At 40.8% G+C, this 72,089-nt stretch overlaps 2 protein-coding genes and 1 pseudogene across 2 annotated transcripts; 1 reads left to right on the top strand and 2 right to left on the bottom strand.

Moving 5' to 3' along the window:
- Positions 1 to 61,186: 61,186 nt before the first annotated feature.
- Positions 61,187 to 63,083, top strand: LOC133830207 (phenylacetaldehyde oxime monooxygenase CYP71AN24-like; annotated as a pseudogene).
- Positions 63,084 to 63,706: 623 nt separating this feature from the next.
- On the bottom strand, positions 63,707 to 64,438 carry LOC133832002 (phenylacetaldehyde oxime monooxygenase CYP71AN24-like). Its single transcript, XM_062262400.1, has one exon. It carries the CDS (start codon positions 64,436 to 64,438, stop codon positions 63,707 to 63,709), a length of 732 nt encoding a protein of 243 aa, XP_062118384.1.
- A 6,622-nt stretch (positions 64,439 to 71,060) lies between these two features.
- Positions 71,061 to 71,810, bottom strand: LOC133832001 (uncharacterized). The gene has a single exon (XM_062262398.1). It carries the CDS (start codon positions 71,808 to 71,810, stop codon positions 71,061 to 71,063), a length of 750 nt encoding a protein of 249 aa, XP_062118382.1.
- Positions 71,811 to 72,089: the final 279 nt, after the last annotated feature.

Raw genomic sequence — 72,089 nt, 5'->3', positions numbered from 1 at the left:
GGTTACCGGACATGGCCATAATTTATATAGGTTAATTATATATTGAACAAAATTTTGAGTGAATTAGAAAAGATTTATCTATTTTTTATAATTTTTTTATTAAATGTGCTAAATGATTGATATATCTGATATAAGATTATATCGAAAAGAATGTATTATATTATTTTATAATATAATATTTGATTGATTAAATAAATAAATGTTACAAACTATTTGTTATAAGAAAGTGTCATTGAATCAATGGGATGTTAGATTATTTTATAAATAATATAATATTTTGATTAAATGAATTATATGATAAATAATAGAGTGTGACTAATATTATTTTGTCAAATGTAATATATACAATTTGAGAAATAGTGATTATAATAAGTTGTGTAACATATAAAGTGGAGTTACAATTCTTAAGAAATGATGATCATAAGTTTTGTAACTCTCACAAATATTCACCAATGATGTATAAAAGTAGTTACACATTATGAATTTGATTTTCATTAGCTATAATATTTTATAGTTGTTGTGTGCATGTTTCTAATTCCCAATGAGGTTTTGTGGAATTAGAAAATCAAATGGTGGATGACAACTCTATAAGTAGGAACCATTTTGCTTATTTGTATGTATGTGAGAAAACACACTACATAGATTAGAACAATTGTGTGATGACATGCTCATTTTAGAACACTATGATGATTATGAGAGAAGACTTAATAAATCCTTAAAGGTATTTATAAATAATATTCCCAAAGTATTTTTATGATGGACGAAATAGTTTTAATGACTAAGGTTTTGAACGTTGTTTAAGTCTTGAGATCTTCATTCTCTACCTCATATCCTTATGATAATAAGTTGTGTTCTTCTCATCTTTTTCCTTCATATCCTTATGATATATTTTGTGTTCATTTTAATTGTAATTATCTCCATTGTAACTTATTCTAACATAATGATTATTTATGGTCACTACAAGAAAAATGAGTTTAAGGGATGACATTATTAGTGGCGACTAATTGTCGCCACTAATAACCACATTAGTAGCGGCAACGTAATTTTGTCGCAGCTAATAAATGCTCCAGTAAAGTTTTTAATTTATAACTTTATTAGCGGCGACATATGGTCTTATTAGCGGCGGCATATCACCCATAATAATGCATTTATGGAAATTTTAGTAAAAAAAAAATTGGGTGAAATCAACGGGGTTTCTCAAGTTATTAGGGGCAACATGTTGCCCCTAATAATGTATTTACGAAAATTTTGGTAAAAAAATGTGGAAAATGTTCGCGGGGTTGCTTAGGTTATTGTCGCCCCTAATGTTGTATTTTTGAAAATGTTGGTGAAAAATACGTGGGACATGTTGCCTTTAATATTTCATTTAATTTTTAAAAAATATATATACTTATGTAATTAGTAAAAAAATATAATTTAAAAAATAAAATATAACATTTGAATTTATATTAATATAATTATTAAATATTTAATTTTGTGTTATATATTTTTATAATAATGATATTTTATAACATTTGAATTTTTATTAATATAATTATTAAATATCTAGTTTTGTGTTAAATATTATTATTATAATAATATTTTAGTAAAAAAAAAAGTGGGTGAAATCAATGGGGTTTCTCAAGTTATTAGGGGCGACATGTTGCCCCTAATATTGTATTTACGAAAATTTTGGTAAAAAAACATGGGAAATGTTCGCAGGGTTGCTCAAGTTATTGTCGCCCCTAATGTTGCATTTTTGAAAATGTTGGTGAAAAATACATGGGACATGTCGCCTTTAATATTTTGTTTAATTTTAAAAAAATATATAATTATGTAATTAATACAAAAATATAATTTAAAAAATAAAACATAACATTTAAATTTATATTAATATAATTATTAAATATCTAATTTTTTGTTATACATTTTTATAATAATGATATTTTTTAACATTTGAATTTTTATTAAAATAATTATTAAATATTTAGTTTATAGTTTTTGGTTAAATATAATAATAATAATAATATTTTAGTAAAAAAAAGGTGGAAGAAATCAACAGGGTATCTCAAGTTATTAGGGGCAACATATTTACGAAAATTTTGATAAAAAGACGTGAGAAATGTTCGTGGGGTTGCTCAGGCTATTGTCGCCCTTAATGTTGCATTTTTAAAAATGTTGGTGAAAAATACATGGGACATGTCGCTTTTAATATTTAATTTAATTTAAAACATATATAATTATGTAATTAATAAAAAATATATAATTTAAAAAATAAAATATAACATTTAAATTTATATTAATATAATTACTAAATATCTAATTTTGTGTTATACATTTTTATAATAATGATATTTTTAAACATTTGAATTTCTATTAATATTATTATTAAATATCTAGTTTTGTGTTAAATATTATTATAATATTAATATTTATTCACCCAAAATTTTATAAAAATTAAGATTACATCTTATATATTATTATTATAATAATAAGGGATATTTGTGGCGAAAATACCTAAGTTGTTAGTTTTATAACACTTAAATACCTAACTCTTTTTTTTGCAGTGAAAATACCTGACCGTCAACAATCCTTGGCATCCGTTAGTACATGACCGTCAAGTGCCATGTAGAGGTACACGTGGCAATTTGTAATTGGTCAACGCAATTTTAAACATGACAGGTCACCTAATTCCTATTATTTAAAAAAGTTTAAAATAAATCTGATATAATTAAATAAAACTAATAAATAAAAACTAAAAACTTAACCATCTGAACAAAAACGAAAATCTGGAAAAACAAACTTGAAGATGAAGAGCATTTATCTGAATGAGGAAGAAGGAAATGTGAAGAAACGATTCAAAGCATTCGGACGAAGGAGGAAGACGAACCGAGTTGCAGACGTTGACGGCGATCACTAGGTGAAATGTAGGGGACCTAACGACCCACCATCAGCGTATGGTAAGTTTGCCAGAACCCATTTCAAATTTTTTGTCTGTGTTTTGGGGGTTCTAAATGAGTTAATTTTTTTTACATTTTTTATATTAATTTTTTTGGGGTAAAGGGGTTGATAAAGATGCTTTAAAGCATATTTAAGAATAGAAAGTGGGGTCCATACGTATGAATTTTTGTGGGAATCTCTATGTGAAAATTTTGGGGTTTTGACATTTTTTGTGGAGCAAAATAGTGCATTTGATTCTTTGTTGACTATTTTATCCACTATTACTACTTTTGACTTGGTTTGCTTCCCCTGTGTACTGCTACTTTGGTGCATATTGTACTTTAATTTACACTAGTGAAAATTCTGGGAAGTTTATAGTCAAATTGCATCATAGGGGGCATTGGTTCACGCCCTTTGGTAATAAAAGATATGAGAAAGGGAAAATAGGCTACTTTGACAATGTTTCGAAGAGAAAATTCAGTAGGCTTGTGTTAGAGGATATTGCTAGCAAATTAGGCTATTCTATGTCTTTCGGGTTTCTATATAAGCCACATGGGAAGCATCTTAATGCTGGGAAGATAGTTGTTGGGCCTAAGGAAGCTTCAGAAATACTTAATGAAATGGATGTCAAGAGACTATTAGAGGTTGAAGTGTATTTAGTCCTACCAGAGGCTACATTTGGTTTGGAATGGAAGGAAGACCCCATTGCAGTACCCCATATACCTAACCCTCCCCCTAAAATATTAAGGAGATGTGTGATTGAGGAGTTACCACTCGATACTGATGTGGTGGGTATACCTGTAGTGGAACTGTCATCAAATAGTGAGAAAACTGAGTATGGTGATGATGATGAGGCAAAACAAGGGAATGAGAATGAGGATGATTGTGAGGCTGCAAGTGATGAAGGTAATGAGGAAGATTTTTATGTCCATTTTGCTTCGGATAGTGAGGAAGCAACTGCTGAAATGGATGTTGGGGATGATGCACCCATACCTCAAGCTGACACACAAAAGGAGGAGGTCTTGCCAGATGAAGTGAATGATGCAAGACATGAGATGCCTGAAAGTTCTAATCAGAGGCAGTCAAGAGGGTGTCTGTAAGAGGAAGACTTTCTCCCAAGAAATTAGAAATCAGAATTTGATCCTTTACAAGTGGTGACTCCTTCTCTATTAACAGAGTTCATTCCCACATATTTCGGGAAGATATTATGTATATCAATTGAAATAATGGTATTAAATGCAATATCTCCTATATACATGGAAACGTCCCATGTAAATCGGGAACGGATAACAGATTAAATGATATCCCTTAAATTAGGGGATTAAATAACAATAAACACGTTCACACGTAGTGGGTTATTTCAGATGGATTATCCAATCTTCGAGATCGACCATTAGCATTGACTTTGTTGAGACCAAGAGTCATTCACGAGCTTGCCACCCCAACTTTGTGCTATGCTCAGGGCATGTGGATGCCGACGAAGCTGCTACATCCGAGCTTGTACTTCCCAAGTTCGAGCTATCTCGCCTGAAGGCAATTGGTGAAAAATATGTTTAAGTGTCATGTCGTGCGAGCTCAGAACATATTCGATGTTACACATCTTCGAGCTTTCGAGGTCGGCAATTACAGCAGAGCGGTCTGACTGAAGGATCAAATGAAGACCATGCATACTTCGAGCTCACACCCGTCGAGCCTAGCTTTCGGGATCAAGACTCCTTATCTCGAAATCTAGGTATAACATTTTGCTCCCTCAAAAGTATTAATTCGAATCTAATGAGAATGAAACTTTTGAACTACCCTTTTGAGAAACTGTGTCATCCTTTGTACTCTAAGTGTGGACACGCGTCAGGTGGATATTGGAAGATCAGAATACTCGAGTGTGTTTTCACCACACCACGTCCTTTCAGTTTTCAGCTTTTGCCGCCATTGTGACATTTTCACCTGACTGTTGGATCAGATACCAAATCCAGCCAAAGGCCCAGATTAGCTCGACCTTTGACCTCCTCTTGGGACGTATATATATATATATATATATATATAACAGTCATCCCCTTCATCTTCATTCTTACTTCAAGTTTCAGAAAAAGAAAAAACCAGAGCCGAGAACCCCTTTTTTTTCCTTTTCTTTTTGCATGTTCTCTAAACCCAGAAGACAAAACAAGCTTGGTCTTTTCGACTCAGTGAGATCATTCTTGCAGCCACTTCTCCAGTCGTCCATTTCTCAGTTTCTGGCATCTTCATTGTGTAAGTATTTATTTTTAGTCTCACATGTTCGTGTATATATTTTGTCTTTCCATGCATGTTTATTGTTGCAGTAGCATTTAGGTACGCTTTACCAGTTTTATGCTAGGCATCTTCGATCAATACCGTGTAGTTTTTAGGCTTTTCTGTTAGGATTTTTCAAACCCAACTTTTTGCATTTCAATGGGTTATCTTGATTTCCAACTATCGTATCGTGTAGACCAAGAAACTGGTACAAGAATAAGGTTTTCAAATTGCACGTTTTCCAAAAATTTCACTTTTTGGCTAACCGCCAACTTCTTTTTCCTGAAAATCAGGGATTCTCAAAAAATAAATCCAATTTTTCCCTTTACGTGGAATACACACTTCAAGCCTAATCTCGCCTTTTTGATCAATCTTGTTCCATAGTCTCGAGCATTCGAGCTCAGACAATTTTGATTTTTGCTATTATTCTTGTTCGTCTGTCCCTCACCATTTTTCTCTCTTGCTAGATGTTGCAGAATTTGGAAAAGCGGTGGGGGTCAAAACTCGCAGTTCCTTATTCACCGAAAACTCCGAGCCCAGAGTCACCTTTTACTCGGAATCAGTGCTAGATTCAGGAGCACGAACTAAGGTGTGAGCAAGAAGACACCCGAGCTCATTTCCGACACCAAATTGACAAGGTTGAGGAAAGAAAAAGGAAAAAAACTCAGGGTCGCAATCTATCCAGACCCGGACCCCGAGCCCCGACGGATCCCTCTCGACCCTACTCTTAAGGTGATGGTCGCATTCAAACCGGGCGAGCTCAAATTTTCACTAATGGAAGGTCCATCGAATCCCCCTTCTACCTCACAGCCAACCTCCATTCTTACCTCGAAGAGAGAATTTTTCGAGACCGAGCATTACTGGAGCTCGATTTCTTCATTGGGGCAGATTTCTGACATCTTGGCCCTCCACAACATTGGACTGTCGGGCTCGCTGAGGTGTCAAGCTCTGACCTCTCACGAGCGAAGCTGTCGCGCCCCAGGAGATGGTGATCCCGACAACAAGCTAAGATACGCGGCTTGGATTCAGGAGCACATGAAGGCGGGGGCTTTATTGCCCTTAAATTCCTTTTTCAAGGACTTCTTGGATTTCGTCGGGCTTGCTCTTCTCCAGCTCAACACCAACTCTTACAGGGTTTTTTCAGCCCTGAGGTCGCTTTACCACGAGCTAAAGTGGGAAGGAACTTCACCACAGGAGATCCTGTATCTCTTTTGCTTGAAAAGCAATCCCTCCCGAGCTCGGGGAGGAGAAGGCTTTTACTACCTTTTGAGCTATCCCAAGGAGAAGAATTTTTTTGAGGATTTACCCAACCATCCCCCCGATTTCAAGAAGGCTTTCTTTTGGACAGATGGCCTAGCCCCTTCCAGATACTATTCGTTCAGACGAATTCGTAAGTATAAAAATCTCTTCTTTTGTGCTCGAATTTTTTGCTCAGGTTTGAATCACTCGTGATATGTTTACTTCTCCAGCCAACTATCGTCGACCTACCCCCACCGATAAGAAGAAGGAGCACAAGGAGGCCTTGCTCCAACTCCCTTACGGCAAGCACTCCCTTTCCTATCTTCTTCAAGAAGATAGGCTCCGAGCATGTGGTCTCCTGGAAAAGGATCAGTCCACAAATGACTGGTCCAACAAGAAGTACGCCCAGTGGGAGTTTGTGCCTCTCCCAACCGGCACCCTTCCTCCGAGGCACAGTTCTAAGCCACAATCCCCAACTCGTCATTGCAGGAGTCCACAATCAGGAAGTGAGGCCAATGACGAGGCCTCGAGCTCGAGCGACAGAGGTACGGTCATCCTAAACTCGGACTTATGGTCTCCCTCGCTTCTTAAGCATAAGCCTGACAGATTAGTCTTGTGTGAAGATGATAGGGACCACTTTTACGTATGGTCCTGGGTAGATGAGAGGGTACATATATTCGATAGTTGGCTAGGGAAATACGATACAATGTATAGCCTGAACGAGGTATGGGACGGAATAGCCGTTCAATATGGGACAAATGATTATAGGGACCTTTCGAGGTTGACTTTCACATATAGGGAAGGGACTCCCCCTGTCTCTTCTGAAGATGGGGGAATTACGTGGTCACCAAGCACGAGCTCGGGGGAAAGTTCCAGTTAGGTTCCTCTTTACTTGTCTTTTATTCTGAGCTTGTCTGTATTGTGCTGACTCTTTTGTGTCTGAGATTTTCTTATAATGTGGTGTAACTATGCAGGTGCCATGGATTTTTATCTTGACACCGTGCTCGCCAGTGGCGAGGGGGCTCAAAGGAGTAAGTGGCCGAGAGGCTCGCAAAAGTCAGACCGACCCGCCAAGGTCCTTAAGAGGACTGAGAAGACTCATCCTCCACCAACTCCCACTGTTATGAGCCCAACTGGATCTGACTCCTCAGGTTGAAGCGTCCACTACGGTCGTTCCTCCCTTGCCTCCTCCGATCATGGTTCACTCAACGCTCGGCCCACCTCCGAAAAAGCCCTCAGCCTCCAAAACACGCTTGTTGTCGATTTCTACTCACGTCGATGAGTATGTAGTCGACAATGCTGCCGGGCCCCATGGGGCTACACTTGGTTCGGACATTCTGTCCCGGGTGGGCCAGAGATTTAGCGGCTTTGATGCTCCTCAGTGGCAGTTTTTGGACAATGCTCGGGACTGCAACACACTTTACAACAAGAGTGTCGATCTCACTGCTGTGGTAACTTCTCTCATCTTATTAATAGTTGTACTTGTGCTTAGTGTATGTTCTAACTTGATTTCTTTGTGTGCCAGGCTCTTGCTGTCTCTGCTCAGCTTAATTATAAGTTGAACAATGAGGTCCATTCAAGCATGTCCTATGCCCAAGAGTCGAAGGGTCTCCAAATCAAGTTTTCCGACGAGTTCAAGGCTGCAAAGGCAAAGATGGAGGCTGAAGCCGTGCAGATGAAGGCCAAGATAGCCGAGCTCGAGAAGGTGAATGCCCGGCTCGCGGAGCTTGAGAGGATCAATGCCAAGCTTGAGGAGGAGAAAGCGACCACTTTCAAGATAATGGAGGGCGAAAAGGCTCGTCTTCTCGCAGAGTTCAAGGAGAAGAAGGATCGGGCGGTCGACCTGGCCATGTATAAGATCTGGGCCAGTAATACCAATCTTGATACTAGCATCCTAGGCTCTTTCGAGGAAGAACTCGTGGCCAAATGGCAGGCTCGGCTCGATGCGGAGGAAGCTGCTCAGGAAGAGGCAGGGGGGGCCAAGGAGGATGCTGAGAAGGCTAAGGAGGATGCTCCTCCCTCCTAAATCTTGACCCGGGGCTGCGTCCCTCTGAACCTTTTGTAATAGTTTTTATTTTCTGTTTTTTATGCCCCTGGGGCCAAGACAATTTATAGCTCGTGTAAAAGCTATATTGTTTTCTTTTATTTGTGATATTTATAATACCGTTTTTTACTTTACTTTAATATTTCTTTACATTTCTTAAGATGAAATAGTTCAAGCAATTTGTATTAAAGAGTCCTTATGTCTGTTTATTCATACAAACATGTGGTAGATTTTAAGCTCGAGCTTCGATGCATTCATGCATAGTTTACTCGACGTATCCGTGTCTGATCTCGTTACATGTCAAGGTCGGAACTTACTTTTACCATGCACCCAAAAGTACTTATATGGCGTGTAATATAGGTGGTTTAGTTATATCCTGCTTTTATAGTTACTTTTCCTCGTCCTCGGGTAGCTCCCCAAAGCTATGAGGTCAAAACTATCTTTTTGCTAGATACTCCAGCCTCAATTTTGACTTAACTCGAAGTAGGTTTATTCCAACTTTTTTTCGATTAATTTCAGCTGGTTTGGTTCCAAACCTGTTTACGTCGTCCTTTTGGTTCGTAATCCACCGAAATATTTTTTGATCTAGTTATATCGAGATTGTGTATTTGGTTTTATCCAAATTATTTTTCTTGTGCATTTGGTTATTTCCAAACACTTTTATTTGGTTATGTCCAAACTATCTTAGCTCGCGTATTTGGTTATTTCCAAACACTTATTTTTTTTAATAATTTGGTTATGTCCAAACTATTTTAACTCGCGTATTTGGTTATTTCCAAACAATTATTTTTTAATAATTTGGTTATGTCCAAACTATCTTAGGTCCCGTATTTGGTTATTTCCAAACACTTCTTTTTTAATAATTTGGTTATATCCAAACTATCTTAGTTCACGTATTTGGTTATTTCCAAATACTTTTATGCTTTTCGTATATGCTGTGGATGCTCAAATTCCACCAAGGGAAAATATGGAGGTTTACCCTCATTAGCCTCAGGCAATCCAAGCAACCCAATATTTTTCCCACAACCCATGTCTCATAGGAGGCCTTAATAAAGATGCACCGAGAGATCCGAGGGGTCACGCGAGGCCCAACCTCGTTCGGCCCTGCGCGCTGAGCCATGCCACGCGAAACCCCCGTCTCGCTCCTCCGCGCGTGCCCATGCGAGGCACAGCCTCGTTCGGCCCCGCCTCGCTCCTCCGCGCGCGCCCACGCGAGGTCCAGCCTCACTCCTCTGCGCGCCCACGCGAGGCCCCCGCCTCGCTCCTCCGCGCGCGCCCAAGCGAGGCCCCGCCTCGCTCCTCCGCGCGCGCCCACGTGAGGCCCATCCTCGCTCCTCCGCACGCGCCCATGCGAGGCCCAGCCTCGCTCCTCTGTGCGCGCAATGCCGCACCAACAGCAGCCCCCGCGCGTTCCGGGGGTGTCCATAGGGGGTCTCGCGGGGGATGGCCTCGCTTTGGCTATGTACCTGGGCACCCCGCAGGACCTCTCACGTCTAGCCCCCTTAGCCCAGCCAACAAAGTTTAACTCTCTTACATATCTTTTGGAATGTACCTGCAAACTTAAGGGAGTCAGCGTACGAATGTGGTACCCCTGCCAGACAAGTAGTGGGGGCGCCAGGAGAGGGGGGGCGTGGCATATGTGTCTGAGGTGAGATGTCAGAGTCGACACCACTACCACCTGCACCACTCCTCTGACATTCGTACGGCCGCGTAGTGGAGACATCCTCATGGTACCTGGCCATGTACTGGTACCAACACCACTACCTCTGAAACCACTCTCCTGACAGTGTACCTGCGTACTGCCTGGTCCCCTGGACCACATTGTATCAGGGGCCACCAGAGCCCATTATAAAAGAAACACCACTTCCACTTGGAAGGGGGTTGGAAAAATTACTGTAGCATTGCACCATAATCAATACAAACTGATTTCACCATTTTTCTTCTGCAATTATTCTTGGAGTTCCTACTTAGATTTTTAATGCTTTTCTTTTGATAATCTCTACGTTGCAATTTTTCTAACTTAACTTAGTTGACGAGTTCTCACCGTCTACATATGCTATTTTATTTTTTCAAGTTGACGGTATATATACCACTAATGCCCCCTTAATATCCTCTGGTGTGACCATAGGTTTTTAAATCAAGAGAGTTTGCAAAAAATACAACATATTGAAACGAAAACGAAGTTTATTCGGAATTGAACAATTTATTAACAGAAACATAGCAAAGATAAACAAGCATGGTTATAGGTGTCATTGTTCCTACACTATTGATAGTAAGGTCGCAGATGTTTGCCATTCCATGCTCGTGGTACCAAATCCCCATTCAATCTTGCCAATTTGTAGACGCCAGGTCGGATAACTGATTCAATCTGATAAGGTCCTTCCCAATTAGGCTCGAGCACGCCAGCAGCTGGGTCCCGTGTAGCCAAGAACACACGCCTCAGCACCAAATCTCCCACACTTAATTTTCTATGTCGAACCCTCTTATTGAAATATCGGGTAGCTCGCTGTTGGTATGCAACATTTTTTAGTTGAGCCTCGTCCCTTCTTTCTTCAATCAGGTCTAGACTTACTTCGAGCTAGGATTGGTTCGAGGCTTGGTCATAAGCGTGGGTTCGAATGGTGGGTATTTCGACCTCGATTGGCAGCATAGCCTTGCATCCATATGCCAGAGAAAAAGGGATATGTCCTGTAGAAGTACGAGTTATGGTTCGATACGCCCACAAAACTTGGGACAACTCTTCGAGCCATTTCCCCTTAGCTTCTTCCAACTTTTTCTTCATAGAATTCTTCAGTATTTTATTCACAGCCTCGACTTGGCCATTCTCTTGGGTATGGGCCACAGAAGAGAAGCTTTTTATTATCCCATTTTTCTCACAAAAGTTGGTAAACAATTCGCTATCGAATTGAGTACCGTTATCGGATACTATCTTCCTTGGCATCCCATATCAGCAGATGATGTTTTCCACCACGAAGTCCAAGACTTTCTTCGAGGTAATTATTGCCAGAGGTTCAGCCTCGGTCCACTACGTAAAGTAATCTACCGCGACTACTGCATATTTAACTCCGCCTTTGCCTGTTGGCAGCGAGCCTATGAGGTCAATTCCCCATATCGCAAATGGCCATGGGGAGGTCATCATAGTTAGCTCGGAAGGTGGAGCTCGAGGGATTGTGGCAAATCGTTGACATTTATCGCACTTTTTTACGTAATCAAATGAGTCTGCTTTGATGGTGGGCCAGAAGTACCCTTGGCGTATAATTTTCTTAGATAGGCTATGCCCCCCAGTATGGTCCCCACAGAAACCCTCATGAATCTCTGGTATGATCTTATTAGCCTCAGGTGGAGCCATACACCAGAGTAATGGCATAAAGTATCCTCGTCGATATAGCTTACCTTCCACAATAGTGTACCTTGGAATCTGATACATCAGTTTTCGAGCATTGGATTGTTCTGCTGGGAGGATTCCAGTTTCGAGGTACTCAACTATCGGGGTCATCCAGGTTGGCTCGGAGTTAATCATGCAGACATCCTCCTTTTTAGGCTTGCTTATATTGGGAGTCGATAGATGTTCGATTGGCACAACATTCAGCTCGTCGACCTCGGTGGATGATGTGAGCCTGGCTAGGGCGTCTGCATTTGAATTTTGCCCCCGGGGTACCTGCTCTATCGTGTAAAACTCGAAATGTTTGAGTGCTGCTTTTGCTTTTTCCAGATATGCAGCCATTCTTGTCCCACGAGCCTGGTATACCCCTAAGATTTGGTTGACCATCAACTGAGAGTCACTATAGCAATGTATCGCCTTAGCTTTGAGTTCCTTGGCTATTCGAAGTCCTGCCAGTAGGGCTTCGTATTCAGCCTCGTTATTTGATGCTTTGAAGTTAAATCTTAAAGCGGAGTGAAATCGACTCCCATTTGGGGTGATCAGTATTATTCCTGCCCCCGATCCATTCTCATTGGAAGACCCATCGACATAAAGTTTCCACAGCTCGCGGGCCGGGGATATAACTTCGTCGTCAGTCACTCCGGTGCATTCCACTATGAAGTCTGCCAAGGTCTGTCCTTTAATGGTTGTCCTCAGATGATAAGTAATCTCGAATTGTTCGAGCTCAACAACCCATTTCAATAATCGGCCCGAGGCCTCTGGCTTTGATAAGACTTGTCGTAGTGGTTGGTTAGTCAGCACATGGATGGGGTGTGCTTGAAAGTAAGGTCGGAGCTTTCGAGACGAGTGAATTAGGCTGAGAGCCAATTTCTCCATTAAGGAGTATCTCGATTCTGCCCCCAATAACCTTTTGCTGATGTAATACACTGGCTTTTGCACCTTCTCGTCTTCTCGGACGAGAACGACGCTGATGGCATGTTCGGTTGTAGCATGATATAGATATAAAATTTCTCCTGTGATAGGTTTTGACAAGATAGGAGGCTCCGCGAGATGCTTCTTGAGCTCTTGGAATGCTAGCTCGCAGTCCTCTGACCACTCAAACTTTTTTCCCCCTCTCAAAAGATTAAAAAATGGTAGAAAGCGGTCTGTAGATTTCGAGATAAACCTACTTAATGCTGCCATCCGCCCAGTCAAACTCTGGACATCTTTACGCTTTCGAGGTGAGCGCATGTCAATTAATGCCTGGATCTTGTCAGGATTAGCCTCTATTCCTCATGTGTTTACGATGAAACCAAGGAACTTTCCCGAAGACACTCCAAAGGAGCATTTCTGGGGGTTGAGCTTCATGTTGTATTTTCGAAGTACGGTGAAGCATTCTTCGAGGTCGTCCACATGGTTATTGTTATGTTTATATTTGACCAACATATCATCAACATAAACTTCCATGTTATTTCCTATATGTTCAGAGAACATCATATTTACGAGTCATTGGTATGTGGCTCCAACATTCTTGAGCTCGAACGGCATTACTTTGTAGCAATATAGTCCTTTGTCTGTTACAAAACTAGTATGTTCTTGATCCGGGGCATGCATGGAAATCTGGTTATATCCAGAATGGGCGTCCATGAATGACATAAGTCCATGCCTAGCTGTGGCATCTACGAGCTGGTCGATCCAAGGTAGGGGAAGCAGTCCTTAGGACATGCTTTATTGAGGTCCGAGTAATCAATACAGGTTCGCCATGTTCCGTTAGGTTTCGAAACTAGCACCGGGTTAGCGACCCACTCCGGGTAGAAGGCGTCTCGTATAAATTGATTTGCCTTTAACCTATCGACCTCTTCTTTCAAAGCTTTCTTTCTGTCGTCATCTAGGAGTCTCCGCTTTTGCTGCTTCGGGGGGAAACTCTTGTTAATATTAAGAACGTGGCTTATCACATTCGGACTTATTCCCTCCATGTCCGAATGTGACCACGCGAAAACATCCTGGTTCTTTTTCAGAAAGAAAATTAATTGCTATTTGGTTTCTTCCGTAAGGATTTTCCCTACCTTTACTGTTTTTGGGGGGTCTACTTCTTCGAGCTTGACTTCTTCGAGCTCTTCTAATGGCTCGAGATCGGCTCTTTCCTTCACCCTTGGATCAATTTCTTCGTCTGTCTCGAAGACTGTCCCATCCTTGTTCTGAATTATGACAAGTGTTTGTGCACTTGTCTGTTTTTTCCCTCTAACGGAAATGTTGTAACATTCCCTTCCCGCGAGTTGGTCTCCTTTCAGCGTCCTGATGCCACTAGAAGTCGGGAACTTGATGGCCAGGTGCCTAACAGACGATACTACCCCCAGCCCTACCAGGGCGAGTCTCCCGAGAAGTATGTTGTAGGCTGATGGAAGATCCACTACTACAAACTCCATCATTTTGGTTGTCGAGACTGGGAAGTCTCCCAAGGTCACTGGGAGTTCAATGGATCCCACATAGGCAATCCTTTCTCCCTAAAAACCGTACAACGTTGTTGCACAAGCCATTAGGTCGCGAAGCGCGAGTCCTATCTTTTCTAAGGTGGCCTTATAAAGGATATTTACTGAGCTCCCGTTATCAATCAGGACTCTGTGTACCCTCTTATTCGCGAGCTGAAGGGTGATGACCAGTGGGTCGTTGTGAGGGAATTGTACATGAGACGCATTGTCCTCAGTTAATGTTATGGGTTGAGATTCAACCCTTTGCTGTTTTGGAGCTCTAGGCTCGGGTTCGTAAGGAGATTTGTCACTTGTTTTCAGCTCATTCACATATCGTTTATGGGCATTCCTGCCCGATCCTACGATATGTGGTCCCCCCAAGATGGTTATGACATCTTCTCCAACAATCGGAGGGGGTCGTTCGTCGTCCCTTGTTCGGGAGTTGTTGTTCTGGGCAGGAGGTGCTGCTGCTGCCCTTTGGCTGGTAGAAGCCTGATTAGGGTTTTGATTTCTAATATATTGCCTGAAATATCCTCTTAAGATCAGGCATTTGATCTCATCTTTTAATTGCCTGCATTCATCGGTTGTGTGTCTGATATCTCTATGGAATCTACAATATTTGTTGGAGTCTCTTTTTCGCTTTTTGGTTTCTAATAGGGTCCGGACGTCTCAAAGAGACCTGGTTTTCATCAGCCAGGTAGATATTCTCCCGAGACTCACTGAGGTCGGTATACAATTTGTATACGGAGAAATATCTTTCCCCTTTCTACTTCTTTCCCCCTTCCGCCTCTGGATTATTCCCTTCATTCTTCTTTCTTTTAGAAAGGTTGTCCCTAGGGGGTTTTGAGGTCGTAGGATCCACCGAGTTCGGAGGAGAGTTTGCGTTTGTTGTTGTAGTTATGGGCTAAGAGGTCATATTCAATGCTGACCTCGACTCTTCTACATTAACAAACCTCTCAGCTCATTGATTGAACTCGGTTAAGGACCTTACGGGTTTCCTCTGCATGTCCTCCCAGAGAGGACTTCCAGGCATTACTCTGGCTCGGACAGCCATTAAATGGCCACTGTCATCTACGTCATGAGCTCGGGCGACTTGTTATACTTCTCTTATACTTCTCAAACTAGTTTTTTGCTGGCCCAGTGAGCGATGCTGGAAACAGGATGCATCTGAGCTCGTAGCCCACATTACTCGCTCGCATGATTGTATTGAACGTACTCAAATGACTGTATGGATCGGAATTCCCATCAAATGGTGGGACATGAGGAATTCAGAATCCCTGAGGAAACGGGGTGCTAGAAATATGGGGGGCGAAGGGCTCTAGTTCTTCATCCCGATCCTGACCTCGTTCATTTTGTAAGAGCCTGAATGCTCTTTCCAGTTGTTCAATCCTTTCTTGGACTTGATCCATGGGGGGGTCTGACTTAAAACTGGTTATCGTTGATCACAACCCCAGTTTTGCACCTCCGCATAGGATTCTTGCGTCCATTGAGGTGATCCCTCAGATTTGGATTCGAGGGGTTATCAATACCCCAATTATGGTTCAGGTGTTCTCGTAAATCTGGGTGATCGCTTCGATTCCCAGTATTTCTTCGTCTCTGGTCATACATACGAACCGATCAAGTGTCTCTCGAGCCTTCATTGACATGGCTCGCCACGCGGTTGTTTCGAGATGGGTTCCATGCTGGTTGCCTCGTCTCAATAGTATGAGACCGAGACATTTGGCTTCCCGTGGGTTGGGTACCTCTATGCTCCCTAGCAATCTCCCCATTTCCATGTCTTTGCCCAGCTCACTTTTCCCTATCACCCCGAGTCGGTTGCATGTTTCTCCGAGTCGATGAGGGATACCTTATCGGTGATGGTGGGTGCCTTATGGATGATGGTGGCTGCCATCCATTACGAGGCCTAGAAGGTCCTGAGTTTGCTCGAACCGGTTCAGGAACGTTCTGTGCGTTACCAGGATTTTGGGTCCGAGCCTCCGGGGGGGCCCGGTTATTCCCTATCTCGGCTGGTACCTCCGCAGTTGAGTTGACAGGAGCTCCAGCCCGGGTACTTATCCGGGGCCTTGATGGAGCAGGTTGTTCTGCTGGTGGCGGAGGTTGCTCCGTTCTCTGGGTGGCAGCGTTTTTGCGCCGTCGTCCACGAGGCCTACGTGGTGGAACATGAACGTCTCGTGGAGGCAGAGCTTGGGCCTCGGCAACCAGTCTGGCCAGCTCCTCATTACATTTCTTGGCTTCTGCCAACTGCTTTCGCAGTTGACGATTTTCGAGCTCCACTATTGGGACATATCATTCTGGATTATAATACATGTCCTCGTCGTCCCTGGGGGCTGGTGGTCCCCGAGAGTCGGATGACCCAATCCTCTCTTCAGGGTCCGAATTCACCATGGGCTGTTTTCCAGGGGGTCGGGGGTAGTTAGCTTCATCTAAAATTTCCTCCTCTGGAACGTTGGGATCATTCGCTGCCATTTTTGATTCAGGGAGGCTTTTTGGCTAGACTCACACACGTACTGCTTAATGCTCTCAATGAAAGCACCAATTTGTTGACGCCGTTTTTCGTCAACTTAAATAGTAAAGCAATTAAGCAAATGGAAAATGAAGCGAATGAATTTAAAGAGGAAGATAAGAAGGTTTTTACGTGGTTCAACAGTTAATTCTGCCTAGACCACGAGTCTATGTTATTAAGACTTGGAGTTTTCTGGAAATTCTTCAGAGACGAATTACCTAGAGCTTTCTCCAAAGAAATTAGAAATCAGAATTCGATCCTTTACAAGTGGTGATTCATTCTCTATTTATAGGGAAAGTTACAGAGTTTATTCCCACATATTTCGGGAAGATGTTATGTATATCAATTGAAATAATGGTATTAAATGCAATATCTCCTATATACATGGAAACGTCCCATGAAAATCGGGAACAGATAACAGATTAAATGATATCCCTTAAATTAGGGGATTAAATAACAATAAACATGTTCACACGTAGTGGGTTATTTCAGATGGATTATCCAATCTTCAAGATCGGCCATTAGCATTGACTCTGTCGAGACCAAGAGTCATTCACGAGCTTGCCACCCCAACTTTTTGCTATGCTCGGGGCATGTGGATGCCGATGAAGCTGCTACATCCGAGCTTGTACTTCCCGAGTTCAAGCTATCTCTCCTGAAGGCAATTGGTGAAAAATATGTTTAAGTGCCATGTCGTGCGAGCTCAGAACATATTCGAGGTTACACATCTTCGAGCTTTCGAGGTCGACAATTACAACAGAGCGATCTGACTGAAGGATCAAATGACGACCATGCATACTTTGAGCTCACACCCGTCGAGCCCAGCTTTCGGGATCAAGACTCCTTATCTCGAAATCTGGGTATAACATTATACTTTATATATGTATATATATTTAATATGCACTTTTTTTTTGCTTTCATTAATGGAAAGCATGCACTCAACTTTATATGTATATATATATATTCAATATACACAATTTTTTTTGTTGCTTTCATTCATGGAAAGCATTCACCCACCGACTTAGCATGAAACTAAGAGACATCATAAAAATAAAATATATACACGATACACATAAATATTTATATATATATATAGAAGAAGAAGAAGAAGAAGATTGACAAGAACCAAAATGAAAAGGTGGTGATCACACTAGAGAAATGGTGACGAGAGATACGGCTGGCAAAAAAGTTGGTAAGGGAGTTGATGCCATAGTTGCAGAGATAATAGTGCAAATAATGGTAACTAGTCGACTCTTTCCATAACACATTACGCATATCCCTCGCACTCACCACTGCTTGGAAGTCTTCTCCTCATCTAGCTAAAATCTTGTTCGTCGTTAACAGTGAAGCTGCTACCTCAGTGACATGTTTACAACTCTTGGTCTTTCTGCGACATGTTCATTGACCTCAAAAACAAGTTTATAGACTTTTGGATTGATCTTGGTGATCCGCTCTGCAACAATCAGTTGCTGGTCTTCATGACATCTCTCTCTCTCTCTTAATGTATGTTTCTCATGTAAGACAGTAATGAGTAAGTAATGTCAAAGAACACATTCTCATCTTATGTTTCGCCGCTGCCCATCACCACTGTGGGAACTACAAAAATACAGAGAGATGGTGATAATGTCGAAAATACTTTATATATATATATTAGATACTATAACTTATATATTCTACGTAATAGAGAGACCCTGTTTTACTTATCAAAAATAGAGTATTCTCTTCATACATGAAGAGATAATGTGGGAACAAGTGTCACATCAGAACTCCTTTTGCTCGGTGATAATCGGTCGAGATTGTTCCTTCCCTTACAGACGAAGCAAAGCCTTAATAAATTGTAAAAATTAATCGAAGACCATAAAAAAGAAAGAAACTCTGTTCCATCATAAAAAAGAAAAGATTTGTGAGGAATTAGTGTTTCCTGTAAATTCCCCTAATATAATCTACTATCAACTAGAAACAAACTTCTTTTAAAAAAAAAAACTAGCAACAAATTTAAATTTAAAATTCATCTATAATATTAATATTATATTAAACATATAATATATAATCCCTTGTTGTCACTGCCAAATTCAAAAACTAGAACAAACATAAACTTAAACAAAAATAAATTAATAAATTAATTAAAATATGACATTTAAAAGATATTTTATGATAATTTAAATAATTAAATTATATTTATTTAAAAATAATAAAGTCATACATATCATTTTTTATCTTATAAATTTGTGTAATAATTTATTTTTTATCAAGTGATTGGAGCTCTTTTTCTTCATTAAATTCACCAAAAAGGACATTGTGAGATACATTAGAAACTCAAAATAGTTGATGCATGTATACTACTCTACACTATGACTTTTTTTATTCTATTATTAATTTCTTTTTAAATATTATTGTAATTTATATATGTCATGTAACCATGTAAATATATATCTATGTCAATGTTGTGTTTAGATATCATATATGTATATATTATTGATATAAATATTTATATATACTATAGAATAGTAATTTATTATATTATATATTGAAAAAAAAAGTGAACCAGTTTTTATTAAAATTATAAACAATGTTTTGCCCTAATTTGTTAATACATTTATGTCATACAATATATTAAACATATTTAATTTATTTTTATGATGTTGTTTATTTATTTAAAATTGATATGATAATTAAAAAAATAATAAAAATAAATACATGTTTAAATAAGTATGTTTATAACTTTAAAACTAAGCAAACGTGAATTGCACGTTATTTTTATCTAGTACTAATGAAATAAGTGAATTAATATAAATTAAATCTTATTATTAATTAAGTTATATATATTAAAAAATAAAAATTAAGTTATATACTAAACTTAATGAATAAAGTAACCGTTCGTTACTGTATTATAAATACTAATGAAATATGTAAATTAAAATAAATCGTAACTGTATGGTCATTGTATTATAGTAATTGTATGGTTATTATATTATAAATACAAATTGTTACACCCAGATTTCGAGACTAGAAATTATGACCTCGAAAGCTGGACTCGTCAAGTATGAGCTCGAGATATATGGAATACATGTTTATGGTCCAGTTGTAAAACCTCCGAAGTAAGATGGCAATCTCGAAGACATGTGACCTCGAGATTCTTTCTAGGCTCGAAAGGGCATAGCATCGGGGTACATCCGTTATCGAGTGCCTTCGAATCGAGTAGTCTGAGCTTAAAAAGTACAGGCTCGAATGTGACAGCCTTGATGGTATTTATCTGCTCCGAACAGGTCTTGGAATAAGATGGTCAGTTCGTAACATGACCGTAAGCCTTGACTGACACGATGCTAGTTGCTGACCTCGGAGATTCGATGAGTTGTCTGATGTGACGCGTTCTGTATGTTTAAATATATTTATTGTTGTAACATCCCAACATTAAAGGGATATTAACAAGTTTGTTATCTGTTTCCGGGTCTTCAGGGGAAGTTTCCTTGTATATAGGAGTTACAACATTTAATGTAATTACTTGAATTTATATGCAAAGTATCTTCCCGAAATATGTGAGAATGAACTCTGTGACCTCTCTATAAATAGAGAGGTAATGATCACTTGTAGAAGACCGATCATCTAATATCTTGAGAGAAAACTCTGGGTAATTCATCTCTGAAGGATTTCCAGAAAACTCTAAGTCTTAATAACATAGACTCGTGGACTAGGTAGATTTAACTGTCGAACCACATAAAAACCTTATTGTTCCACTATATTATTCATTCGCACCGTAGTTCATATTGTTTAATTGCTCTACGGTTTAAGTTGACGAAAAATGGCGTCAACAGTTTGGTGCTTTCATTGAGAGCATTAAGCAATACGAATCTGAGTCTAGTCAGTCGAAGAAGCCTCCCTAATCAGCTATGGTCGCGGATGATCCTAATATTCCTGAAGAAGAAGTTAGCTATCCGCGGCGCCCTGGGAAACAGCCGATGATGAATCCGGACCCAGAGGAGAGAAGTGGATCCTCTGACTCTTGAGGACCTCCTGCACCACCGGCCCCCAGGGAGGACGAGGACATGTACTATAACCCTGAGCGATATGTCCCCATTGTGGAACTCGAAGACCGTCAGTTGAGAAAGCAGTTGGCGGAGGCCAAGAAGCGTAACGAGGAGCTAGCTAGATTGGCTGCAGAGGCGCAGGCGGCTCAGCCCCCACCTCTGCCTGAGGTCCAAGCCCCACCTCCGCGGGATGTTCATGTTCCTCCCCACATTCCTCGTGGGTGACCTCACAAAAATACTGCCACAAGAAGAATGGAGCAACCTCCGCTACCAGCAGAACAGCCTGCTCCCGAAGAAACACCCGGGCTAGAGCTCCTGTTAACTCGACTGTTGAGTTACCAGCCAAAAATGGGAATAATAGAGCCCCCGCAGTGGCTCAGACTCAAAATCCTGGTAACACGCAGAACGTTCCCGAGCAAGCACAGGAGAATTCGGGACCTTCCAGACCCCGAAATGGGTGGCTGCCACCATCACCCATACGGCACCCTCCATCTCCGATAAGATATCCATCACCGCCTTGGAGAAACACACAACTGACTCAGGGTGATAGGGAAAGGCGGGCTAGACGGAAGCAGGGGAATGGAGAAGCTGCTAGAGAACGGAGAGGCGCCCAGCTTATGAGAAGCCAAATGTCTCGGTCTCACACTATAGAGACGAGACAACTTGAAAGGAACCCATCTCGAAACAACCATGCAGCGAGCCTCGCCAGCGAAGGCTCAGGGGACACCAGATCAATCAGTATGTATGACCGAGGATGCATAAATACTGGGAACCAAAGGGACCACCCAAACTTACAGGAACACCTAAATCAAAATCGGGGTAGCGGTAACCCCTCGAACCCAGACCTGAGAGATCGCCTAAATGGGCTCAAGGATCCCAGGTGAAGGCGTGAACCTGGAATTGTGATTAACGATAACCAATTTCAGGTTAGACCCCCCGTGGATCTAGTCCAGGAGAGAATTGATCAACTGGAAATAGCATTTAGGCTATTGCAGAATGAGCGAGGTCAGGATCGGGACGAAGAGTCTGATGAGGAACTTGAACCATTTGCTCCCCATATTTCCAGCACTCCGTTTCCTCAAGGGTTTCGGATTCCTCATGTCCCACCATTTGAAGGGAAATCCGACCCATACATTCACTTAAGTACGTTTAATATTATTATGAGAGCAAGTAATGTGGGCTACGAGCTCAGATGCATGCTGTTTCCAGCTTCGCTTACAGGACCAACAAAAAACTGGTTCGAAAAATATAAGAGGCATTCAATTGCTTCTTGGGATCAGTTATCGAGAGATTTCAAGAAGCAATTTAGAGCCATGGTCGGGATAAGGCCCGAGGCGTTTGCCTTGACCAATGTCTGACAACAACCAAATGAAACGTTGTAGAGCTACCTTACAAGATTCAATCTGGAAGTCGCCCGAGCTCGTGATGTAGATGACAGCGGCCATTTAATGGCCGTCCAAGCTGGGGTAATGCCGGTAAATCCCCTCTGGGAAGATATGCAGAGGAAGCCTGTGAGGTCCATAACCGAGTTTAATCGATGAGCTTAGAGGTTTGTCAATGTAGAGGAGGCGAGGTCAACGCTGAATATGGCCTCTCAGCCCATAACTACAATGATAAACTTAAACTCTGCCTCAACTTCGGCGGACCCATCAGCCTCGATGCCTCCTATAGAAAACCCTTCCAAAAGAAAGAAGAATGAATGAAGTAACCCCGAGGCGGAAGGGGGAAAGAAGAAGAATGGGGAAAGGTATTTCTTCGTGTACAAGGTGTACACCGAGCTCAACAAGTCTCGGGAGAATATTTACCTGGCTAATGAAAACCAGGTCCCTTTCAGACATCCAGACCCCATGAGAAACCAAAAATCCAAGAGAGACTCCAGTAAGTACTGCATATTTCACAGATATACTGGACACACTACTGATGAATGTAGGTAGCTGAAAGACGAGATCGAAGGTCTGATCTCGAGAGGATACTTCAGGCAGTATGTAAGGAACCAGAACAATAATCAGGCTTCTACTAGCTAGAGGACAGCTGCACTACCGCCTGCCCAAAACATCAATTCCCGAGCAAGGGAAGATGAGAGACCCCCTTCGATTGATGGAGAAGATGTTGTAACCATCTCGGGCGGGCCTCATCTCGTAAGATCGGGCAAGAACGCCCAAAAGCGATATGTGAATGAGCTAAAAACGGGCGACGAGTCCCCTTATGAACCCGAACCCAGAGCTCCGAAATACCAAAAGGTTGAATCTCAACCTATAACCTTTACTAAGGATGATGCGTCCCATGTCCAATTTCCTCACAACGACCCACTGGTCATCACTCTTCAGCTCGCGAACAAGAGGGTTCACTGAATTCTTATTGATAATGGGAGCTCAGTGAACATCCTATATAAGGCCACCTTAGAAAAGATGGGACTCGCGCTTCGTGACCTAAAGGCCTGTGCAACGACGTTGTACGGATTTTCAGGAGAAGGGATTGCCTATATGGGGTCCATCAAACTCCCTGTGACCTTGGGAGACTTCCCAGTCTCAACAACCAAGATGATGGAATTCGTAGTAGTGGACCTGCCATCGGCCTACAACGTGCTACTCGGGAGACCCGCCCTAGTAGGGCTGGGGGCAGTTTCGTAGGTGAGGCAGTTGGCCATCAAGTTCCTGACTTTTAGTGGCATCGGGACACTGAAGGGAGACCAACTAGCAGGAAGGGAATGCTATAGCATTTCCATTAGAGGAAAGAAGCAGACGAGTGCACAAATGCTCGTCATAATTCAGAATAAAGAGGGAACAGTCTTTGAAATAGACGAAGAAATCGATCCAAGAATAGAGGAAAGAGCTGACCTCGAACCATTGGAAGAGCTCGAAGAGGTCAGGCTCGAGGAAGCAGACCCCCCGAAGACAGTAAAGGTAGGGAAAAACCTTCTCGAAGAAACGAAATAGCAATTAATTTACTTTTTGAAAAAGAACCAGGAAGTTTTCACATGGTCACATTCGGACATGATAGGGATAAGTCCGAATGTAGTGAGCCATGCATTGAATATCGACAAAAGCTTCTCTTCGAAGCAGCAAAAGCGAAGACTATTGGATGACGATAGGAAGAAGGCCCTAAAAGAGGAAGTCAATAGGTTGAAAGCAAACCGATTCATCCAGGATGCCTTTTACCCCGATTGGGTAGCCAACCCGGTGCTGGTCCCGAAGCCTAACGGGACATGGTGGACCTGTATCGATTACTCGATCCTCAATAAGGCCTATCCTAAGGACTGCTTCCCATTACCTCGGATCGACCAGCTCGTAGATGCCACGGTAGGGCATGGACTTATGTCATTCATGGACGCCTATTCTAGATATAACCAGATTGCCATGCATGCCCCTGACCAAGAGCATACGAGTTTTGTGACAGACAAAGGGTTTTATTGCTACAACGTCATGCCATTCAGACTCAAGAATGCTGGAGCCACTTACCAGCGACTCGTAAACATGATGTTCTCCGAGCAAATAGGTAATAACATGGAATTTTATGTTGACGATATGTTAGTTAAATCTCAACATAACAATAACCGTGTGGATGACCTCGAAGAATGCTTCGCCCTGTTACAGAGATATAACATGAAGCTCAACCCCCAAAAGTGCTATTTCGGGGTATCTTCGGGAAAATTCCTAGGCTTCATTGTAAATGCCCGGGGAATAGAAGCAAATCCAGACAAGATCCAGGCTCTGATTGATATGCCCTCACCTCGAAAGCATAAGGATGTCTAAAGTTTGACTGGCAGGATGGCGGCGCTAAGTAGATTTATCTCGAAATCTATCGACCGTTGTCTTCCATTTTTCAATCTTTTGAGGGGAGGCAAGAAATTCGAATGGACGGAGGAGTGTGAGTTAGCTTTTCAGGAGCTCAATAAATACCTCGCGGAACCCTCCATTTTTTCAAAACCCATCACGGGAGAAGTTCTATACCTATACCTTGCTACGACCGAGCACGCCATTAGCGCGGTACTCGTATGAGAAGAACAGAAAGTGCAAAGGCCTGTATATTATGTCAGTAAAAGGTTACTGGGGGCAGAATCGAGATACCCCTTGATGGAGAAGTTAGCTCTCAGCCTAATCCACTCATCTTGAAAGCTCCGACCTTATTTCCAGGCGCACTGATAACTCTACAAAATAGAGTTATTTTACCACATTTTATAAGCCAATTGTTGCTTAGTTCTTGAGTTTTTAATTAATTTATCAAATTTTTAAGTAATTTTGAATTTATTGGTTTTATTTTGATTTTATGTATTTTTATTTATTTTTTGTATTTATTTTGTTTAATTATGTTGTTACTAATTTATGTGTGTTTAATTTCTTTATGTAGGTGTATTTGTTGGGGCAAATGAAATGTTGATAAAATGTTGGTATAAAGAAATGAAGAAATCAAGCCCAAAATGAAAGGCCCAATCCAATTCTTGACAATGCCATGTCATCAATCCATGTGCTTCTTTCTCCACCATTGGATTTGTAACTATAGGAAAAGATGACAATTTTGAGCATGAATCCATGTACTTTTTTTTAGACCAATAGGAGTGTTATCCTTTACCAAAGAATTGATCTATAAATAGGAGTCTCATTTCACCATTTCAAGCACACCTTCTCTTACACCACTTCTTCCATTTCTCTATTCTCTCCATCTTTTTCTTTTCTTAGATTAGTTTTTATGTATTTTTAGAGGAATAATTTGGAGGCTCCTCCTCCAAATTTTCCTATTTATGTTGTAATTTTTATTTTGTTTTTGATAGTTATGGGTTTCTAATCCACTTAAAATTATTAAGGTGGAGGATGAACCAAGATATAACTATATAGTGTTTATTTTATGTTGACCTCCCAAAATGAGCAATAAAGTTTATGATTTTTCTTCTTCTAAATATTTCTTTCATCTATAATATCATGTATTTTAGATTTTTAGAACATATTTTACTTGGTTCTTTATTGTGCAAAAACATAGTATTCTTTGATTAAGATGTGTCATTAAATTGTTCACATCCAATGCTTAGAACAAAAATACTATATTTTGCTTTAGAAATAACATTATTTGATTTTTTTGTAGTTTCATTAAATTGATTCATAACTAATGCTTTGAAGTTATACTATTGAAGTGAAGGAAAATCTATATTTTTTTTATTAAAGGGAGCTTAAAGGAAGTATAATGTTTTGGAAAAGGTAATTAGATTGATTTCAATTATCACTAAAAATTGGGAAGTCAACATATTAATAAATATTATTATTTATATTTTGTGGATTCTAAAATCTTAATAATTTTATAAATAACTATTAAAAACAAATCTTTTTAGTTTATTTATTTTAATTTTTTTTTAGTATTTTCTTTCTTTATTTTAAAACAAAACACATCAATCTTTGGAACTAGGTTAGAAATTTATTTCACTTTGGTAAAAATAGTTTTCTCTTTTTGATTTAAGCCAACTCCTTTGGGTTCGACCTCGTGCTTACACGAACACTATTCTATAAATACGATTCGTGCGCTTGCGAGTATAAATATTTAAAACATACCCGTTTTGGGTCCATCACGCACCCCATCCATGTACTGACCGATCAACCACTAAGACAAGTCTTGTCCAAGCCAGAAGCCTCGGACTGGTTTCTCAATTGGGTCGTTGAACTTGGACAATTTGAGATCACTTATCATCCAAGGACGACCATAAGAGGATAGGCCCTGGCAGACTTTATAGTGGAGTGTACTGGAGTGACCAACGATTAAGTTATAACCCCGACCCGCGAGCTGTGGAAACTTTAAGTTGATGGGTCGAACAACGAAGCCGAATACGATGATCTACTGGCAGGACTTCGTATAGCCAAGGAACTCAAAGTCAAAGCGATACATTGCTACAGTGACTCCCAGCTGGTGGTTAATCAAATTTTAGGGGAGTACCAGGCTCGTGGTACGAGAATGGCTGCGTATTTAGGAAAGGCAAAAGCAGCACTGGAGCATTTCGAGTTCTATGCGATAGAACAGGTCCCTCGAGAACAGAACTTGAACGCAGATGTCTTAGCCAGGCTTGCTACCTCTACCGAGGTCGACGAACTGAATGTCGTGCCGATCGAACATCTCACGACGCCCAGTATTATCGAGCCTGAGCAGGAAGATGTTTGCATGATCAATTTCGAGCCAACCTGGATGACTCCGATAGTTGAATACCTTGAGACCGGCATTCTCCCAGAAGAACGGACCAAAGCTCGAAAACTAATGTATCAGATCCCCAGGTAAACCATTATAGATGAAAATCTATATAGAAGAGGATATTCCATGCCACTACTCCGATGTGTGGCTCCACCCGAAGCTAAGAAAATCTTACAGGAAATTCATGAAGGATTCTGTGGAGACCATACTGGGGGGCATAGCCTATCTAAGAAGATCATACGCCTGGGGTACTTCTGGCCTACCATCAAAGCAGATTCGTTTGACTACGTCTAGAAGTGTGACAAGTGCCAACGGTTCGCCACAATACCTCGAGCTCCACCCTTTGAGCTAACAATGATGACCTCCCCATGGCCATTTGTGGTATGGGGAATCGACCTCATAGGCTCATTGCCGACTGGCAAAAGTGGAGTGAAATACGCAGTAGTCGTCGTAGATTACTTCACGAAGTGGACCGAAGCCGAACCTTTGGCGACCATCACCTCGAAGAAAGTCCTAGACTTCGTAGTAAAGAACATCATATGTCGATATGGGATGCCAAGGAAGATTGTGTCCGATAATGGTACTCAATTTGACAGCGACCTATTCACCAACTTTTGCGAAAACAATGGGATAATAAAGAGCTTCTCATCTGTGGCCCATCCCCAAGCGAATGACTAGGTCGAAGCTATGTATAAAACCCTAAAGAGTTCGCTAAAGAAAAAGTTGGAAGAAGCTAAAGGGAAATGGCCCGAATAATTGCCCCAAGTTCTGTGGGCATATAGAACCACGACCCGTACTTCAACAGGACATACCCCATTTTCTCTGGCATATGGTTGCGAGGCTATGTTGCCAATCGAGGTCGAAATTCCCACAATTTGAGCCCTCACTTATGACCAAGCCTCGAACCAATCCCAGCTCGAGGTAAGTCTGGACCTGATTGAAGAAAGAAGGAACAAAGCTCAGCTAAAAAATGCAGCATACCAACAGCGAGCTACCCGGTATTTCAATAAAGGAGTTCGAGATAGAAAATTCGGCGTAGGAGATTTGGTCCTGAGGCATGTATTCTTGGCGACACGGGATCCAGCAGCTGGCATGCTCGGGCCAAATTGGGAAGGACCTTATCAGATCGAATCAGTCATCTGACCCGGCGTATACAAGTTGGCAAGATTGAATGGAAGTGTGGTACCACGAGCATGGAATGGCGAACATCTACAACCTTACTATCAATAGTGTAGGAATGATGTCGCCTATAACCATGCTTGTTTGTCTATACTATTTTCCTATTATTCAATTATTCAAATAAAGTTTGATTTCGTTTTAATATGCTGTGTTTTTTGCAATCTCTCTTAATTAAATAACCTATGGTCACATTCATAGGATATTAAGGGGGCATTAGTGGTACATATACCATCAGCTTGAAAAAATAAAATAGCATATACGAAAAGCATACAAGTGTTTGGATATAACCAAATGCGCGAGCTAAGATAGTTTGGATATAACCAAACTATAAAAAACATATAAGTGTTTGGATATAACCAAACTATCAAAAACATATAAGTGTTTGGACGTAACCAAATGCGCGAGCTAAGAAAGTTTGGACATAACCAAATTATCAAAAGATAAAAATGTTTGGATGTAACCAAATATGAGAACCAGATTAAAAATATAAGTGTATGGATTACAAACTAAACACGACCTTAATAGGTTTGGAACAAACCAGCTAAAACTAATTGACAGTAAGTTGGAACATAAACCCACTTTGCGTTAAGTCGAGATCGCAGCTGGAGTATCTTGCAAAACGATAGTTTCGACCTCATAACCTCGGGGAGCTACCCGAGGACGGGAAAAAAAAAAGTAAGATATAACTAAACCATTTGCATTACACACCATATAAGTACTTTTGGGTGCATGGTAAAAGTAATCTTTGACCTTAACAAATAACGGATCGGATGCGGATATTTCGAGCAAACTGTGCATGAATGCATTGAACCTCGAGCTTAAATCCACCATATGTTTTTATGAATAAACAGGCATATAGGACACTTTAATATAAAATGCGTGAAATATTTCGACCCAAGAAATGTAAAGCAAATATATTAAGATAAAGTCAAAAATGGTATCTCAAATATCATAAGTCTGAGCCCGAAAATAGCTCGTAAAAAGGCAGCTCTTTCACGAGCTATAAAATTGGGCATGAAAAGTAAAAAATCAAACACAAAGACTATTACAATATATTCAGAGGGACGCAGCCTCGAAGCAATATTTAGGAAGGAGGAGCATTCACCTTCTCAACATCTTCCTTGGCCTTCTCAGCATCAGCATCCTCCTTGGCTCCCTCTGCCTCATCCCGAGCAACCTCCTCCTCATCAAGCCGAGCTTGCCATTTAGCCACGAGTTTTGCCTCAAGGGGGCCTAAGAAGCTGGTGTCGAGGTCAACATTATTGGCCCAGATTCTATACATGGCCAGGTCGACTGCCCGATCCTTCTTCTCCTTAAACTCTTCAAAAAGACAAGCCTTTTCACCCTCCATGATCTCGGAAGTGGCAGCCTTCTCTTCTTCAAGCTTGGCATTTATCTTCTCAAGCTCCGCGAGCCGGGCATTCAGCTCTTCAAACTCGGTTGTCTTGGTTGTTAGCTGCTCAGCTTCTGCCTCCATCTTTGCCTTTGTGGCCTTGAGATCGTCACTGAGCTTGAGTTGGAGATCCTTCGACTTCTGAGCAAAATCCATGCTCGAATGGACCTCCTTGTTCAACTTATAGTTAAGTTGAGCAGAGACAACAAGAGTCTGGCATACAAAGAAATCAAATTAGAATACGAACCAAGTATAAATACAACTAGTAGCGAGATGAGAAAGATTACCGCAGCAGTGAGCTCAATGCTCTTCTCATAAAGAGTGTTGCAGTCTCGAGCATTATTCAAGAACTGCCAATGAGGGGCGTCGAAGCTGCCAAAACTCTAGCCCACCCGAGATAGAACATCTGAGCCAAGCGTAGCCCCATGAGGTCCGGCTGCATTATCGATCACATACTCATCGACATGAGTAGAAATCGAAAGCAAGTGTATTCTTGAGGCTGAGGGTTTTTTCGGAGGTGGGCCAAGCGTGGGGTTGACCCGGATCACAGGAGGAGCGGGAGGCAAGGTCGCAGAGGACGTCTTGGCCTGAGGAGGTGGACTCAAAGCCGGGCTCGAAGCAGCTAGAGCCGATAGAGGAGGTGTCTTCTCGGTCCTCTTAAGGACCTTAGCAGGTCGGTTTGATTTCCACGACCCCCTCGGGCGCTTACCCCTTTGGGCTATGCTGCTGGCCAGTACGTTGTCGAGGTCGGAGTCCATATCACCTGCACATTCACATCGCATTATAAGATATCCCAAAACAAAATAAGTTACCATGATGCAGTCAGACAAGGAATGAAAGGACAAGGGGAGAGAAACCTAACTGGAACTCTCACCCGAGCTCATGCTTGGTGACCACGTAATTCCCCCATCTTCAGAGGAGGCGGGGGGAGTACCTTCCCTATAAGTGGAAGTCAACCTCAAAAGGTCTCTATAGTTATTTTTCCTGTATTGAATGGCTATTCCGTCCCATACCTCGTTCAGACTATACATGGTGTCATATTTCCCGAGCCAGCTATCGAACCTATGTACCCTTTCATCTACCCAAGACCATACATAGAAATGGTTCCTATCATCCTTACATAGTATTAATCTATCGGGTTTATGCTTTAGTAGTGAGGGAGACCACAAATCCGAGCTAAGGATGACTGTACCTCTGTCACTCGAGCTCGAGCTTGAGGCTTCATCGTTGGCCTCATTCCCCGATTGCGGACTCACGTGACACCAAGCTGGAGATGGAGGCCTTGCATTTCTCCTCGGAGAAAGGTTGCCAGTTGGGAAAGGCATGAGCTCCCATTAGTCATACTTTTTATTGGACTAGTCAAATGTGGACTGATCCTTCTCCAAGAGGCCGCATTCTCGGAGTTTGTCTTCATGCAAGAGATAAGAGAGGGACCTCCTGCCGTAAGGGAGTTGGAGCAGATCCTCCTTGTGCTCTCTCATTTCCTTGGTGGGAGTAGGACGGTGGAAGTTGGCTGGAAGAATAAACACATTTTAACTAAGCACGAGCCCAAACAAAATTTGAGCACAAAAAAGAAAGAAGTTTGAGATACTTACAAATTCGCCTAAACGTATAGTATCGGGATGGAGCTAGGCCATCTGTCCAGAAGAAGGCCTTCTTGAAGTCTGGAGGATGGTTGGGAAGATCCTTGAAGATATTCTTCTCCTTGGGATAGCTCGAAAGGTAATAGCATCCGTCTCCTCCCCGAGCTCAGGAGGGATTGCTTTTCAGACAAAAGAGATATAAGATCTCTTCAGGCGAAGGTTCTTCCCACTTCAGCTCGTGGTAAAGCGACCTCAGGGCAGACAGAACCCTGTAAGAATTGGTGTTGAGTTGGAAGGGAGCCAGCCCAACAAAATCCAAGAAGCCTTTAAAAAAGGACTTCAAAGGCAGAACAGCCCCCGCCTTCATGTGCTCCTGGCTCCAAGCAGCATACCTCAGCTTACTGTCAGGATTCCCATCTCCCGGAGCGCGGCAACTTCGCTCGTGGGAGGTCGAAGCTCGACACCTCAGTGAGCCCGATAGTCCTATGTCGTGTAGGGCCAGAATGTCAGTAATCTGCCCTAACGATGAGATAGAGCTCCAATAGTGCTCGGCCTCGAAGAATTCCCTTCCCGGGGTAGGTATCAAGGTCGGCTGGAAGGTAGAAGGTTCCCCCATCAGTGAGAATTGAAGATCACTTGGCTTGAAAGCGACTGTCACTTTGAGCGTAGGGTCGAGAGGAATCGGTTTGGGCTCGGTGTCCGAATCTGGGTAGAGGGCGACCCTTAGTTTTTTCCTTTTTCCTTCTTCGACCTCGTCTATCTGACATCAAAAGTGATCTCGAATGTCCTCTTGCTCACACCTTAGTTTGTGCTCCCGGATCAAGCACTGGTTCTGAGTGAAAGGAGACTCCGGGCTCGGAGTTGCGGTTGAATAAGGAATCGCAAGCTTAGACCCCCAACACTTTCCCGAGTTCTGTGGAATCTAACAAGAAAGCAAAAGGATGAGGGCCAAGTGAACAGGAAATAATGAGATAAATAGAAGACCTAAGCTCGAATGATCGAGGCTACAAGGCAAGATCGATCCAAAGGATGAGGCCAGTCTCAGAGCGTGCATTCCACCGAAAGAAAGGAAGGTGGACATGTTATTGAAAATCCCGATATATCAGGGAAAAAAGGTGGCGGTTACTCAAAAAGTGATATTTTTGGGAATCATGCATTCTTTAAAAAACCCTGATTTTGTACCCAATATCTTGGTGTGCAAGATATGTCATCCGAAATTCAAAAATTCAGTAAAATAACCACATTTGGGTCTTTTGCACATGAATTGGGGTTTGTAACCAATAATGTTAGAATTTAAATCTAATATTTGTCAGCCGAAACATTCTAGTGCGTTAAACTAATGGATGGACCAATAGTGCAACAACATAGACATGCAACAAAGATACGGACTTACGAAGCCATGAACAGAAAACTTACACAATACGATCGGAGAAAACAAAGAAATTGATGATTGTATAAGCGGCTGCAAATATGATCTCACAGAATCAAAGAGTCCAACGTTGCTTTATCTTCTCGGCATGGAGAACATGCAAGAAATGGGCAAAGAAGTTTCTGGTTTTTCCTCTCTGAAATTTTGAACGTGAAAGTAAAAAAGAAGAAGACGAATAGAGTCCTATTTATAAGCCCGTGGAAATGTAAAAGGTCGGATTAATCTGGGCCATTGGCCAAATTCCATATCAGATCAAATGGTCAGGGACCTGTGAGTTGATAGTACCATAAAGAATGGCAGGCAGATATACGTGGGCAGGTTTCCAAGGTACTCAAGTACTTTGAGTGATCAATACCCGTTCGACGCGTGTCCACACTCAAGTATATTTGATGGTACGGTTCCCAATGGAAGTAGTTTAAAAGTTTCCTTCTCATAGGATTCAAACTAATACTTTAAAGGGGGCAAACTGTTACACCCAGATTTCGAGACCAGAAATTATGACCTCGAAAGCTGGACTCGTCAAGTATGAGCTCGAGATATATGAAATACATGTTTATGGTCCAATTGTAAAACCTCCAAAGTAAGATGGCAATCTCGAAGACATGTAACCTCGAGATTCTTTCTAGGCTCGAAAGGGCATAGCATCGGGGTACATCTGTTATCGAGTGCCTTTGAATCGAGTAGTCTGAGCTTAAAAAGTACAGGCTCGAATGTGACAGCCTCGATGGTATTTATCTGCTCCGAGCAGGTCTTGGAATAAGATGGCCAGTTCGTAACATGACCGTAAGCCTTGACTGACACGATGCTGGTTGCTGACCTCAGAGATTCGATGAGTCATCTGATGTAACGCGTTCTGTATGTTTAAATATATTTATTGTTGTAACATCCCAACATTAAAGGGATATTCACAAGTTTTTTATCCGTTTCCGGGTCTTCAGGGGACGTTTCCTTGTATATAGGAGTTACAACATTTAATGTAATTACTTGAATTTATATGCAGAGTATCTTCCCGAAATATGGGGAATGAACTCTGTGACCTCTCTATAAATAGAGAGGTAATAATCACTTGTAGAGGACCGATCATCTGATATCTTGAGAGAAAACTCTGGGTAATTCATCTCTGAAGGATTTCCAGAAAACTCCAAGTCTTAATAACATAGACTCGTGGACTAGGCAGATTTAACTGCTAAACCACGTAAAAACCTTATTGTTCCACTATATTATTCATTCGCACCGTAGTTCATATTGTTTAATTGCTCTACGATTTAAGTTGACGAAAAGCAACATCAACACTAATGAAATAGGTGAATTAATATAAATTAAATCTTATTAAAAGAAGAATAAAAAAAGTGAAAAAAAATTAAAATATAGAAAAAAAAAATACTTTTAACAATTTTAGAGTGGCACGTATATGTTTGATAAATATAAAGATTATCTATGTCGACGGGCTTTAATGCTCTCTCTGGAACAAACGACAAAAATAACTTGACTAAACTCAAACCATGTTTCTCTCTGTGGCACAAACGACAAAAATAACTGGCCTAACTTAATCGCACTCATTTATATGAAATATAGGCAACCACATACCAAGATATTTCCAACCCCAACAAAAATATAAATATTTATATATATATATATATATATGCACGAGCTCACTGTAGATTATTTTAAACTTAAATAATAAATAATTAAATAAATTAAAATATAATATATTTGAGATATTTTATAATAATAATTATTATTTAAAAATAATAAAATCATATATTTTATAACTTAAATAAAATTTAATTAAACTTAAACTTCACGTATTAGAATAATAGCATATTAAACATATAATATAATATAATCTACTATCAACTAGCAATATATTTCTTTTCAAAAAATAAAAACTAGCAACAAACTTAAATTAAAAATCTACGCATAATATTAATTTTTTATTAAACATATATTATATAATCTGTTGTTGTCACTACCAAATTCAAAAACTAGAACAAACGTAAACTTAAACAAAAATAAATAAATCACTACAACAAAATAGACATTTAATGGCTACATGGGGGAGACATTGTAGACATTTAATGTCTCCCCCTAGGGGAGACGTTGCAGGAGCCATCTAAAGTGGCCCTATGACGTCTCCCCCTGGGAGTCATCATAGGGTGTAAAACGTACACCTTATGATGACTCCCAGGGGGAGACGTTGAAAGTTTACAAAGTCTCCTCATAAGAGACGTCATAGGTACCTACAACGTCTCCCACAGGGAGACTTTGTAAACATTCAATGACTCATATAACGAGTCATCATTGGTTTTTGTATTTTTTTTTAATAATTAAATAATTATTTTCAGTATATTAATTAATAGAATTAAATATATTAATTTTTTTTGAAATAGAATTAAATATATTAATTTAAAAATCTAAATTATATGCAAATTTAAATTGTGAATTTTCTTTAATAAAACCATAATGTGTATATAATATGTTTTTGCTAGCTATATATACAAAAATGTAATATTTGTTGTTAAACATACAAAATTAACAAATATTACACTAGCTAGCATATAGTAAGAAATAAAAAGTAAAAAAAAAAACTAATATGTGGGACGATTACTTTGAATTATCGGTAGCATATGGTTCGCCCAGTGTTGTCGCATTTCATTAATCTGTGCTGGTGTATATGGCGTAGTGTTTAGCTACAAAAAAAATACAAAGTAAAACATATTAGTTAATTATATATACTTTAATAATAAATAAATTGTTAACTTTGTATAAATTTATATACATACCTCTTTCTTCAAGTAACGTCCAAGTCGTGAATGTTCTATGTAATCCTTCAACATTCTTATCACATAATATCCACATGCCACATTGTCAGGTTGGTGTGGACACTAATATTTAAATAAAATATCAAGCAATTAATATAAAGAATATTAGTAAATTTCAATTATAAATTTTCAAAATAATTAAAGTTGTAGTTACTTACTTTCGGTTGCACAATTTCTATATTATTTGGAATCTCAGGAGGTTTAGTAGACTGGTCAGAAAAAGGTTGAAAGCATTGACTATTACTGCCACAATTTCTTCACGGTTTTCCAGTTCTGAGTTGACCAGATCACAACAACAAACATAATATGCATATGAGGCCAATATAATCAACATCTAATGATCACTGCACAAGAAAAACAGTACGTGGTATAAGTCTCCAACGCAAATGTTATAAGGACTAAGTATTTGACAGTAACAAATTTTTTAACTTACCCATGGTTCCAGGGGACAATCATAAGTTGCTCACTTGATCTTAATTGACGACAACGCTTGAACAGACCTTGAACACGCTCTTCAAATGAACTTCCTTTAGTGGCTACAACATTAGGATTGACAAATAAAAACTTATTTTGGCGCCCTTGTTCTACCAAAAAATTGTATAACAACCTATTCAGAAAAGAAGTAGTAGTCAACAATATAATTTAGGAAATTTGTTGTTAAAATCAATCAAATAAGAAAGGTTAATTAAAAAACTTGTGAGATACCTCATGTAGCAAACGACAACTCCTTGTCCAATCTTTTCCATTCGAATAAATTGAAGTATGTCCTCTTTGCATATGTAAAGACTTGAAATATCCTGACCGAATACATCCTCGTCTATGCCTGGATTGACACAGTCATCATCATTCCAACGAGGTATAATATTGTATATATGTTCCAAAGGACTGGTGTCTTATGTCAGCGGATCACTCAAACATTGTATTCTTTCTCGTGGTCGTTGTGTTGAGGGAGCAATTGGTCGTTATGATATGTTATTACTTCTAGAACAAATCTGTAAAATAATATTAATAATTAGAAAATTTACAAACAAATTAAAATATATAATAACAAATATGATTATATAAGCATGATACACCACCTGTTCATGTATATCATCAGATACGATGACAAATTCCTTAGGCTATGATATAGGATGCCTAATAGCTTGAATGACTATGTACATATTCTGATCAGGTTTTGCATAAGGAAGAGGCGTCGACGGCTTAATAGCGTCAGTAATCACCACTTGGTAGTTGTTACCCGACTCTTTGTCAATGAGCTTTCCTGATGCAACAATATTGGATAGCGAACCAATGACTAACTGAGAACTAGGTACCTGCACATTATAATAAGTAGCATTATGTATATGTGTGTGTATGCATGTACATACGTAGTCATTTTCAACTATCAAATTGAAATTACCTCAGACACAAATGGTGCTGGTGGGTCGAGCTGATAGTAAGATGGTGCTGGTGGGTCGGGCACATAGCAAGATGGCCCTAGAGGGTCGAGCACATAGTAAGATGGCCCCGGTGGGTTTGGAACTACTGGTGGGACTCCAATATTGGATCCTGAACCAATCTATTGGGCCATGAAAGATCTCAACATTTCCTCTTGTTTACGAAAATGTTCTTCTAGACGTGCTTCTTGTTGACGTGTCGTTCTTCTTGTTGATGAAGTATTTCCTCAAACTCATTTCTCATAGCGCTAGCCGAAACAATATCTTTCGATTTTTCTTTCATTTTGGTAGGTTTCGGAGTATCCCAAAATAACGCGGGGGACACACCGTGACCTTTATCCCAAACACGCCCTCGTGGCTCGGGGGTGCCCAATGCCATCATCAACACATCATCAGGGCCTTGGGGTTCCCATTGACCCTCCTCAATTAGTTTTCGATAATGAGCCTGTAAAATAAAAGTAATTAATTTGAGTTAGTTTTATAAAAATAAATATGATTTATATAAGTTCAAAATAAAAACCAATAATGAATATAGCAAGTAACAATATATATAAAAACTTACAATGTTTTTTTGAACCTCAACTGCCCCTCCAATAAGTTCTCCTTCTTTATTCTTTGGTCGACCCATCGTCCATAAGTCAGCTCTATCAATATCAGATAGTTGTTGCCCATTCTATTGTTGAAGCATCTCTTCCACACGCACGTAACCTCCTCTAGATAGGTTGTGGTTGTATTTGTTCATTGCTCGATATTCTTGCATCTGTAATCTCTTATCTTTCCACTCTGGTGTTAATCTTGAGTTGAAAAATTCTAACCATTACTCATCCTTTATGATGTCCTCAAATCCATGTGGTTTCCTAGGCGAAAACTCATCTGGTCTTTTCTCTAAGGCATTATAGATGCGTTTCCTTGTCGTGTCAGTCTTCCACTGTTTGAACATCTTTGCTACGTCTTTCATTGTCTACTTTTTGGAGCTATATTCCAACTGAAAAGTTTTCTGCAAGTTTGAAATAATAATCATATTAAATCACATATTTTAAAATCTTTAAGTAAAATAGAAGTAATTAAATCATACATTCATTAAATCCCATATATGAGTTTTGGTCTCCGCTGGAACTTCATTCCATGAGTTACAGTTGATGGGCACAACAGTCCTCACTATAGAACCCAACGCTGAAGATCAATTACTTCTTGCAGTACTCATTACTTGACCATACCCATTGAACGTTACAGGTATAATATTTCCTTCACTTCTATTCTTAATCAATTTATTCATCCATGTGCGTCCTCGCACATTTTTTTCATCTGTAATCTCTGGCTCAATATTAGGATTTTGTTGAGGATTTTCCTCCTCATCACTATCACCAAAAGGATCTGACATCTGTGAAACATAAAAATCAATATGATAAGTTATATATATATAGAAAAAAAATATGACAAACAAAAATATATCATAAACAAACCAAAATCATTTTTGCAAGTATGACAAACATAGTTATATTATACCTCACATCAGGTTATCAATCCATAAACCTTCACCATTATCACGTAAACAAACACCATCATCATCAATTTCATCATTACATATTGGTGAGGTGAATGTGATTGATTCTTCTTGAATAGGTATATCATGCAAATCACCATCTTTGGTATTCCATTCTTTTGTTGGCGTTGTAAGCACAATTGATCATTGGTTGTCTGAAGGATCATTCACATAAAACACTTGTTTTGCTTGTGCAGCCATTATAAATCTGTCAGATTTGTGCCCTAGTTGATTTAGATTTACTAATGTGAAACCAAAATCTTCATATATTATGTCGTTGTCACTCTTGACCCAATCACAAAAGAAAACAGGTACTCGAGTTGTGATATAATCTAACTCCCAAATTTCTTTAATTACTCCATAGAAAGTCATATCACTTTGACCAGGATTTTTGTCTTTCGCACTGGATATTTGCATAGTTCTAGCGACAAGACTAACACCATTATTTTGTGTGGTTCTGTTGGTATCACGCTCCCTAGTATTGAATTTTGTACCATCGATTATATATGATGAAAACTTGATGACTCTATGAGAAGGGCCGCGAGAGACCCACTTAACAATGTCTGACACATTATTTGATGTGTTTTTCAATTCATTGACAACCTAATAAAAATAAAACTAGTCAAACAACATACATTACTATATAATAAAAATAAAATCGAAAAATCAACATAATATAATTTATTTTCTATCCAACTATTAAATGTACGATAATGTTCGTCTTGTAACCATTTGGAGTTCCTTGACTTTGATGGAAATTTTGTCTTGATCAAGTTAAAATGTTCCCTTCAAAATTACATATGTTGTTAGTGAGGTTGAATTTCATTAATATTTTGCAATACTAGACGATGTGCTTCATCTAGTTCATCCCGACTCACTGTGCAAACAACACTACCCCGACGACTCTGAATCTCAGCATTATTAACTTCATTTACCCCAATCCTCTATACACCAGCCATGTATTCGGAACAAAATTCAACTGCCTCTTCAGCAATATAACATTCCACAATGCACCCTTCTGGGCGACTTCTATTTCTGACATACCCCTTAAGAATCTTCATATATCGTTCAAATGGATACATCTATCTTAAATAAACGGGACCACAAAATCTTAATTCTCTAACCAAGTGAACTATAAGATTAATCATTATATCAAAAAAGGAAGGTGGGAAGTATTTCTCCAGCTCACACAAGACCTTAGCAATTTCATCATGTAACTTAGGTAACTTAATAGGATCAATCACCTTACAACACAATGACTTGAAAAAGAAACATAATCTTGTGATAATCTCTCGAACTTTTTGAGGTAAGACAAAACAAATTGCCACTGGTAGCAAGTGTTGCATTAGAATATGACAATCATGAGATTTCATATCACTCAGAGTACAACTTTTCCTGTCTACCAATGACCTTATATTTGATGAATAGCCATATGGAACTTTTACATTAAATAGATAGGAACAAACTTCCTTCCTTTCATCTTTAGTGAGGGTGTAAGCAGCAGGAGGCAAGTATGTTCGTCTCTTATCTATTTTCGGAGTTAATCCTTCACGTATACCCATTGGAGCCAAGTCTTTTCTAGCCTTGATTCCGTCCTTAGTTTCCCAGGAATATTCAACAAAGTTCCAATCAAACTATCACATACATTTTTCTCTATGTGCATAACATCTAAATTATGGCGTACAAGTAAGAATTGCCAATATTCAAGCTCGAAAAAAATAGATTTCTTTTTATAACAACTTTTGGGCTCTTCCACAACCTTAGCCTTCCCACGACCCTTCCGCTTTGTAGGTGTACGAACTTTAGGCTTACCTAACTTAAACATGATTTTAGACATCTTCTCAAGTACTTCACTCCCATTTAAAGGTTGAGGAGCCTCCTCAAACTCTTGTATGTCGTTGAATGCCTTTTTCCAAGTTCGATATTTATGCGTAATAATCAAGAACTTCCTATGATCCATATAACATACTTTTCGGGAGTGTTTTAAGTATTCAGAACATGTTTTTTCTTCACAAACGGGACAAGCCTTATATCCTTTCACACTAAACCCGGATAAATTTCCATAAGCAGGAAAGTCATTGATAGTCCACAACAATACAGCTCTAAGATTAAATTCTTCTTTCCTATACGCATTATAAACCTTAACCCCTTCTTCCCACAAAGTTTTCAAATCATCGATAAGAGGCGACAAATATACGTCAATGTCATTACTAGGTTGTTTAGGTCCCGATATCAACAATGTCAACAAGGAAAATTTTCTCTTCATGCACAACCATGGGGGTAGATTGTAAATGACAAGCATAACAGGCCAACAACTATACTTACAACTAATAGAAGTGTGTGGATTAATCCCGTCAGTCGAAAGACCTAGACGAATATTATGAGATTCATTTCCAAAACAAGGCCACTTCAAATCAACCCTCTTCCAAGCTAGGGTGTTAGCTAGATGCCTTAATTTACCATCATTTATTCTCTCATTAGCATGCCACGATAAATTTTTAGCATGCTCATCATTTCTAAACAATCGAATGAAACGAGGAATAGGAGGAAGGTACCACAAGACCTTGGCGGGTACTCCTTCCTTGACATCCTCACCATTTCTTTTCTTTTGCCATCGTGACTTACCACAAGTAGGACACATTTTTTCATCTGCAAAGTCATTCCGATATAATATGCAATCATTAGGACATGCATGAATTTTTTCATATTGCATGCCCAATGAGCATAATGTTTTCTTTGCTTCACAAAATGAAGTTGGCATTTCATTACACTCCAGCAACAAATCATTCAAAAAACAAAGTAGATCAGTCATCCCTTTATCACTCCAACCGTGTTTAGCTTTCAAATTTTACAACCTAAGGAGTGCGGATAACTTTGTAAATTTTTTACAACCGGGGTAAATCAGTTTCTCATTATCACTAAGTAGTATCTCAAATTTATCTGGGTTTACTCCGGATCCATAATGTGCGTCATCAATCATATCATCTAATGCATCACAGTTCTCCTCTACTATATTCCTCCTTACTTCATTGGGTCTACTTGGCAGAGTTGGAGCGACATGCATTCTCTCCCCATGCATATACCAAATCATGTAACTTTTGTCGATTCCATTGAAAAATAAGTGTTGTTTGATCTTACCAAGATCCATTTTCCTTAATTTCCACACTTAATACATGGGCAACGAGTAAATTTTAGGTCTTTCACATTTTTCGAAAAAAATCTTAAGAATAAATCGACTCTGTTTTTATATTCCACGGATAACCTATTTGTAATGCCCCAAATTTCCTAATAAGGTTTAGGACCTTGATTAGGAGGCCAGGAGGGCCATAATTGATTTATTGTGTTATTAAATGATAATATGCATGTTTAGGTGTATTAAACATGCATGTGAACCCATTTCTGATTAATTGGGTGACTTTCATATTTTGGTCATTTCGGGCATATTTGGCATATATGTGAAATATGTGTGGTGCTTTATTATTGTTTGGTTATGCCAGGGTTACTCAACACAAGACGATCCTAGGAGGTAAGCTATTGGGAAAGTCACAACGGGATTTATGCTTGACTCAGAGTGAGTCAAGGGGTATTTAGAGCATTACTAGGTTATTGGGTAATGGGAATAAATATTTGGTGATAAATTGGGAGTTAGTAAGATCAGGGAAAAATTCTGGAGGTTTTGACTATTTTGCCCCCGGGGATGTTTTCGGGACCTCGAGCGTTAGGATTTGGTTGAGGCTACTTAAGCTTGAAGTAACCTTTTAAGAAATAAAAAGAACGTTATGTACGTTCTCTCTCCCTCTAAGTTCCATTTTTGTCTCCCGGTCGCATTTTCGAAGGAAACTTGAGTTTTAGAACATGGATTCAAGCGAGGATCAAGGCATAGCGATCCTAGGAAAGATTAGAAGCTTATTAGCCGGAGGATTTAGTTGGAAACAACTCAATCAGAGGTAATTCAAGTTTTAAGTTTTTTTTAAAGCTTTTAAGCTTGAATTGGATTTTGTGTTTTGATGAGCTTTTGAGTGATTTGAGACTTGGGTTTTGTTGGTTTTGGATCATGGGGATATTTGGAAACTTTTATTTTTGAGTTTGGAGATGTTTGGATATGTTTTTAGGAGGTTTTAAAAGGTTGAAAACAGGGAAAAATGGCTGGTCCGAGGTTGGGCCGCAACCCTGTTCTTGGGCGTCGCGGCCCAAGCTCGATGAAGCAGGTGGAAGATTTTGAGAGCTCTGGGGGCCGCAACACTAGGTATAGGGCGCCGCAGTACTTGCCCCTGATGCCTCTGTTTTGGCTGGGGGCCGCAGCGCTTGAGGGTATTTATGGGTGAAATGATGTTTTAAGCTTGGGAACTCAAACCTTAGGCCTCAGGATCATTCCTACTACCCGATTTAGTGGGATTGGATGTCTCGGAGGCTAGGTTTTAGTTCCAGGATTGGTTTTAGAACTCGAACTCATTGGATCACCATTTATGGTTGTGACTAGGTTATCACTAGAGGCTTGGAATAAGGATCGTGCTTGTGGCTCGTTTATTGGTAACCTGTGCTTGGACCAAAGGTAAGAAAACTGCACCCCATATGTGACATGCATGGTTATTCTTGATGCATGTTGGATTTTTAAATGTGAACATTGATAGCATATTGAATGCTTAGCAATCTTGCCCACTTGTATATGGTTATTACTGAGGCATGTTGGATGTTTAAATGTGATGCATCTGATGCACGAGAAATATGTGATTAGGGCATGCCATGAATATTGAATATGACACTGTTCAGAGCTTGAGTCTCTGTGTTTATGCGTGATTCCAATTATGCTAGCACTTGTTAAGTAAGCATGCGGAATGCCCTGTATTTGGATATTTGACAAATGATATATGTTTGGTAGCATTGCTTACTTGTGCATGGCCCTGATCATTCAGATTTGGCATTGGTCGTGTGTTACCGACCTGGGCGCCAGAAACGGCATAAGCGTCATGAACGCAGAGCCGATAAAAGATTAGATCTAATCGACATCTGCATTAGATGACTCAACAAGAGCATTAATGTCGGACCGACCTCAAGTTTGATGAAAACTAAAAGCGCTTGTGTGACTTACCCATCAGTCACTCATCTGTTTAAGCTAGTGACTACCCATCAGTCACTCATCTGTTCAAGCTAGTGACTACCCATCGGTCACTCATCTGAATAGAGCCATTGCAGGAAGCCCAGGTAACGATTTCGTTACACGGCTATGGGCACCAAGCCCTATAGCGACTTGCTTGTCAGTCACTCAAAGTGATATTCACTCATTTGTTTAGGGCTATAAGCTATGTATGATCATTCTGATCATCATTTGCATGGCTTTGGGTACTGAGCCCCGTGGTGACTTGCTTGTCAGTCACTCAGTATGGTTTACCAGAACCTCAAGTGTTAAATCACTCATCTGATTAGGATTGACTTGATAGTCACCCAATCAGGAGGGAAAAATTTCTTATCCTAGATTCCCCAGCATTATCTGAATTTGTTTGCATGCTTGAATAGAGCTATGTTTGCTAGGCATGCTAGATATGATTTGATGTCATGATATGATTGTTCATGAGCATATTGAGTTTTCTTGCTGGGCTTCGGCTCACAGGTGCTATGTGGTGTAGGTAAAGGAAAAAGAAAGCTGGACCATCCTTGAGTTGGAGAGCTTAGGTGGCGATGTGTACATATGCGGCTGCGGAACTATGGTTAAACCTTGTTTTTCCGCTTAGGTTGGCTGTTTGTAAATATTTTCTTGTAATAGACATTTAAATTATATTTTTGGGATCTCAATGTATACAATAAATGTTTTAGTGAAACATTATATCTTAACCAAAAAATTTAATCCCTAAACCGCTAATCATACTTAGTTACACAATTACGGCCAAATCTCTCGGTTAACGAGTTTAGCACTGTTTAAAATGTGCACTGTCACAGTCCCTGGAGTTTAGGGTGTTACACTATTTGCTGACATCCATTTTCTATCCATATCTTCTCCTATGTCTATGAAAAATTAAACAATAAAAACTAAATAAGCATACGACTGAGCACATGAAAAATTGGGCAGCATTTCTTCTATATTAATAACCTAGCCATCTGTCAATCTAATCAAATACAATCAAATAAGCACAATATAATTCAAATATAATAATAGAATTCATAATTCTAGACAAAATTGGACAGCATTTCCCCTATAATAGTGATCTAACCATCTACTAACAACAAGTCAAACAGCACAAAATAAGTTTCTTCCTTATAGCTCCGCAGCACAAACAAATTTTCCAGAACTTACTTCACTAAAACACACAGTTCTCAACCTTCTGTTATCACCGCAACACAAAATTTTAATCTCAGAACCTACTTCACTATGGATGAATATTTAAGATATTCAAATTCCTCTAACAAAAATTTAATAATACTAAAACAAGAAATAAGATAATGTACGCACCTCTTGCAATTAATAGTCTTAGATAGCAAATTTACTTCACTTTGCAATGCACTTTCCTATTCAATTCACAACCTACAAAATTAAATTAATTAATAAATAAAAGATTACTAAACAAATATCACTAAATAATTGGATTAATAATAACTTATTCTTACAATTTTAGAAACTTAAAAACCTCAAATGTGTGCTTGAAATAGAAATTTTGAGGCAAAAATCTCTCTAGTTAAAACCACAACCTACAAAATTAAATTAATTAATAAATAAAAGATTACTAAATAAATAAATATAATATAATATAATATATATAATCAACCTACTTCAATGTTAATAAAATATTTAAAATATATTTATACAAATATATATAATTTTCTAATTAAATAATAATATAAATAAAAAAAAAGCATAAACATAAATACTTGAATTACTTATATCTATACATGCAATTTAGTATGTAAATTAAAATTAAATTATTTTCCTTATTTTAGATATATATATATTAATACTTAATCAACCTAAAAAATTAATTAAAAAATCTACAATTTTCGGATTAAATAGTAAAAAAAATTAAAAAACAGTAAATAATGTGGTATAATATCAATATCCCAATTGTTAATGTCAAATCTTCATTCAAATTATTTTTCAAACTTTAAACAAATATTTCTAACAACCTAAAATTACCCAAAACCGCACCATACAAATACCCTAAAATCCCAACATTAACCCACTATAATTAGAGAATATAAATAAAAAAACATTATTCTAACTATTATACATTAATTAAATCTTAAAAACATACCTGAAAGTAATTTTTGGAGATGAAAATCAACCAAAAAGGAAGCAGAAATCGCCCAGAAATCGCCTGTTTCCGCCTCTGGTTCGTGTGGCTCGGGGAAGAAGAAGGTAATAGGGTTATATACAGGGGAGGCTTCTAACGTCTCCCTTGGGAAGACGTGCAGACTTCCAACGTCTCCCCTAGGAATACGTGCCACATCGGACGTCTTCCCAGGGGAGACGTTGGAACTGTGCACGTCTTCCCAGGGGAGACGTTAGAAGCCTCCCATTGTCAGATAAATATATTATTTAATTATTTTATTTTGATTTTTTAATTTATTATAAATAACGTCTCCCACCACTTTTAATGATTTACCCACTTAGTCATAAACAATAATTTTTAATGACTTACACCCTTAGACTTGAAATATCCCTGAATACTTTTAATGTCTTACACCATTGGTGTAAGTCATTATAGAGAGTCATTAAAAGTGAAAATTGTTGTAGTGAATAAATGAATTAAAGTATGATATTTTTAAGATATTTTATGATAATTTAAACAATTAAATCATATTTAGTTAAAAATAATAAAGCAATACATGTCATTTTTTTATCTTATAAATTTGTGTGATAGTTTATTTTTTATCAAGTGATTGAAGCTTTTTTTTTCTTTATCAAATTCACCAAAAGATATTGGGAGATATATTACAAACTAAAAATAGTTGATGCATGTATATTACTCTACCCTATGACTTTTTTTATTCTATTATAATTTATTTTTAAATATTATTGTTATTTATATATATGTCAAGTAGCTATTTAAATATATTTATATATGTTAATGTTGACGCGGTTCTTCGCCAACAGGTAATTAAGAAAATAAGAGAAATGGATTAGTGCTGAACCGAAACATATGAATGATCTTAAAATGAACTGATGACACGAATACGTTTTTAGGTGGTTCAAAGGTTAAAATCTTTCTACTCCACCAGCCTATATTATTACTATATTTCTGGTATTCTTTACAGGGTATTTCGTTACACAATAGAATCCAACCCTTTGCAACTCCCAGGGTCTCCATATTTATAGGAGAGGGCACTTGGGAGTTGGTAAAGGGGGTCATCCCGTGACCTTCTTACCCATCACGTCACTTCTGTGACATTCATGATTAATTCCTAAAACCTGACAAATGAAGTGTGGTCTAATCAATAGGTAAGGGGGACAATGGGCCGCACGGCCCAACCCAGTCGTGGGTGCCTGAACACGCACGTTCATGCTGCGTGTTCGAGAATTCAAGGATATATCAGACACGTGATGTCTGATATATGCACGTTTATATTGCGTGGTTGAATTTATAAAGGTTCACAGCTTCCAACTCCAGCTCGTGCCTCGAGTTGGATGCCTTCTTGACCCGCGGTCTTCATATTTCTGACTCGGCCCTTAAATAATCTTGATAAACCTTTGGCTATCTCGAGCTAAAGAAGTAGGACCTGACCAGCAACTCCGGCCACGTGGCTGATATAATTATGCCATATCTCAACTCGCTACTAGCCCGTGGAAAATTAAGGCGTACATTTGCTCCCCAAGCCTTTGCTCGTGGCACACGACGTCATCTGGGGCCACAGTGGGGGATTTTAGGCTTCTTCATGGACTCTCCATATTCCACCCATTATGCAGGCGCCGAATACGTGGAGCATCGTGGTTGGTGACGGTACGTCTTCCGAGAACCGCATTAAATGGCTTAGCCTATACTCGGCCATCGGTTCGCCTTTCGAGTTGAGAGCCTCGGATCCCATATCAGGGAAATCCAACGGCCCTCCTCACATGGCCTTTCACGTATATAAAAGGGGTGACCACCTTACGCATGGGCCACCCGTTTATTTGAAAATTTTCTAAATTTCCCATCTTCTTCTCTCTTCTCATCCTCAAAAAACCCTCTTTTTCTCCCGGTCACCGTTCCCAGCACTCCAAAAGTTTAGGTGCAAGGGCTCCTTTGAGGCTTTGGTACCAGCTACTCCGACGAGGCTCCAACCCAGATGATCCCTTCATCCCCTCCACAGCAAAACACTCCGTAAGTTTTCTGACTGTGCATGCTTTAAATTTTCTTTTCACTGTAGCCTAGGTAAATAGTTCCTGTAGCTGCATGCAACATTCTGTTGGTTTTTTGTGGGTATGAAGAGTGTAGGTTTTTATTTTAGGGCATCGATTGTAGAAGAAAACCATTTAGGAGCATGGCTCACAGGGTACGCTTTCTGGGGATATCTTCTAGGTAGGATTTTTTGGTATGCTTGTTTAAAATATCCAGCCTTTTGGGTGCAAAACCGGGTAGCTTAGGGGACACGCTTCATAGGCGGTTTTGCATTTCTTGCCTACTGAAACTTTCCTTCCAAGGAAAACTTTTATCCTGACCCTCCTGACACACGAATTCCGAGTAATCGGGGATCCGTTCGGAGCATAGGCGCGTGTTCATAGAACCGCGTGGTCTCATTCTCCACGGGTTGAGATTACCTCAGCCCGTGCAAAGGAAACACCTCTCTTCAGATTCTCTCTTATGCTTAGGTCGCCCTTTCTAAAATTTCTTCTTTTGTTCGCTAGGCGACCAGATGGGACCCAAGAAGAATGCCCCTAAGAAGACCGCAGGCAGCTTGTCCTCCCAACAATCCAAAGGAAAGGAGGTGGTGACAGACTCCCTAATCCCCGTTTTCAGGCCGGCCGTGGAGCGGGAGCTCGAGGTGGCGCTCGACGCTTTCTTCGAGGCCGAGAGGATCGTCTCGAAGATCACCGACCAGGGGAAAGTGAATAAAATATTCCTTTCCCACAACATCGAGCTGGGGAGGGGCGCCCTGATCGCCCGACCTCCCCTAGATGGTGAGCGGAGCTGCGCGCCGCTCGACGAGGAATACGCGGCTTGGAGTGACGAGCACTTCAAGGCTGGGGCCTTCCTCCCGCCGAACCAATACTTCGCCGACTTCCTCAACTACGTGAAGTTGGCTCCTTTCCAGCTCCCCCTAACTCCTACCGTTTGTTGGCGGGTTTGAGATATCTATTACTGAAACAGGAATGGGAGGTCCCCACCCCGGCGGATATCTTATATTTTTTCTGCCTCAAGGCCAGCCCGGAGCAACGGGGGCGAGGCGATGGGTTCTACTACCTGACCCGTTTTCCAAACACGGCTGCGGTCATCGAGCTGCCCAGTCACCCCAACGACTTCAAAGACCAGTTCTTTATGTCCAAGGGGTTTCGCAATTGTGAACTTCACAACTTCAACCATCCTCGTAAGTACCCTTTACTCTTAGCTCATAAGTTGAGTATTGATTAGTTCCCCTTTATCAGTTTCTGACTTAGGACGAGGAGGAAGCGGGCGCTGGAGGTCGCCCAAGAAACGGATGAGGAGAGGATCCGGTCCGGAGCAGCCGCAGGTCCCTCTGGGCAAGGTAATCCTTACATGTTCAGGGGCTTAGATAGGGCCACTGCCGATCCTCGGTTAGCTAGGTTTAATCCCAACCAGCCCATCCAACGCCATCGAAACGACCCAGACCTCGACATAACCCTACTCCAGTGTGTCGACCGGCCCGTGCTGGATTACGAGAGTAGCCGCCCTAGGGGTACTGTAGTCGTAGACAACACCTTAGCCTTTAGGTCAGCCTTCTTTGAGGAGTACGGGACTAATCTTTGGTCGTGGCCCTCTCTTCGGGAGGGTACTGTAACTCTGGGCCTTAGGAAATATGTAGAAGAATCTAGTCCTGAGCCAGATTCGGACCCAGAACCTATTCCAGCTAAGTCATTGTCTTAGATTCCCCCACAAGAGCTCCGGGGCCGATGGTCGTGACCATAGATTCCTCTTCTAGCTCGGGGGGTAGGATCCCTTTCGATATATACTTAAGTTCCACTTTTTCCTCTTATTTTTGTTTTTCTGGCATAAATGCTTACTTGTATACTAACGTTGTCTTTGTTTTGCCAGAGGATATGTCTCAGCTCGGAAACAAAGGCCTGCGAGCTATGTTCACCGGAGGGAACTCTTTTGCTGGGGCTTTTGGGCCCATGGTGAAGAAGCTTTGGGTGGCGAAGAAAGCCGTTGGGACAACATCCAAGTCCCCTGCAAAGGGGAAAGACTAGACCCCAGCTGCCCAGGCCAAGGTACCTCCACCTCCTACAGCAGTGGAGAAGATTCCCCCGCCCCCTCCACGAGCTCCCGCCTTTGTTCGGGATATGGAGACAGAGCCCGGGACTTTGGAAACCGCAGTCCCTGAGGTGCGCGTTCTGGTGGACCCCCAGGCCTTGGAGAAAATTCCTGATGTCTTTCGGGGGACGGTGTACGAGACGACGACCTACACCGTCGACCACTACTACAACGCCACCGAAAGGGACCTGCGGGCGATCGAAACAAGGAGCCCGGAGAGCATGATGGAGTCTTCACTGGGAATGGCTCTAACGGTAAGCTGGTTTTGCATTCTGTATTCTTTGGTTACCATGCATCGCACGTTCTCTCCTCTCTTTTTTTCTAAGGCAGTTGCCTCTTTGTTTTGTAGGTTGCCTTGGCTCTTCACCGGAGCATATCCAAGTCCAAGGCTCGGCTCGAGGACATGAGGGGCGAGCATCAGGCTGTTTTGGCCGACCAGTAGACTACCTTGGCCGCCCTGAAGACTGCCCAAAAGCAGGAACAGGAGGCTAAGGATGCCTTGGCGGCCGCGCGGGCTGAGTTGGACGCGTCCCGCCCCAAGCTGCAAGAGGCCGAGACTACCGAGGCCGCCTTAGCCGCTGTAACGGCCAAACTCGAGGAGGCCAAGGCTGCCTGGGCTGTGCTAAACTCTGCAAAAACTGAGGCCAAGGAGGCTAAGGCCGCCTTGGCAACAGAGAAGGCGGCTTCCAGCTCCGCCATGGTGGATATGCTATACCACTGCTAGGTCTTCAACCCGGATGGCGACTTCTCCTTTCTAGGAGTGGATGCTTAGGAGCTCTTCCGGGAGGGGTTTAAAGCTCGCCTTCAGCAGGAGGCACCCTCTGAGACCGGGGAGACCTCCACAGCGGCCGAGCAAGAGGGTGAGACGGCGACCTCAATGGAGCAGCTTGGTGGAGCCTAGGGCCTTCTTTCTTTTTCTTTTTTGAACACACATATTTTATTTTTTTTGTAACTTTTGTATGAGGTTTTTTCACCTCAAGAAAATTGGCTTTATCAATTTTTTCTTTTAATTGGTTTATATCCATTTGCCTCCATGCACTTCGGTAATAGTCTTAGTTTGTTTTTATTTTTGTTGGTGCTATGATTGATACTTTTATACTTTTCTAGGAAAAACATGTTAACCAATCTTGACCCAACTTCTAAGATAAGTCCTGGTTGCTCCCCGGACATTGCCTTGAAAACTTAGTTCGCGTTAATTCTTGATATAATATCTCGTGCTCTTTAAGAAAAACAACGATCAATCAACTTGAATTAACTTCTAAGTTTTAGGACCTGGTTATGTCCAGGACGTTAGTTTGAAAACTTAGTTGGCGTTCATTTTTATCAATATCTCGTGCTTTTTAAAAAAAAAAACATTGATCAATCAATTTGAATTAACTTCTAAGTTTTAGGACCTGGTTATGTCCAGGACGTTAGTTTGAAAACTTAGTTGGCGTTAATTTTTATCAATATCTCGTGCTTTTTAAGAAAAACACCGATCAATCAATTTGAATTAACTTCTAAGTTTTAGGACCTGGTTATGTCCAGGACGTTAGTTTGAAAACTTAGTTGGCGTTAATTTTTATCAATATCTCGTGCTTTTTAAGAAAAACACCGATCAATCAATTTGAATTAACTTCTAAGTTTTAGGACCTAGTTATATCGAGGATAGGACTTAGTTCGCGTTAATCCTTTATCAATATCTCGTGTTTTTTAAGAAAAACATCGATCAATCGATTTGAATCAACTTCTAAGCCTTTAAGGCGACCTGGTTATATCCAGGCACCATATGCCCCCCAAGTAACTAGGAAAGGGTCTTTCGTGGTTACTTGAGATTACATCCGCAAATATATACAATAATAAACAAAGATTTAATTCTCATTGCTTAACAAACAAACAAAAAAAGTGGCCTTTAAGCCTTACAAGGGTGCTACTAATAATATTTCTTCAAATGGATGGCGTTCCAAGTTCGTGGGACTGCTTCTCCATTAAGCCGAGCTAATTTGTAAGTTCCTTCCTTTATGACCTCGGTGATTTGATATGGCCCTTCCTAGTTCGGTCCCAATACTCCATCCTTGGGATCCTTACCGGCTAAAAAGACTCTCCTGAAGACCAGGTCGCCAATGCCAAAGGCGCGTTTTTTGACCTTTGAGTTGAAATAACGAGTGATTTTTTGCTGGTAATGCGCGAGCTGAAGCTGCGAAACTTCTCGTCTTTCATCAATTAGGTCGAGGGACACGCAAAGTAGTTCATGGTTGTGGTCCTGGTCATACGCCTGGACTCTATGCGACGATACCCTAATCTCGACAAGGAGGACTGCCTCACTCCCAAAAGTCAGGGAGAAAGGAGTATGACCCGTAGGAGTCCGATGCGAGGTCCGGCACAGTACCTGGGGGAGCTGTTCTGGCCAGACCCCCTTAGCTTCATCTAGCCTCTTCTTAAGGCTCGCCTTTAGCGTCTTATTGATAGCCTCGACCTGGCCATTTGCCTAGGGATAGGCCACGGAGGAGAAGCTTTTCACAATGCCGTACCTTTCACAAAATTCGGTGAAGAGGTCGCTGTCGAATTAAGTCCCATTGTCGGATACGATTTTCTTTGGCAGCCCGAATCGGAAGATAATGCTCTTGACCACGAAGTCGAGGACTTTCTTGAAAGTGATTGTTGCCAGAGGTTCTGCCTCAGCCCACTTTGTGAAGTAGTCGATAGCCACCACAGCGTAGCGGACCCCGCCCTTTCCAATAGGGAGGGCGCCAACCAAGTCGATTCCCCAGACCGCAAATGGCCATGGGGACGAGATCATCTTCAGCTCGACTGGGGGAGCTCGGGCAACTGTGGCGAATCGCTGGCACTTGTCACATTTCTTGACGTACGAGATCGAGTCCTTTGATAGAGTGGGCCAGTAATACCCTTGCCTTAAGACTTTTAGGGCCAAGCTTTGCCCCCCAGTGTGATCCCCGCAAAAACCCTCGTGCACTTCCTGCAAGATGGTCTTTGCTTCGCCTGGCAGAACACATCGTAGGAGGGGTAGGGAATGTCCACGTTGGTACAGCACCCCATCTAATATCGTATACCTTGGAGCCTGGTACAGTACCCGTCGTGCGTCATTACGCCCCTCGGGTAACTTTCCTTCGGTGAGATACTCGAGGATGGGGGTCATCCAGGTCGGTCTGGCATCGATCATCTCGACCTCCGCCTCGACCTCTTCTATACTTGGTTTCTCCAAGAACTCTATCGGTACTAACCCCAAAGCCTCTGTCTCCCCGGAGGTAGCGAGTTTGGCGAGGGCGTCTGCGTTAGCGTTCTGCTCTCGAGGTATCTGCTCGATTGAGCCTCGTTCAAACGCGGACAGTTCGACTTTTACCTTGGCCAGGTAAGCAGCCATCTTGGCTCCCCGTGCTTGATACTCACCTAACACCTGGTTTACCATGAGCTGGGAATCGCTGAAGCACTGAACGGAGCTGGCCTTCAGCTCCTGGGCTATCCTTAGCCCGGCCAGCAAAGCTTCATATTCGGCCTCGTTGTTGGAGGCCTTGAATCTGAATCTCAGCGCCGAGTGGAATCTATGCCCTTCTGGGGATATCAAAATGATTCCAGCCCCGGAGCCATTCTCATTAGATGAGCCATCCACGAAGATCTTCCATGACTCCTGGGTCGAGGTGACCTGGGGTGACCCTTCCACAGGATCCTCCCTGAATCATGTGCACTCTGCCACAAAATCGGCCAGGGCCTGACTCTTTATAGCAGTTCGTGGGGTATACAGAATCTCAAACTGACTTAGCTCGATAGCCCATTTCAACAGGCGTCCCGATGCCTCAGGTTTTTGCAAAACCTGCCTTAAAGGTTGATCAGTCATGACGTGTATTGAGTGGGACTGGAAATACGGCCTGAGCTTTCGGGAGGCCGTGATAAGACAGAACGCCAATTTTTCCATCAACGGGTATCGGGACTCGGCTCTGAAAAGTCTCTTGCTAATGTAGTAGACTGGTTTTTGAACCCGGTCTTCTTCACGGACCAATACGGCACTAGCTGCATCTTCTGTGACAGCTAGGTAAAGGAAAAGAGGCTCTCCTGCCTTTGGTTTGGACAATACGGGCGGCTCGGCCAGATGTGCCTTCAGGTCAAGGAAAGCACTCGCGCACTCCTCTATCCATTCGAACTTCTTATTTCCTCGGAGCAGGTTGTAGAATGGCAGGCACTTGTCGGTGGATTTTGAAATAAACCGGTTAAGGGCTACCACCCTTCCTGTCAGGCCTTGAACGTCCTTACGCGACCTAGGTGAGGGAAGCTCAAGCAATGACCTGATCTTATCGAGGTTCGCCTCGATTCCTCTAGTGTTGACAATGAAACCCAGGAATTTTCCAGACGCTACCCCAAAAGTGCACTTCTGCGGGTTCAGCCTCGTGTCGTACTCCCTTAGTATCTTGAAGCATTCCTCCAGGTCGGAAACATGGTTATCGGCAGTCTTTGACTTGACCAGCATGTCATCAACGTACACTTCCATGTTCTTCCCGATCTGGTTGGCAAACATTCTATTCACCAATCTCTGGTATGTAGCACCAGCGTTCTTCAGTCCAAACGGCATGACCTTGTAACAATAGACGTTAGTTGGGGTCATGAAGCTGGTGTGCTCCTAATCTGCCGGATTCATGGTGATCTGATTGTAGCCTGAGTACGCGTCCATAAAGGACATGAGCTCGTTCCCCGCCGTGGCATCCACAAATTAGTTGATCCTTGGCAAGGGAAAACAATCTTTAGGGTAGGCTTTATTCAGATCGGAGAAGTCGATGCAGGTTCGCCATTTCCCATTGGGCTTCGGGACCAGCACAAGATTGGCGACCCAAACCGAAAATTTGGCTTCACGGATAAAGCCGCATTTCTTGAGTCGGGCTACTTCTTCTTCTAGGGCCTCAGCCCGAGTTATTCCCAGGCGCCTCTGTTTCTGGGACTTTGCAGGAACGCTCTATCCAAATGAAGGGTGTGCATGATGACATTTGGACTGATTCCGGCCATGTCCTCGTGTGACCATGCGAACACATCCAGGTTCTCCTGCAGAAATTTGATCAGCTCTGCCTTCCTCTTGCCACAGAGGTTTTTCCTGAGCTTAACAATCCATGAGGGATTTTGTGGATCGATATTTACTTCCTCGAGCTCTTCAATAGCTTGGAGCTCAGACTTATCCTCGCCTATTCTGGGGTCAATATCCTCACTTAGGACGATACTCTCCCCTTCGGCGCTCTGAGGTTTTTCAATCTCAGGATTAGGCAGAGGTTCCTGAGATTCCTCTTCTTCACCTCGGATGGCCATTGTTAACTGCTCGGGTTTTAATTTCCCCTTCATGGAAATGTTGTAGCATTCCCTGGCAGCAAGCTGATCACCACGGACCGTGCATATCCCTGTGGAAGAAGGGATTTCAGCGCGAGGTGGCGGACGGAGGTGATGGCTTCAAAAGCTATAAGTGTAGGTCGACCCAAAATGGCATTGTATGCGGCGGGACAGTCGATGACCACAAACTCAAGGAGTTTGAGACTGTCCGAGGTCCTTATCCTAAGGTGATCACCAGCTCGATCGTCCCTATAGCCGCTGATCCTTCTCCCGAGAAACCATAAAGCATCATGGAGGTTGCCTTCAGCTCAGCGACAGCCAAACCCATCTTCTTCAGTGTGGACCGGAATAGAAGGTTTACCGAGCTCCCATTATCGATCAGCACTCTCCTAACCCTCCGATTAGCGAGCTGCACTGCTACGACCAGAGGGTCGTTATGAGGGAACTGAACATGGATGGCATCTTCTTCAGTAAAAATGATTGGTTGCCTTTCCAATCGCTACTGCTTTGGCAGATGCTGCTCAGGGACGAACTCTACTTCATTATGAGCCTTGAGTTCGTTGACGTACCTCTTTTGGGCACCACTGCTCGTGCCAGCCAAGTGAGGACCCCCAGAGATTGTGGAGATCTCTCTTCCTATCACTGGAGGAGGGAGGTCTTGATCTACCCAGGACCCAGGCTAACTGACCGGGGCTTCCGGAGCAGGTCGGCTTGCTGGAACCCTGTTCTGCGCATACTGAGCCAAGGGGCCGGCTCTGATGAGAGTCTCAATCTCATATTTCAGGTGTCTACAATCATCGGTATTGTGGCCAACGTCGTTGTGGAAACGGCAAAACTTGGAGGTGTCTCGCTTCCCCTTCTGGTGCTTTAACGGCTCCGGCTTCTTCCAGGGGAGACGAGCAGAGTTTGCTAGGAAGATGTTCTCCCTAGAGTGGGTGAGCTTCGTATAAGTCGCGTAGACCGACTTAAATTTTTCCACAGACTTATTCTTCTTGGGATCGTGCTGGTTGCCCTCGTTGTTCCCCTTTCTCTTGCCTCCACCGAATTGGTTATTTTGTGTAACGTTCTGGGTCGCTGTCACGACCTCCGTTCCCACTCCAGCGGGTTGCTCAGGGACCTCGCTGGTTCCTGCAACTGAGGCTTGGGCCTCCTCCAAGTTGATCCACCCCTGGGCCCTATTTAGGAATTCATTTACTGGGCTGACTCCCTTCCTTTGTATCTCATTCCAGAGTCCCCCTCCGACGAGGATTCCAGTCCTCAAAGCCATGAGTTTGGAGCTGTCATCTGTGTCTCTGGCCCGAGCAGCGACGTTTGCGAACCTGCTCAGGTAAGCCTTCAGAGGCTCGTCGGGTTTTTGCCTCAAGTTAGCCAGGGAGTCGGCCTTGACGCGGGCAGCCTGGGAGGCTCGGAATGCTCTTTTGAAGTCAGCAGAGAAATTTTTCCAGGAGCTGATTGACTGTTTCTTGCTTTGTTTGAACCACTGCCTGGCCGGCCCAGTCAGTGTGGAGGGAAATATTAAACACCTCAGCTTGGGGCCAATGTTGTGAGCCATCATCAGGGTATTGAACATACCCAGATGATCTGACGGATCTCCATCTCTGTTGAATTTGGACAGGTGCGGCATACGGAAACCGGGCGGGTATGCCGTTGCTGCTATGATGGGGGCGAAGAGCTCAAGTTCGTCCCCTGAATCATATTCGTCCTTTTCTTTTTCTGACAGGAACTTCCTCATTAACTTCTCCATCTGAGCCAAGCGCTCAAGGGTTTTGTCCTGATTTCCTTGGTTATTCCGGGGCTGTTCAACAACTCCGGATCCATTGTATACGTTTGGTGGGTTATTGCCCCTCCTATCTTGAGATAGGTTATTTGGGACATTCCCGCCGTCACGTACCTCGGACAGGTCTCCCCTTGAGCGAGCATGGCTGCCACTTCCTTCCGGGTCCCCCCTATGAGAGTTAAGGCGATCTCGTAGGTCACCCCTTGGGGTGGCTTGAGGACTTTGCGCCGAGCTTAGGTGTTGGCGTAGGTCTCCGCCAGAAAGGTCACTTCGGCGACTTCCGGTCCAGTAGCTCCCGTTAGAAAAGCTCGGAGCCCGCCTTTGGGGCTGAGGATCCGGGACTTCTCTGGGCGCCCTGCTACTATGGGATGGTCCTGCAGATGGTGGGTTTCTCCTGTTGCTCCCATAAGATGGAATATCTCAGACAGGCCGAGGAGGAGACGGATATCTTATCGGTGAAGGAGGATGTCTGGCTGGGGATGCAATCCTGGTTCCTTCAGGGCGGATCAGGTTAGGTAGGGGCCTTTCGGCCCTGCCAACTTGTGGGCCTTGCGCCTGGTGATCTGAGCAGGGCGCAGGACGGCTGGCCGGGACGAGCTGTTGCTGTGATCCCTCCCCAGATCTCCTTCTAGAATTCCCTCAAGCCCTCCTGGGCGCGCTCGAGGCTGGCAATGAGCTGGGAGTTGAAGTTCGGACCGAGCGGCTATACTGTTGCTCGGCCCTAGGTAGTTCTTCGAAGGTTGCCTCTCGGCGGTGCGATGAGGGAGTAGAGTTGGATGTCGGAGGTCTGGCCAAGCGGCTAGGCCTGGACCGATTACCCCGGCGGGACTTATGAGTCTCGCCTTGCCTCTTTCCGACGTTAGCGTCAGTTGTAAGAGGGGGTAGTCGGGCCAACACCTCCTTAATCTGCTGATTAGCTTTCGCCAGCTGACTCCTCAGCTGAGCATTCTCCATCTCTACCGCCGTGTAAAAGTCCGGGTTTGGATTAGGTGGCCGGGGTACTGAACTTCCGGTGTCATCCTGGCCTACTGGCTGCTTGCCCGACCGCTGCTAAACTTTAAGGTTTTGCTCACCGGAGATGGCGGCATGATGGGCCTCCTGCCCATCATGTTGGTCCGCCTCGTTACCGTGTCTTGATCGAGTGATCACCATAGTTGGATATTTACGATAGCACAAATATAACAAGCTCTCAACGAAAGCACCAAACTGTTGACGCGGTTCTTCGCCAACAGGTAATTAAGAAAATAAGAGAAAGGGATTAGTGTTGAATGATGAACCAAAAAAGATGAATGATCTTAAAATGAACTGATGACACGAATATGTTTTTAGGTGGTTCAAAGGTTAAAATCCTTCTACTCCACTAGCCTATATTATTACTATATTTTTGGGATTCTTTACAGGGTATTTTGTTACACAATAGAATCCAACCCTTTGCAACTCCCGGGGTCTCCATATTTATAGGAGAGGGCACCTGGGAGTTGGTAAGGGGGGTCATCCCGTGACCTTCTTACCCATCATGTCACTTTTGTGACATTCATGATTAATTCCTAAATCTGACAAATGAAGTGTGATCTAATCAATAGGTAAGGGGGATAATGGGCCGCACGGCCCAACCCAGTCGTGGGTGCCTGAACACGCACGTTCATGCTGCGTGTCCGAGAATTCAGGGATATATCAGACACGTGATGTCTGATATATGCACGTTTATATTGTGTGGATGACTTTATAAAGGTTCACAGCTTCCAACTCCAGCTCGTGCCTCGAGCTGGATGCCTTCTTGACCCGCGGTCTTCATATTTCTGACTCGACCCTTAAATAATCTTGATAAACATTTGGCTATCTCGAGCTAAAAGAAGTAGGACCTGACAACAGCAGCTCCGGCCACGTGGCTGATATAATTATGCCATATCTCAGCTCGCTACTAGCCCGTGGAAAATTAGGGCGTACAGTTAATATTGTGTTTAGATGTCATAAATGTAGATATTATTGATATAAATATTTATATATACTATAGAACTGTAATTCATTCTATTATATATATTTTAAAAATGATCCATTTTCTATTAAAATTATAGACAATGTTTTGTCCTAATTTCTTTAATACATTTATGCCATACATTATATCAAATATTTTTTATTTATTTTTATGATATTGTTTATTTATTTAAAAATTATATGATAATTAAAAAAATATAATAAAAATAAATACATGTTTACAACTTTAAAACTAAACAAATGTGCATTGCACATAGCTTCTACCTAGTATTAATAAAGAAGTCTCAATTTATATAAATGTATAGATTTTTATTTTTTTTAAAACCAAAAAAAATCTAAACTTAACGAATAAATAAACCATATGGTTATTGTATTATAAATACTAATGAAATAGTTAAATTAATATAAATGGTATCTGTTTAATTATTGTATTATAGTAATGGTATGGTTATTATATTATAAATGCTAATGAAATTGGTGAATTAATATAAATTAAATCTTATTATATTAATTAAAAGTGAAAAAATTAGAGTGTGACATTATTTACTTGATGATGCTCACACTTATATAAATGTATAGATTTTTATTTTTTTAATCATAAATTTTTAAAAGAAAAATAAAAAATATATAAATAAAAAAGAAAAAATAACAAAAATGCTTTCCAACAATTTTAGATTGTCACAATCTTGTGTTATCGTTAATATAAATATATAGTTTATCTATGTGGACGGCTTTAATGCTCTCAGGCACAAAAGACAAAAATAACTTGACTAAACTCAAACCATGTTTATCTCAGGGCACAAACGACAAAAATAACTGGACTAACTCAAATGCACTCATTTATATGAAGTATAGGCAACCCCAAACCAAGATATTTCCAAGTTCCAACCCGGGGCTGTAATTGTGGGTCGTCCCGGCCCGGCCCGGCCCTGTTCGGCCCACATTTTCGTATTTCTGAATAATTTAGGCTGGGTTGGGCTGGATTTATATTCAATTCGTGCCAGGCCGGGCCGACCTATATTTGAAATGGTAAGCCCAGTACGGCCTATGGGCCCGGCCTGGGCCCGGCCTATGTCGTGTTGTGTCAGGTCGGTCCACTTTCTTTATTCGGGTCGACCCACTTTTCTTATTGCCAAAAAAATGTGAGGATGCGTAATTGAACCATTTACCTCATCTTTAACAATCAATGGACTCACCACCAATCCAAATACATTTCTTTGTTTAAATTATAATTTTAGATATTTTTATATATTTTTTAACAATACTTTACACAAAATTATATCAAAGAGAATTATTATAATTTGAATACCTACTAATAAATGCTAAAAAAATTAACTCACAATTCTTAAAATAAATTATTATAATTATAAAAATATAAATATTGAAAAAAATAATAGACTTTATTATCATTTTAATTTATAGATAATTGACAAATAAAAATTTATTATCATTATTAATGTCAAAATATCGGGCTTTCTATCGTGTCGTGCTTTCGGGCTAGTTTGTTCGTGCTTTCGTGTCGTACCTTCGGGCTTGTCGTGTCATGCCGTGCTCAGGCCCATGTCATGTCGTGCCAATTTTCAATTCGTGTCGTGCCAATTTTCAATTCGTGTCGTACCTGGCCCAAGCCCATATTTTTTCGTGTCGTGTCGTGCTCGTGTCTCCCATGCTAGTGCCAGTTTCGTGTCATACTAGAAAGCCCAACCCGTATTTACAGCTCTATTCCAACCCCAACAAAAATATAAATATTTATATATATTTATAGGAGTATTCTCCTATAGTAACTCTACTTTAAGTCCTATCGGTGGAGCTCTCAGTGTTCTCGACCCGTGAATAGTTTTCGGCGCAATTTTTTCTATGACAGTGTATATTGTAGCTATTTAGAGCATCCTGCAAATTTTCAGAAAATTCTGAATAGTTTGCAATACTGAAAACTAGGTTCGAACATGTTGTTGCACGCGTGACTAATTTTTTTTATGCGCGTGGAAAACAACATGTTTGAACATAGTTTTCGGTACTGTAAACTATTCGGAATTTTCTAAAAATTTGCAGGATGCTCTAAACAACTACAATATACACTGTCATAAAAAAAAAATCGAACCAAAAACTGTTCACGGGTAGAGAATACTGAGAGCCCCACAGGTAGAGCTTAAAGTAAAGTCCGTGGATAAGAATTGTCATATATATATATATATATAAATATATTTATGTAAATCACAGCCATTTCTATGATATATTTGGAAGAATAATGATATATGTACAAAATATATACTTAAATGTGCCTAACGGGAACGTTAATATTTGGGTGCATTTTAAGTCTACATATCATTACTCATATTTGGAATTGTGTACCATGCATAGTCTTTTTATTTCCAATACGATGAAGATGAGCTACATAACTATCATGTCCACAAGCATGGATTATCCCCATGTTCCTTATTTCCATTTTCTTCATCTCATCAATCATTTTGTTCACACGCTTCAGATTCCGGACCGAATCCAACTTACCATCATCACCGCCGAGGTTACCATTAATCGGAAACCTTCACCTTCTCGGCACCCACCCGCACCGTTCTCTCCGAGCACTCTCAACCAAGTATGGTCCATTAATGCTCTTGCAAATGGGCCAAGTCCCAACCCTTGTGGTTTCAACTTCAGAAATGGTGAAAGAGATCGTTAAGAAGCACGACGTCGTTTTCTCCGACCGGGAAAAAACCTCTGCCGCTTACATCTACCTTTACGGGTGTCAAGATGTGTCCTTTGCTCCTTATGGTGAGTATTGGAGACAAATAAGGAAAGTCTGTGTCCTCGAACTCTTGAGCCTCAAAAGGGTTCAACAGTTCCACTTCGTGAGGGAAGAAGAGACAGCTCTTTTGGTTAATAAGGTCAGAAAAGGTTGTGCCGATGGGGCTTGTATAAATCTCAGTGAGATGTTAGCCGCCACTTCTAACAACATAGTCTCTAAATGTATTCTTGGGCAGAGGTTTGAGGATGAAAATGGTCAGAATGTATTTGGAGAGCTGTCGAGAAAGGTCCTGGAAGATTTTGCCGCCTTTAGCGCTGCAGATTTCTTCCCTAGCAAATATTTGAGATGGATCGACGTTGTTACGGGGTTTAAAGGTCGCTTGAATCGGAGGTTTCAAGAGTTAGACACTTTCTTCGAACAAGTGATTCAAGAACACAAGGATGTACTTAAGAGTGATCATAATGGATCTGGAAGGAAAGACTTTGCGGGTATTCTCCTCGGACTTCAAAAGGATGGCATGCTTGACTTTGAACTCACTCCTGAAAAAAGCAAAGCACTTCTCATGGTCTCTCACTCTAACCCTTATTAGCTTTTACTTTGAGAGAACAAAATACTTCTAAATAAAGTTCTATTATTTTTTTTTACTGAGTATATATTGTTCATTAGTCATATAATATGTAAGTCTTTTTTTTTATAAATTTTTTTTTTTATGATCAGTATAGGGTGTCATTACAAGAAAAAATAAGTCAATATATTTTGCTTATATTTGTAAATGGCAGAATCAGTTCGTGGGTGCAAGTGACACTACTTCGACAGCATTGGAATGATTAATGGCAGAGCTTGTGAAAAACCCAAGAGTGATGAAGAAAGCCCAAGAAGAGGTTAGAAGAGTGGTGGGAAATAAGTCTGAGATCGATATGAACGATATCAACCAAATGGATTACTTAAAATGTGTCATCAAAGAAAATCTAAGGCTACACCCACCACTCCCTTTTTCACTCCCTCGAAAGACTTTATCAAGTGTTAAGCTTGGAGGGTATGACATCCAAGAAAACACAAGGGTGCTCATCAATGTATTTGCCATTCAAAGGGACCCAAGTGAGTGGGACAGTCCAGAGGAATTTTAGAGGTTTGAGAACAACCCAATTGATTGCAAAATGGGCCAAGACTTCCAATTCGTTCCATTTGGCATTGGGAGAAGAGGCTGCCCTGCTGTGGCTTTTGGGACTATACTGTTGAATATGTGATTGCTCATCTATTATATTGGTTTGACTGGACGTTGCCTGCTAGAGACGGTGGAACTGTATTAGCTTCGGAACTGGATATGAGTGAAGATTGGGGAATCACTGTTCATAAGAAAACTTCTCTTCAACTCGTACCCAAACCATACTCCCCTGATCTATTCACATAATATAAAAATATATATACATTATGTATGTGTTGTACGCTTTCCAAACTATTTGGAAATTATAATAAAAACTTTGGATTCCTGATTTTTTTTTTATTTTAGCTTTTTATAATCAAAATTTTAAATTATTTATAATTTGCAACTATATATTTTTATTGATTTTAAAAGATCTACAAAAAATTAAACTAATTTAGAACAATAATGGTCATCCACATGGCAATCCGGACCAACTTAATGGCACATGACCTACGGTCACACTAAAATGGTAATAACAGTGACTTTTGCCATCAAAAAATTTAGTTACTAACCTTTTTTTTAAATGAGAGTGTAATCTATTAGACTAATTGTTATATTATTTTATATAATATAATATTATATTAAATAATGTGACAAATGTCACACTTTGTAATATAATATTGAGAGTTACAAAATTTGACATATGTGTGTCTAAGTGTAACATATTTTGGAGTTACAAAATCAGTTACAAATTTGTAACTTTCAAAATCACCCAATAATATGTAGATTGAGGGTTACACATTTTGAGATTGAATTTTATAAACCATAATGTGATATGGTTGATTAATATATATTTTTAACTCTCGCTAAGTATATGGAGGTTACAAAATCATGTGAGAAAAATAATAGGACATTTTGAGAAAATGTGCAAAATTGAGAGGTTACGACAACCTCCACGTCGCGGCCAAGATCATCCCAGGCCAGTCTGGGAGTCAGGGCAACCCCTCCTCCCAAAACCAAAAGGAATGAAATGGGAGTCCTGTCCTTTGAAATCAACTGAATCGTTTTCAAACCTCTCGGGCAGGAACTCCTCCGACCTTTCCCATGACTTTGGGTCCCTATGAATCGCCCATGCATTGATGAAAATTTGTGTTTTAGCTGGAATACAATACCCTCCAAGCTCGATTTTCTCTGTTGTTTCTCGAGCAAGCAAAAGAGGAGCAGGTAGATGTGGCCTCATAGTTTCTTTTACGACACATTTCAAGTAAACCATGTTGTTAATATCATTCGCATCGATCTTCGGCTTATCTCCCACTATTAGTCTCACCTCTTCTTGAGCTTTCTTCATCACTCTTGGATGTTTCATTAGTTCTGCCATGAACCAATCCAATGTTGTTGACGTAGTCTCTGTTCCAGCTAAGAGTATGTCTTGTAAGATAGCTTTTATGTCGTTTTGAGTAAGCTCAAAATCAAGCTTTTGATCCTTTTGAACTCTCAGAAGAATATCAACAAAGTTGTCTTTCACACTAATATTACTACTTCCCAAGCTCATGATGGCCTTATGTTCTTCAACCACTTGATTAGAAAACGTGTCAAGCTCTTTCGACGTGGATTTCAAGCTCACTGTGAACCCTCTAATGGATTCTATCCATTTCAAACAAGGAAAGAAATCTCCAAAAATAAATGACATGTATTGAACCATCATCCTTCTCGATAACTCACCGTACCAATTCCGCTTGCCACCTTCTTCACCATTACAATTTTCTCCGTTAACACATATACAAATGGTGTCAGTGAGTTGAACTTATCTATACAAAGAACTTTATGAGAGCACATAGAAAAAAATAGAAAATATGTGAATCAGAGTCTTTGCAAAAGTTACAAGACTCGGTAAATGATTTGCTATTTATATGAAAGAATTGTACAAACAGATTGTTAAAGGGAAAGTCTAAAACAGTTAACAACTAATTTGTTATAACAGCCAAGATTAGGACAGTAAACAAAATGATATGTTGGATAGGCTAACTAACTGATGAGCTGACACTTTATTGTCTATCATCCCCCCTCAAGCGAAAGGGTGTAGGACACAATTTCAGCTTGTGTTTCAGGTAAGAAAATATGTCAACTGAGAGGCATTTGGTAAGAATATCAGCTACTTGATCGACAAATGGAACATATCGAACATCTAGCTGTTTTGCCAAAATCTAGTCCCTCACAAAATGAAGATCTATCTCAACATGCTTCGATCTTGCATGAAACACTGGATTTGCTGCAAGAGAGGCTGCCCCTTGATTATCGACCCAAATGATTGGAGCAGCTGGAAGAAGAATATGCAGTTCAGAGAGTACAGAATTCAGCCACTTCACTTTAGCTACTGTGTTGGCCAAAGCTCTAAATTCACTTTCGGTACTCGAGCGAGCCACAACATGTTGTTTCTTTGCTGACCAGGAAATAAGATTCTCTCCCAAAAAGATGGCATATCCTCTTGTTGATCTGCGATCATCAATGTAGCTAGCCCAATCTGCATTTGAGTAAGCTTCAAGACTTAGATGTAAAGCTGGTTTTAATAATAGTTCATCATGATTCGTCCCTTTAAGGTATTGAAGGAGCCTCTTACATGCTTCCCAATGAGTTGTTGTAGGAGCATGTATGAATTGGCTGAGCTTGTTGACAATAAAGGCAACATTGGGTCTAGTTAATGTCAAATATTGAAGGGCACCCAAAGTACTTCTGTATAAGAATTGATCTCCAAATGGTTCACCATGTTGCAATGAAAGAACATGTGAAGAGATAGTAGGACTTGGAGCTAGCTTCGCACCCTCCATATGTAGTTTAGACAATAAATCTGCAATATATTTTCTTTGTGAAAGGTACATCCCTGTAGAGTTTCTTAGGACTTCAATACCTAAGAAATAATGAAGAGAACCCAGATCCTTTAATGGAAACACCTTGTTTAGATCTGATATAAGCCTTGTGATTAGAGCTGAATTTGGTTCTGTGACCAAAATGTCATCCGCATATACCAGAATTATGATGAGATTGGAGCCCGAGCCATGAATAAACAAGGAAGAGTCTGATTTTGAAGCGACAGATCCTTTGTTGAAAAATGTGTTCTTCCGTTTATCATTCCAAGCCATCGGTGCCTGTTTAAGGCCATATAAAGCCTTGTTAAGGCTGCAAACATAATGTGGTTTTTGGGGGTCAACAAATCCTTGTGGTTGCTCCATAAAAACAGGTTCTTGCAGCTGCCCATGAAGGAAAGCATTACTCACATTGAGTTGAGTAACCGGCCAACCAAAAGAAATAGCCAAAGTGAGTATAATTATGACTGTAGCAGGCTTCACAGCAGGAGAAAAGGTTTTTTGAAAAATCGATTCCTGGTGTTTGAAAGTAGCCCTTTGCTACTAAACGAGACTTATATTTGTCAAGAGACCCATCAACTTTAAGTTTTATTCAAAAAAACCCATTTGTTTCCTACAAGATTCATAGAGGAATCATGAGGCATAAGAGTCCAAGTACCATTTTTAATGAGAGCATCATACTACTGCTACATCGAGTGAAGCCAATTTGGGTCAGCAAGGGCTTGCTTCACTGAAGTGGGCTCTTTGGGAAGCAACGATTCAGGAAGAGGGTGTCGTGTTGCAGCATATGCTTTGGGTTTATGAATGTCTGACTTGCTTCTTGTTTGCATTGAATGGGTGTTTGTAGGCTGTGCAGCAGGTTGTACAGTGACAACAAGAAATACCAACTCATTCGAAGAGGCAGCAGGTATTTCAATAGAGCTAGCAATATGTCTAGGAGATGAGGCCACAATAGGAGCATTATTAGTGGCAACAAGAGATGGAGCTGAAATCTCAACAGTTGACGGAATGGAAAAAGGCACTTCCTATTGAATGTTGATTAAAGGTGATACCTCAGTAACAACATCACACACATTGTTAGTATTAGATGATTCTGAGGTAGTTTCAAAACTTGCAGATGGAAAAATATGAGGTACAGACTGAGTTACCTGCTGAGACAATGAATTGGAGATTGCAGCAGGAAACTCTGTCTCACTGAATTGCACATTTCGTGCTATATAGATGCGGCCTTCATCATTTTGACAGAGATACCCCTTGTGATGAAAAGAATAGCCAATGAAGATACATTTTTCTATCCTGAAGTTAAGTTTATTGGTGAGATACGGTCTAAGATATGGGAAGCAGGCACAACCAAACGGCTTCAAAAAGTTGTAATCTAGCACTTTGGCAAATAGACATTCATATGGTGAAATGTTGCCTATAATAGGTGTTGGCATATGATTTATAACAAATACTGCAGTTTGAAATGAGAGCCACCAGTAGGAGAGATCAAGGCCAGACTGAGCTAGCAAAGTAAGTCATGTTTCGGTGATGTGCCTGTGCTTTCGCTCCGCTCGACCGTTTTGTTCATGATCATGTGGACACGAATGTTGAAAGTGAATACCATGTTCAGCTAAGAACTTAGATAAAGGCTTGAATTCTCCACCCCCAATTAGATTGAACAATCTTTATAGTCAGCTCAAATTGATTCTCAACAAGTTTCTTGAATTGGAGAAATGTCTCAAAAGCTTGAGATTTAAGAGTCAAGGGGAAAATCCATGTGTAACAGCTGTAATCGTCCAAAAAATGAATATAATATTGAAAACCTTCCCTTGATGCAGCATGTGAAGGTCCCCACAAATCTGTATGAATTAGCTCAAGCGGTTTAGATGCTCGAGAAGAGGGGAGAGAGTCAGGGAGCTTATGGCTTTTTCCTTTTTGACATGCCTCACAACAGTGTAGATCTTTTATACTGCATGTATGTTTCACATATCTGAGTATCTTGCTTAGAGTGTTTGGGGCTGCATGGCCAAGCTTTGAATGCCAAATATTTACATCAGCAAAATGATTTACAGAATAAAATTTGTGGATAGGACAAGGAATTGTATTTTTATTACAAGTAGATTTTGTACAAGAATTATCAATTAACACAGAGTGTGTTGTACAAGAATTGATAGCTAAATCTAAAGATTTATTACATTCAAATTCTACAGGAATATTACAATCAGAGACAAAACTTGTAGGGTGATCTTAACTAGATTTCACACAAGAGGACGATGCAAAAGTTGCAGTAGCAAGATTACATTGTAGAGGGATCTCATGGCTTGAGTTAGACTTTTGTGAGAGCATGTATAAGTCATCCTTAAGCCTCCCGTTTAGCAACACTCTCCCTGTGTCCTTGTCCTTTACAAAACAGCAAGTAGAGTGAAACTCGAGAAACACATGATTATCTTTTGTTAGTTTCGAAACACTTACTAAGTTTTTGGTGATAGTGGGAACTTTCATAACAGAATTCAGATGTAAAGATTTAAAAGATGAGGGTAAAGAAGTGTTACCAACATGAGTGATTTGCAACTTCTTACCATTCCCTATGGCAAGAGCATCATATCCAACATATGGAGCTTCGAATTGAAGATGCTCCATGCCAAGAGCAACATGATTGGTGGCACCGGTGTCGGCATACCACTCACGATTGTAATGCCCCGAAATCCCTAATTCGGTTTAATGGCTGGATTAGTAGGCCGGGAGGACCATAATTGTTTAATTATGCCATTAATTGATTATGTGCATGTATATGTGAATTATATTATAATATGATGTTAAATGCATGCATGTGGGTCCACATTTGATAATAGGGGTGTTTTGGTAATTTGGCCCGTTGAGGGCGTAATTGTATATTTGTATACATATCGGTGACATATTGTTGAGACCACATTATAATGTGGGTTTGTTCGAGTCATTTGGCATGAGATGATCTTGGAATATTAATTAGCAGTCTAGTCATAACAGGTTTAAGTTCGGGGCTCAGGATGAGTCTCGGGGTGATTTTAATGATTAGAGCATTGCCGGGAATTAAAGGTACCGGGATATGAATTATTGGTGTGTGAGAATATCGAGAATAGCAGGAATTGGAGAGTGTTAATTATTATTAACAAGATAGGGGGAAATGTCAATTTTGCCCTTGGGAGCCTTTAGAAACCATTAATTGACCTAGGGGTATTTTGGTCTTTTTACCCCTAGGATAGATATAAGCCATTTATGGCTGTAGAAAAGAAGAGAAAACAGAGTATAGTTCAAGAGCTTTCCCGTACCTTTTCTCCTTCAGTTTCCTTTGTGATTTTTGAGCCATTCTTGAGGATTCAAGCTTGGGAAGTAAGCCTTGGGAGTTTTGGAGTGTGTTCCACCATTGAAGAGCATCATAATCTGAGCTTGAGGTAAGTTTCTAGCCATTAAAATCCCTGTTTTGCTCTATTTTAGCTCTGGTTTTCAGTTGTGATTTCTAGGTTGGATGATTGGTTTTGTTGGGAGTTTTGGCTAGGGTTCTTGTGGTTGTGATGATTGGGGTATGTGATGATGGTTTTTGGGTTCATTTGGCATCAAAAATGGGATTTGGAAGCATTGGAATCAGGTTGGAGTTGAAGGAGTCGAAGAAGGAAGTTTCAGGGGAAAACCAGTCTGGGGGTAGCGCCCATCATAGGGCGCTCTAGCGCTACACAGGATGCTTTTGGGCGATTTGGGGGTTCTGAGTATAGCGCTGGGGCACTAGGGAGCAGCGCTGTAGCGCTACTCTGTTCCTCCATAATCCTGTTTTGAGTGTTTTTAAGGGTTTTTGGCTCGGGGTTTCAATCCTTAAGGCCCGGGATCGAATCTACTCACCGTGTGGGCATGTTTCGAGGTCCCGAGAGTGGGGTTTAGGTTTAGACCCTTTCAGTGTGGATTTTCCTTAATGGAGGTTATAATTGGTTGTGATTAGGTAACCGCTAAGGTATCAAAAGGTCGATCGTTCTCAGGAGTCGTTCTTATTATATTTCTCGCTCGAACCAGAGGTAAGAGAACTGCACCCCATATGTGACATGCATGGTTGTTCATGAGGCCTATTGAATGTATAAATGTGGACATGGATTGATTATTGAATGCTTAGCAAATCTTGCTCATTTGTGCATGGTACTAACTAATTAGTCAGAATTGGCAAAGGTGTCAGTATCAACTGTGAAGCTGTGACTTATTAGTCAAGTTCGCCAGTGGTACTGGGCACTGGTCACATAGTGCTGACTCATAAGTCAAGATAGCCTTAGCATGTTCAACGCAAGCCAATAAAGATTAGATCTAATCGACATCTGCATTAAATGACTCAGAAGAGCGTTAATGCCGGACCGACCTCAAGTTCGATGAATACTATAAGCGCTTGTCTAGCCAAAGGCTAGTCACTTAGAGCCACAGTGACTATTTAGTCACATGGCTGTGGGTGTTGAGCCCGTGAGACTTACCCATCAGTCTCTCATCTATTAAGTTAGAGACTTACTCATCAGTCTCTCATCTGTTTAAGCTAGTGACTTACCCAGTAGTCACTCATCTGTTAAGGCTAGTGACTTACCCAGCAGTCACTCATCTGCTTAAATTAGTGACTTGCTTGTTAGTCACTCAGTATGGTTTACCAGAACCTCAAGTGTTGAATCACTCATCTGTTTAAGAGCTATAAGCTCTATGTGATTATAATAATAATTATATGTTAATATTTATATGCATTACTGTGTTTTCTTGCTTGGATTTGGCTCATGGGTGCTATGTGGTGCAGGTAAAGGGAAAGAAAAGCTCACCCAGCCTTGAGTGGAGAGCTTAGGTGGTGATGTGTACATATGCGGCCGCTTGACCACCACGGCCAAGGAGTTCTCAGAGGAACTAAGGGGTTTACCCTATTTTTGTCGCTTAGGTCGGCAGGTTTGTATATTTGAAACAGTAATGATCATTTTGAGTTGTAAATAACTTGTAAATGTTTTTATGGGCCCATGAACAGTTTTATGTATTAAATAAAATACATCATTTCCTTTTTATTGGTTTTCCACCTTAGCCTGTTAATATCACTTAGAGCACGTTTTTAACCAAAGGACTCAGGTAGCGGGTCAAATTTCCGGTTCACCGTAACTATTCTGGGGTAACCAGGGCGTTACAATGATCATCACCAAAATCAGGGATTGTAGTGGATGTGTGAGCCTGAGAGCCTTGTTTTTCATCAACTTCAGTGAGATAGGCTCGAGAAGAATTGTCTGTAGTCTTGGAGTTACAAATGAATTTTCAAACCGATAATGACCATGACTGCACTATGACCCGCCTTGTGACAGACTTGACATAAGATTTTTGGGACATTGGTACTTCGACCAAAAAATTGGGGCTTTCTTCGACCAAGATTGTAATTGGAGCTGCCTTCCCTGGTATAGTGTCTATACCCAGAATTGGATTGATTTGAGCGATTTGTATGTCCAACAGTCAAGTTTGCAGACATTTTAGGGGAGAGTTCACCGAGAGCACAATGTCTTCCAGTCTAGATTCATGAGATAATAGTAGCGATTGTGTAGTTTCAAAAGAAAGAGCATCAACACGGCTAGTAACATGAACTACAACTAGATCAAACTCAGGGCCTAAATCGTTCATTAGATGCATAACAAGATCATTTTCTTCCAATGGACAACCAGCAATAGACAAAGAGTTAGCAAGAATCTTGACTTTATCAAAGTAATCAAAGATGGAAAGATTACCCTTCTGTATTATGGACAACTGCGATTTAATTTGGAGAATTCTGGCCTTCGACTGATTGCTGAACCTTTTCTCCAAAGCTCTCCAAGCAGAATTTAATGATGTATATTGAGCAAGAAAACCAAGGATTGCTTCAGACATTGAAGAGCGAAGCCAGCTCAGGAGTAATTGGTCCTTTCGAACCCAAGAAATATGTTCTAGATTGATAGAACCATCAGCCATCAAGCGAGGAGGGGCAGCTCTGGTGAGAAGTATGTCGTCGAGCCCATGTCCGATGACCGTCAAGAGAACCTGAGAGTTCCATGCAAGGAAGTTGAGACAATCTAATTTGACAGTAAGAAAAGAATGTAGTGAATTAGCAAAAGGATTAGTGACTGTGAGAGTAGTAGCAACGATCGGAACAGCTGCAACATCAGCGTCGGTGGCGGTGGTGTCGGTGGCCTCGGGTGGCAGATTGTTGGGATTTTCGACTAAAGGATCCATTATCGATTGTCGGCAATGGCGTCTGATGCCAAATTGAACTTATCTATACAAAGAACTGTATGAGAGCACAGAGAAAAGAATGGAAAATACGTGAATCAAAGTCTTTGCAAAAGTTACAAGACTCAGTAAATGATTTGCTATTTGTATGAAAGAATTGTACAAACAGATTGTTAAAGGGAAAGTCTAAAACAGTTAACAACTAATTTGTTATAACAGCCAAAATTAGGAGTCACAAATATTGGGAAAATTTTTATATATTGTTTCTATTCAGTGAACATA

The sequence above is a fragment of the Humulus lupulus genome, chromosome 4 (genome assembly GCF_963169125.1).
Source record: "Humulus lupulus chromosome 4, drHumLupu1.1, whole genome shotgun sequence".
Lineage (NCBI taxonomy): Eukaryota > Viridiplantae > Streptophyta > Magnoliopsida > Rosales > Cannabaceae > Humulus > Humulus lupulus.
Note: the sequence above shows the minus strand (reverse complement) of the source record. Positions and strands in the feature narration are given on the sequence as shown.

Bases quoted from the DNA above. Each gene is read 5' to 3' on its own strand.
- LOC133832002 (XM_062262400.1), bottom strand. From the start codon at position 64,438: ATGGTTCAATACATGTCATTTATTTTTGGAGATTTCTTTCCTTGTTTG.
- LOC133832001 (XM_062262398.1), bottom strand. From the start codon at position 71,810: ATGGATCCTTTAGTCGAAAATCCCAACAATCTGCCACCCGAGGCCACC.